Source organism: Parasteatoda tepidariorum, chromosome 9, assembly GCF_043381705.1.
Source record: "Parasteatoda tepidariorum isolate YZ-2023 chromosome 9, CAS_Ptep_4.0, whole genome shotgun sequence".
NCBI classification, from domain to species: domain Eukaryota; kingdom Metazoa; phylum Arthropoda; class Arachnida; order Araneae; family Theridiidae; genus Parasteatoda; species Parasteatoda tepidariorum.
In genome coordinates, this window is record NC_092212.1 from 38,152,613 (window position 1) to 38,224,701 (window position 72,089).

The 72,089-nt window shown below is 29.4% G+C and overlaps 3 protein-coding genes across 10 annotated transcripts in view; all 3 read left to right on the top strand.

Moving 5' to 3' along the window:
• LOC107444589 (fibrillin-1-like) overlaps window positions 1–27,448 on the top strand; it is a gene marked incomplete in the record, with an annotated part of 46,082 nt that extends 18,634 nt beyond the window's left edge. Inside the window, 26 exon segments of the mRNA XM_071185798.1 lie at window positions 421–522; window positions 1,689–1,790; window positions 4,414–4,515; window positions 4,980–5,081; window positions 5,261–5,362; window positions 5,545–5,646; window positions 6,150–6,251; window positions 6,435–6,536; window positions 6,884–6,985; window positions 7,160–7,261; window positions 7,441–7,542; window positions 7,725–7,826; window positions 8,007–8,108; window positions 8,292–8,393; window positions 8,576–8,677; window positions 9,461–9,562; window positions 10,666–10,764; window positions 12,824–12,931; window positions 13,514–13,624; window positions 14,619–14,726; window positions 17,629–17,742; window positions 18,843–18,953; window positions 20,995–21,108; window positions 22,907–23,017; window positions 24,506–24,613; window positions 27,028–27,448. Coding sequence (XP_071041899.1) covers window positions 421–522; window positions 1,689–1,790; window positions 4,414–4,515; window positions 4,980–5,081; window positions 5,261–5,362; window positions 5,545–5,646; window positions 6,150–6,251; window positions 6,435–6,536; window positions 6,884–6,985; window positions 7,160–7,261; window positions 7,441–7,542; window positions 7,725–7,826; window positions 8,007–8,108; window positions 8,292–8,393; window positions 8,576–8,677; window positions 9,461–9,562; window positions 10,666–10,764; window positions 12,824–12,931; window positions 13,514–13,624; window positions 14,619–14,726; window positions 17,629–17,742; window positions 18,843–18,953; window positions 20,995–21,108; window positions 22,907–23,017; window positions 24,506–24,613; window positions 27,028–27,035 — 2,624 coding nt within the window.
• A 6,148-nt stretch (window positions 27,449–33,596) lies between these two features.
• Window positions 33,597–55,838, top strand: LOC107444587 (adhesive plaque matrix protein 2). 5 transcript variants are annotated; one of them, XM_043055323.2, is made up of 14 exons: window positions 33,597–33,780; window positions 35,001–35,102; window positions 37,365–37,469; window positions 39,990–40,091; window positions 40,279–40,380; window positions 40,904–41,005; window positions 41,191–41,292; window positions 41,480–41,581; window positions 44,765–44,869; window positions 47,373–47,477; window positions 51,117–51,221; window positions 51,310–51,555; window positions 54,137–54,227; window positions 55,739–55,838. In XM_043055323.2, exons 1-14 carry the CDS (start codon window positions 33,696–33,698, stop codon window positions 55,764–55,766), a joined length of 1,482 nt encoding a protein of 493 aa, XP_042911257.1. In that variant the 5' UTR covers window positions 33,597–33,695; the 3' UTR covers window positions 55,767–55,838. The 5 variants fall into 5 exon arrangements, with proteins under 5 accessions (XP_042911257.1, XP_042911260.1, XP_042911262.1 ...); XM_043055326.2 differs by lacking the exon at window positions 40,279–40,380; XM_043055328.2 differs by lacking the exon at window positions 37,365–37,469.
• A 4,527-nt stretch (window positions 55,839–60,365) lies between these two features.
• The window catches only part of LOC107444592 (fibropellin-1-like), a 65,178-nt gene continuing 53,454 nt past the window's right edge, over window positions 60,366–72,089 (top strand). For 3 of the 4 annotated variants that reach the window (XM_071185232.1, XM_071185235.1, XM_071185234.1), the window contains exons 1-3: window positions 60,379–60,519; window positions 64,274–64,315; window positions 71,991–72,089. The exon at window positions 71,991–72,089 is cut by the window's right edge and continues 51 nt beyond it. In XM_071185232.1, the coding sequence (XP_071041333.1) occupies window positions 60,441–60,519; window positions 64,274–64,315; window positions 71,991–72,089 (220 nt within the window). In that variant the 5' untranslated portion in view covers window positions 60,379–60,440. Of the gene's footprint in view, window positions 60,520–64,273; window positions 64,316–71,990 lie in introns of all 4 variants that reach the window. The other variant, XM_071185233.1, reaches the window with a different exon arrangement.

The window sequence follows — 72,089 nt, forward strand, 5'->3', positions numbered from 1 at the left end:
ATAAAATTTTTTAAAAATAAAAATCCGAAAAAACAAGATATAATCTCTTCATCTGCTCGCACGAATCTATCCACATAAAGGAGTGCTTTTCAATATTGTATCAATATAGCCAAAGTAAAATATATCAATACAATAGTGCGAGGAAAACTTAAAAAAATTGGAAACAAAATAGAACACAGTGATAAATATCACGTAAGGAAACAGAAAATAAAATGCCAAGAAAAAACTTTAAAAATTAAAATTGTCTTTACATTTTATTTTATTTTTCGGAATAATTTTCTTTTTCTCTTCTAATCAAAGAATGACATTAATTTACAAATTTAGAAAAAGACAAAATAAGTAAGTAACATTTAAAATAATAAATCAAAAAAAGAAAAGCATTATTTATTTTGCTATAAAATCATATGTTAATTTTTTCAGATTGTGACTGCGGAGATGGGGTTTGTCAACTTGACTCGAATGGTAAACCCAAACCTTGTGAATGCTTTGGAAAATTAAAAGAATTTAATAAAAAGTGTATAAGTAAGTATATGTGCAGATCTCTAAAACCTTTAACTTTTGATAATAAAAAAAATAATAAAAAATAATAGGCACACTATTTTTACACCTCCAGAATTGTTTGAAAATGTATAAAATATCAGAAAATAATCGTGAACATCGAAAATTTTGATGCCTTTATTATGTTAAATTCAGTTAATTAATCCTGAGGTTACGGTTTGACAGGATTACTGTCTGGACAACCTAGAGAATAGATCGAAAACTTTACTCGGGTGCAACGCAATGCGATGCACGCAATGCGATGCACACAACACAGAAAATAAATTAGGCAATGACAAACGTGTGATCAAAATTTTGATTGATTTTAACATTTACTTTTTAGATCTGGGTCTTATTACGGTCTTGACATCGTAACTATAACCTCACCGAATGACAGTTTGTGATAAATTCGATCTGAAAATAAAAATATTTATCTATAATAATGATACAAGTTTGTTCTACTCTAAATAAGCTTTTGGAATATCACTAACATAAAACTCGCAGAATTGGATTATATAACTTTTTTTTCAGTTTTCGATGCTTACGGTTTGACGTGCCAAAATTTGGCGATAAATTTTAAGTGTTTGCAAATGTCAATATTCACGAAAAATATCATTCAAGAAAATATGATACTACAGCTGAGCAACTAAATTACGTTTTTAGTGATTTTCAGTTTCTTTTAAACAGAATGCATACTGAAAAAAAAAAAAATAAAAAGTATGCTAAACACTCTAAGCGACACTCATGAAAAGTTGTCAAATGTAGGATTGAAGTAAGAAATGAAAACCAAAAGCAAGCTACTCGCGATCAAAACTGTACGTATCTTAAAGTTAGTAATGCATAATTATTCCTGTAATTTTATTAGAATTAATTTTCGCTTATTATGTTATATATTTATAAGAAAAGTTTGAAGACATATAGGTTAATGATTTCTGAGATTCGCCCATACACAAATTATACATATAGATTTTCAATAAATAATTCACTCGTTACAATGGAATGACTAATTAGATCATTACTCTAAATTCATTTAGTTTCGCCAAAAGCTCAAGAAAAAACTCTTCAAAAGCAGAATATAATATTAAAAATATTATTTTAAACTTCACTGAAAAGTATTTTATAATAATATCGCATGTTATTTTTGTTTTCAGAGTGCGACTGTGGAGATGGGGTTTGTGAACTTGACGCTGATGGTAAACCCAAACCCTGTGAATGCTTTGGGAAACTAAAAGAATTTAATAGAATGTGTAAAAGTAAGACCAAACTTATTGTTGTTGTTTCTGATCTCCGTTGTTTAGCAACCGTGAACCAGGAAATTTGTCTTTCTAATAAAGTTTAATAATAGAATTAGGTTAGGGAAAAGATCTGGTCTGGAAAGCTTAAAACCTTTTTTTTTCTATTGGAATAAAGTAGAGATCTCTAATGTTCACTGATAGACCTGGAGATGGCATTCTGGTCTCGCCTATAAAAGTTGCGATGAAGCTCCCTGGTACCATGATGAACAAATTTAAAATAAAGCTACACTATAAATTATTAATTTGTTACAATTAAGTGTATAATTTGACCATTATACTAAATTCATTTAGTTTTGCTTTAAGGTTCTTAAATAGCTCTTAGATTGAAGATATTTTTTAACCTAAAAATATATTTTTTTAAAAATTTCACTGACAATTGCTTTACAAACATCATAAGATTTTGGTTCTTAGAGTGTAACTGTGAAGATGGGGATTTTTTTTTCTTAAAATAAATTTATTTCAATCTTCGAAAGATTTCAGCAAATCAATTTATTTTAAAAATAATTTCTTCATAACTTGTGATTGCCGGGATGGAGAATATGAGCTTGACGTAAATGGAAAACCATGCCCTTGTATCTGCTGTGGGTAGTAAAAAAAATTTAATGGGAAATGTAAAAGTGTATAGTATACAGTGTGCGAAAAAAAACAGATCACCCTGAATAACTTTTGATCTAATGATTGAATTTTCACGCTCTATTACTCAATCTTAAAGGCTCAAATACTTACTCTCTCTAAATAAACCTACCTTTTTTCGACGGATTCGGATTTCTGACTGTAAAAATATAGCGGGCAGCAGCAATCTGGGAAATATGGTCCAAATAGTTTAGTCAGGAGAGTCATCCAAAGTTTTCACTCCTTACTGTTAATTTTATTTTTTTGAGTATTTCACTATATCTCGAGAATTTTTTAATCGAATTTAAAGTTTTTTATACACAATTATAAAATTCGTTTATCCGAAGATAATTCCACGCAAAAAATTACTTTTAGTAAATATTTATTATTTTACTTAAGAATGATCGAAAAAATTTTGAATTGTAATGTGTCATTTAAGGAATGTAATTTTACATAGCAAAATACAAAATTTGAGCAAAATCGGTCGAATAGTTCCTGATAATAATAAATTACAAATAAGACAGATACCTGAAATTTTATTTTTCCGGAACTCTTCGACCGATTTTGCTCTAAATTGAATTTTGCAACATAAAATTACATTCTTTAAAATGAATTGTATACTTTACAATTCAAAATATTTTCGACTATTTTTAAATAAAACAATAAAAAATAATAAATATTTTCCGAAAGTTATTTTTCAGATGAGATTATCTCTCCAAAGGAATTTTATAATTATGTGCGAAAATTTTAAAATTCGATTTAAAAATTCTCGAGATATAGCAAAATACGCAAAAAGCAAAATGAACATTAAAGTACGAAACTTTGAAGTGCTCTCTTGATTAAAATATTGGGAACATATTTCTTAAATTGCGGCCACCCCCTATTGGTGTAGAAATCTGAGTTCATCGAGTAAAAGGTACGTTCATTCAAAGAAAGCACGTTTTGTGTTCACTTTCGTAATTTAAAATATCGCCTACACTAATTAATCAGCTTATTTGAAGTCAGACCTTGAATCATTTAGAATGAGTTCTAAAACGATAAAATCTGATCAATAAATCAAAAGTTATTAAGGGTGATCTGTTTTTTATTTTGCGCACTGTACATATGCAATTGTGAACGTTTGACAGATATAAAACTTATAAATTTACTATTTTCTTAAATTTCAGTTATTTATCAGAACTGGGTTAAAAATTTTTTTTAAATAAATAATCTACTTCAATAAATAATTAATACTTTTTTATTAATTATTTATTGAATTAATTAATATAATAATTTATATCAATCACTTTCCTATCTCTGAAAGATCTTATCAAATCAAAATAGAGTCTATGACAGCGGGGATGGGGAATATGAAATTGATTCAGATTTAAAACAAAAATCTTGTTTCTGCTATGAAAAGTCAGAAGACTTAACAAATAGATATAATGTATAAGACGGAAAGGACTTAGTATTTTTTAATCATAAATGTATTACTTCATTTTAATAAAATTCCGTATTCCTTTGAAGTGTATTTTAGAATAAAAATTTATTTCTGTATCTGATATGAAAAAAAAATTGCAATTTTCTATAAATTTATTTATAATTTACGGTGATTGTCGGAAAGACTAATACGAACTTACTTATATATATATATCGTATAGCAGGGAAAACACGGGATGTAAAACCAAATATATCTATATTAAAACATTTATTTATGGAGCACCAGATTTATACATGACATAAAGCAAAAATACGAGTTGTTTTCGTTTATCAGCGTTATGAAAATAAAATCAAGAAGAAATCTCACGTAATTTCATTTTCCTCAATAACTAAATTTTTTGCTGTTGCAACTTCTGCTATTCAACTTTACAAGATTATTGTGAATTTTTCTGACGATTCAGATTTGTAGCTCGACAAAAAAATTTATTGAAAAATCTACAACCCAAATTTCAGATTTCATAAATAATTTTCAATTTTTCTCTCTCTTTAGAATGTGACTGTGGCGATGGACTATGTGAACTAGATGTATATGGGAACCAAAAACCTTGTGTCTGTGAAGGAAAACAACAAAAATATAACGGGATATGTAAAAGTAAGTGTAAAAAACAGAGTTTTTTTTTTGTCGTATGCCTGTTCAGGCAGTGCGATTTTTCTTGTTTTTCAGTGGCGCCATCTATGGCCAAGAATTTGACTTCTGCCACAACATTCACACATCCACAAACACGCTTATAGGGAGAATCACATTCACACACACAAAGGGGAAAGGACATATAACACACAGAGAGAAAGAAACATCCATGCCTTGCCCGGGATTCGAACCCAGGACCGTTCTGATGCAAGGACAGTTCCCTGCCCCTTACACAGGCCGGTCGGCTTAAGACAGAGTTACATACATTGATTACTGAAATGCATTAAACACTTTTTACTTAACCTTTCTTTTGATTTTTAAACTATAATATTTAATCATTTTGTTTTGAGATTTCCAGAAAAGTAATTTAAGATTTTGTACAGAAATATTTAAATGACAAAATATGACAGTATTTTTCTTCTTTTTAGGCTGTGATTGTGGTGATGGAAAATGTGAACTAAATTCAAATGGTACACCAAAACCATGTGTCTGCACTGGAATATTAAAAGATTACCGAGGAAAGTGTAAAGGTAAATATGTGCAAAAAATAAAATGGTTGATTTAGAAAAATCTTAAATTTACAAAATCTCTGTTCATGAAGTATTTTAGATTCTTCAGACACGTTAGTTTTTTTAAAAACGAATTTAGCTTACTCTGTCTTTTGAATATATTTTAGCCAATAACATTTTAATACATTCTTTCTTCATAGCCTGTGATTGTGGAGATGGAAAATGTGAACTAAATTCAGATGGTACACCAAAACCATGTGCCTGTACTGGAATATTAAAAGATTACCGAGGAAAGTGTAAAGGTAAATGTGTGCAAAAAGTAAAATGGTTGATTTAGAAAAATCTTTAATTTACAAAGCTATCTCTGTTCATGAAGTATTTTAGATTCTTCAGACATGTTAGTTTTTTTTAAAACGAATTTAGCTTACTCTGTCTTTTGAATATATTTTAGCTAATAACATTTTAATACTTTCTTTTTTCATAGCCTGTGATTGTGGTGATGGAAAATGTGAACTAAATTCAGAGGGTACTCCAAAACCTTGTGTTTGCACTGGAATATTAAAAGATTACAGAGGAAAGTGTAAAGGTAAATATGTGCAAAAAATAAAATGGTTGATTTAGAAAAACCTTACATTTACAAAGCTATCTCTGTTCATGAAGCATTTTAGATTCTTGAGACATGTTAATTTTCTGAAAACTAATTTAACTTAGTCTGTCGTTTGAATATATTTTAGCTAAAAACATTTTGATTCTTTCTTCTTTTACTAAATTCAGATGGTACTCCAAAACCTAGTGTCTGTACTGGAATATTAAAAAATTATAGAGGAAAGTTTAAAGGTCAGTGTATGCATAAAAAATTAAATAGTTGGGTTAGAAACCCCTTACATTTTTAATTCTATCTCTGCTCATAAAGAATTTTTGATTCTTCTGCATTGTAATTTTTTTTGATAAAAATAATTTAATTTACTCTATTATTGGTTTCATAATTATAAATTAGCTCAATATAACTCTATATTTATCACTCCTACTCACTCTATTATTATAAATTATTTTAGCTTGTGAAATTTGTTATACTTTATTTCTTAATAGCCTGTGATTGTGGAGATGGAAAATGTGAACTAAATTCAGATGGTATACCGAAACCTTGTGTTTGTACTGGAATATTAAAAGATTACAAAGGAAAGTGCAAAGGTAAGTATATGGATAAAAATATGAAATGGTTGATTTAAAGAACCTTGAAAGTTTCATATTTATCTCCGTTCATAAATTAGTTTTGATTCTTTGGCATATTATTTTTTTAAAACTAAATCTAACTGACTCTGATATTTGAATAATTTTACCCAATGAAATTTTCTGTACTTTCTTTCTTTATAGTTTGTGATTGTGGAGATGGAAAATGCGAACTTAATACAGATGGTTCGCCAAAACCTTGTGTCTGCACTGGGATATTAAAAAATTATAGAGGAAAGTGTAAAGGTAGATATATGCATAAAAACATGAATATTTAAAATTTCACACCTGACTTAGTTCATAAAGCAGTTTGATTCTTCTACATGTTAATTTTTTAAAACTAATTAAACTTATTCCGACATTTGAATTTCCGAAGAATTTTAGACTCTTCTGCATATAATTTTTTTTTGATAAAAATAATTAAACTTTGGTTTTATATTTATAAATTAACTCAATATTAACTATAACTCTATATTTATCACTACTTCTCACTCTATCATTATAAATTATTTTAACTTTAATTATTTTAATTATTTTAACATTAATTTGAATAATTTTACCCAATGAAATTTTCTATACTTTCTTTTTCATAGCTTGTGATTGTGGAGATGGAAAATGTGAACTTAATTCAGATGGTACTCCAAAACCTTGTGTCTGTAAGGGAATATTAAAACATTACAGAGGAAAGTGTAAAGGTCAGTGTATGCATAAAAAATGAAATGATTAAACCCCTTGCATTTTTAATTCTATCTCTGCTCATAAAGAATTTTTGATTCTTCTGCATATAAATTTTTTGAAACTAATTTAATTTTCTCTGAAATTTGAATTATTTTACATAATGAAATTTGCTATACTTTCCTTCTTTACAGCTTGTGATTGTGGAGATGGAAAATGTGAACTAAATTCAGATGGTACACCGAAACCTTGTAACTGTACTGGAATATTAAAAGATTACAGAGGGAAGTGTAAAGGTAAGTATATGCATAAAAAATGAAATGGTTGATTTAGGGAATCTTTAATATTTCAAATCTGTATCTGTTCATTAATTAGTTTTGATTCTTCGGTATATTATTTTTTATACTAATTTAACTTGCTCTATCATTTGAATTCCTTTAATAATTAAAATTTTTTATACTTTCTTTCCTTATAGCTTGTGATTGTGGAGATGGAAAATGTGAACTAAATTCAGATGGTACACCGAAACCTTGCAACTGTTCTGGAATATTAAAAAATTACAGAGGAAAGTGTAAAGGTAGGTATATGCATAAAAACATGAAATGGTTGATATAAGGAATCTTTAATATTTAAAATCTATCTCTGTTCCTAAATTAGCTTTGATTCTTCGGCATATTAATTTCTTAAAACTAATTTAACTTACTCTGATATTTGAATTATTTTACCAAATGAAATTTTCTATACTTACTTTCTTTATAGCTTGTGATTGTGGAGATGGAAAATGTGAACTAAATTCAGATGGTATACCGAAACCTTGTAACTGTACTGGAATATTAAAAGATTACAGAGGGAAGTGTAAAGGTAGGTATATGCATAAAAAATGAAATGGTTGATTTAAGAAATCTTTAATATTTCAAATCTGTCTCTGTTCATTAATTAGTTTTGATTCTTCGGTATATTAATTTTTTATACTAATTTAGCTTACTCTATCATTTGAATTCCTTTAATAATTAAAATTTTTTATACTTTCTTTCCTTATAGCTTGTGATTGTGGAGATGGAAAATGTGAACTAAATTCAGATGGTACACCGAAACCTTGCAACTGTGCTGGAATATTAAAAGATTACAGAGGAAAGTGTAAAGGTAGGTATATGCATAAAAACATGAAACGGTTGATATAAGGAATCTTTAATATTTAAAATCTATCTCTGTTCCTAAATTAGCTTTGATTCTTCGGCGTATTAATTTCCTTAAAACTAATTTAACTTACTCTGATATTTGAATTATTTTACCAGCTGAAATTTTCTATACTTACTTTCTTTATAGCTTGTGATTGTGGAGATGGAAAATGTGAACTGAATTCAGATGGTGCACCGAAACCTTGTGTCTGTACTGGAATATTAAAACATTTCAGAGGAAAGTGTAAAGGTAGGTATATGCATAAAAGCATGAAATGGTTGATTTAAGGAATCTTTAATATTTCAAATCTATCTCTGTTCATAAATTAGTTTTGATTCTTCGGCATATTAATTTTTTTATGCTAATTTAACTTACTCTATAATTTCAATTCCTTTAATAACTGAAATTTTTTATACTCTCTTTCTATATAGCTTGTGATTGCGGAGATGGAAAATGTGAACTAAATTCCGATGGTACACCGAAACCTTGTGTCTGTACTGGAATATTAAAAGATTACAGAGGAAAGTGCAAAGGTAGGTCTATGCATAAAAACATGAATTGGTTGATTTAAGAAATTATAATTTTTTTTGAATCTATGTCTGTTCTTAAAGCAGTTTTGATTCTTCTGCATGTTAATTTTTTGAAACTAATTTAATTTATTCTGACATTTGAATTATTTCCACGTTTATATCAACTTGCCTGCGTGTATGTCTGTTCGGGTGGAATTTTGTAATCGATTTCCCGACTAACTACCGACTTCAAATTTGGCACATAGTTCAGAATTGGATGACAATGCATGAAAATGAAGAGAAAAAAGACATACAAAGTAAAATAAAATTAAAATCAAGGAAAAATTAATATTTTCGCTATTGTCTTTTGTTTTCGATTCGATTATTTCAAATTAGTGTCACATGTCAGATGAAAAGTTTCAAAATCGAAATAAAAATGATATTTTTGAAAACCACGTTTTTGTAGTGGAGAATAATAATTAAAAACAAAAATTTGAAAAACGGAAAATGTGGGGCGCATGAAATACATAACAGTACATATACACATAGATATACACATTTTTTTACTCATACACATGCACAACCGCATACACATCCACATTCAGATACAATTACAGATATAAATATACACATATTCTCATGAGCGCACATACTGTTACTGTATTTCAAGCGCCCCACTTTTTTCGTTTTTCAAATTTTGTTTTTTTAATTATTATTCTCCACTACAAAAACGTGGCTTTTAAAAATATTATTCTCATTATTATTTTTTTTACTTAATGAAATTAGCTATACTTTATTTCTTTACAGCTTGTGATTGTGGAGATGGAAAATGTGAACTTGACACAGATGGTACTCCCAAACCTTGTGTCTGCACTGGAATATTAAAAAATTACAGAGGAAAGTGTAAAGGTACGTCTAAGCATAAAGACGGATACGGTTGATATAATGAACCTTTAAAGTTATAAATATTCCTCTTTATTAAATAAGGTTTTATTTTTCGTCACCTTTTTCAGTCTTAAATTAATAGAATGCTTAAATTCAGAGATTGTGGAAAGGTAATTAAAGTTATGTTTACATAACTTTGTATCTTCAAAGAATATAGTATATAGTCTGTTCAAACTGCTGAAAAAGTAAAATATTTTCCTCATTTGTCCGTTCAACTATCATTAGACACATATCTCAGTTTATCTGCTCATGAATTTCCCAACCTAAAGTGAAAAATTTAAAAAAATTTAAAGGGTAGAAAATTTAGATGTTTTTAAATCTAATTCTTTTTAAGAATTTTTTTTTAACATTTTAAGCAGTAGTCTTTATTTATTATATCTTAAACACTCTTTATGATCTATTCTATCTAAAGTATTATTCATGGTCTTTTCTATCTAAAACATTATTCCTCATCTATTATATCTAAAACAATATTGATGATCTGTATTATCTAAAACATTATTCCTGATACCAACGAGATAAATAAGCAAAGCCCAAATACCTAGCTCTTCCAACAAGATTTTTTTCAACAAATGGTAGAAGATGCATGATGCGTAGATTGATTGTCTTTTAACCCTTTGCTTACGGTGTATCATCTGTACCATCACATGTGGTCCATATGTTGTACCAGGCGTAAGCAAAAGGTTAAAGCACACGGAGCTGCTTACAAATTCCAAAAGGTGATGGTTTGTTAAAGATGAAATAAAATTAATGAATTATGTTAAGAGTTGACAAAGTGAAAAGTCAAAGAAAAATATCAATGATCAATTTAAAATCCAGGTGAATTTCCTTTGAAAGAAAAATTTTTCTTTCACGATATGAAATGAAAAAAATCACCTAAATAATAATATAGCTATGTTTGTATTATGTGCTAATTTATTGTATGTACTAAGTAAATTTATTTACAGAAACTATCATTTTCGTTAAATAGCAGTTGCCTCTTTTAGATTTTTACGTAAAAAGCAAAAGCTTTAAAGTATTTAATTTTTTTTCTTGTTGCGTAATAGTATATTGTTATATACTTTTAGAGTGCGACTGTGGAAAAAATGGTTTATGCGTTATTGAAGATGGAAGGAAAAAGTGCAACTGTTATGATAAGTACTCTGAAAAAGAAGGCTACTGCCAAGGTAAGGCATTTAAAAATTTTATGATACGCACAACAGTAAAATTTAATTTGTAATGTGCACTTTATAAATTTACAAAATCTTTGAAATTGAGTTGAAAAGGATTATTTTTTCAAGAAAAATATAAAAACATGGCATTGAGAGATTTGTATAATCTTTTTTGTTCAATTCTAATATATTTACGTATAAGTTGAAAACCATAATTAATATTTTAATTTTTAAAGTTTATTTTTACACTTCAAACTAAGTACAAGATTTAACTAAACAACAGAAATCCACACTTGTGTGACCGAAACTCGAACAAACGGCTGTATTTCCAACTGCAGTTAAATAAAAAAAAAAGATATATTTCTCCAGCTTTTTTGTACATTATACTTGTAAGTTTTATAATGACACAAGATTTTCATATTTAACACTACTTCGACGTTTATCTATATTTCAATAAGCTAACGATTCTAAGTAGTATTCGTATGCTACCGCCAGCTTAGGCATCACCTCTTACATCAGAAAGCATTCCCAGGGATTTTATAAATAGTCTGCGCAAACTGTTTAAAAAGTGAGCCAGTTTCGCACGCGAAGCGAACTTCTATCATAAAAGTACCCAAAATATTATCTTACTTATATATTCATATGTTTGATGAATTAATGTGTGGTGGTTAATTACAGGGGCTCATCCCTGATTCTTAGAAAATGAGTACACATACTAAGATCAGGAATATCAGGACTAAAAGCTAAAAATCAGGAGAAATAAGAACAAATTTTTATTATGAGAAATTTTTAGGACAATTGCGAACCCTGTAATTATATAAATCATTTCATAAATTAAATAATTTGATGGTTTGTCATTAGTGATTTTATAGAATGCCTTGGCAATATGTTAAAATTAAAACATTTCATATTTTTCCGATCTATTTTAGGCATTCTGTTTCTTGATTTCTGCATGCGGGATTTCACATTGAGGGTAACCATAGCTTTTATAATCTAGAAAAAATAATCACAGGGGAACAGTTTTTTTTCCTATTTTCTGTTGCATGAATTTTTTGACAGATTTTGGATACTCTCTCATCGCTGATTTTGAATCTGTGATGTGTTTCTAACAACAAGCTACAGTTTCATGCAATTTAATAACATACTCCGAATCAGGATTTTAAAATATTCACTAGCAAGAATACTAAGAGTCCGCACTTATCTGGTATGAAGGCGTGGTATGAAATAGGGGATAATGCATTTCATTTTATAACACGATGTGTTAGGTCACATTTTTTTTGTCTTATGTGTGATTTTCAAAAGTTTAAATAGAGCCCTGGTGGCTCAGAGGATAGAACGTTCGACTTCCAACGAAGTGTACTGGGTTCGATTCCTAGCGATGGCTGGTCTATACGAATTCCGCACCCGGCTTGCACCGACCACAGTCCTGACGCAAAATATGCTCAGTAGTAGACGGATCTTGGGACAGAGTCCCCTTGTCGTCTGGTTAACCATGGTAGGTTTTCTTAGTTTTCCTCTCCATGTGCCACAAATGGGGTTTGTTTTCATTAGAAAACAAATTTCTCTGCGAAAGCAAATTTCTCCCAGTGCTTGATACAGGAGTTCCTTTATCTTTTGGACTGAAAATTACAAGGCTACGCGGTTGAACGTTAGTAATTGTAAACCCAAAATGCCGGTTATAAAGTAAATAAAAGAAAATTGTACATTGAGGCGAAAAATAAATTAGACTAAAACTAAAAATACCATTTAAAAAAAAGCTGTTGCATTTGGAACTAAGCTAGTTTCAGATTTGAAATACCTATACCGGAATTAGATAAGATCAAGTACTTGCATAAATGAAATAAATTTTTTTTTCTTCAGTGTTGTTTATCGAAATAAAATCGTAAAATAACACTGAGGTCTCCTGTAAATTATGATTAAATAATCCATCACGTGTGCCATCATTCATCTATTGTAAATCGCGATTAAAAGAAAGAAAATAGAAAAAAAATGACCATAATATTTTTACAAATTTGTTTTAAAATTTGACATACTTAGAAAACTATACTAATTTATTTTACATGTTATTTTGTAGCCTGTGATTGTGGTAAAGGAGCTACGAACTGCAGCTTTGTAAGAGGAGAAAAAACCTGTAATTGTTCGTATGGATATGAGTTTGATATAGATACCGGAAAATGCAAAGGTAAAACTTAAGTTTTTTTCCCGGAGCTTCGAGTAAATGCAGAATGAGAAATATATTTCATAAATCTTTTTGAAAATTAATAATCTAAATGTCTAATTAAAAGCAAGATTTATGTGAAGCTCCATTGAATTTGTAAGAGTACCTTTTAAGACATTACATTTCCATGTTATAACTTTTAGTAAAATAAATTTGAGTAGGATAACGAAAAATTAAGCTTAATATTCTCATGTAATGTAAATACATGGTATTCCATTACTCTGCCTTAAAATATAGTATTTTGAATTGAATTACTCAACTAATAGTTTTAATCTTTAATTGCGAAGTTTTTTGGTTCAGGTCAAAATTACAATCTGTGGATGAATGAAAGAATGTATGAATGGGTCCATCTTATAAACCGGTTGTGACGTGCGTGTGTAGCTGAAGTCTTATTCTCGGCCACAGATGGCACCACTGAAAATCAAGAAACTTAACCTATGCCCTATATACGTTTGGTTTCACCAAACAGGCTTTCTGGTTTGGCAACTAGCATTAGAAACAACAACAACAATATTTATTAAATTGTGTGTCATTTCTTTTCTGTAGCAAAAGACGCCTGTGATCCCAATCCGTGTGTGAATGGATATTGTTCCAAAACAGATAATGATTTTCTATGTGTGTGTGTTTCGCCCTTTACTGGTAGATTCTGCGAAATAAGTAAGTATTTTTTTAGTTTATGAATATAAATAATATAATGTGCATTAAGTGAAGTGATTAAGCGGAAAAATAAGCTTAACGATTTGAGTAACTTTTGATATACGAATTATAAATTGAACTAAGAATATTCAAATTGATAAGATATTTCAGAAATTGCAAAGTTATAACGAAAGCAGCAACCTAAGAATTGGCTCATTAACATGTACAAGTATGTACTATGAAATGAATAAAAGGAGAAATACGCTTATAAATTTGAATGGCTTCTGGTCATAAACTGAAAATTATGAATATTCAAGTACAAATTTTTTTTATTTGATAAAATATTTCATAACTTGCATACTTATAAGAGAAAACAGCAGGTTGAGAATTGCGCGTATGCAGTAAGGAATACGTGGTCTTGAAATGTTTTGTTTTCCTGTCCATTTAAAATTTTGAAATAGCCGTTACAAACATCAAAGGTGTTTTTGAGGTTTAATTGAGGCTGTTTTGCAGTTGGCAACAAAAACAACCTAAAGAAATCAAGGTATTATTATGTTTCATACATTGCATGTTATATTTTAATTATTTATAAAAAATAGAGTGCTGCTGCACGAATATTTGAACTTTAATGAATGATTTATCATAAGAAATTGTTTGTTTTTTAATATTTTCATAAGCTTTGAGCTTAATTATGTATGTTACTGTAAGAGACCGAAGTCAGGCAAATACTTGGTTTTACCGGTCAAATTATAAATTTACCAAAAGGCTTGGTAAAAAGTATGCTTTAATATGATTCCATTTTGGACTTTTACCAAAAGCTTCCTCTGTAAAACTTAGGAGATACCTTCTGGTATGAGTTTGGTAAAAGACCGAAACGGAGTCATCTCAATGCATACTTCTGATTTTTACCAAGCCACTGTTTTAGATCCTATGCGTCTCAGTAATACCTAGGAATTACCAGACATCAGACAACAGTAGCATATATGCACTATATTAATAAATGTCTTTTTTATAGGCACTTGCATAGAAACTGAATGTTACGGGGGAAGATGTGAGATTCATGGAGACTTGGAATATTGCTTTTGTCCAGACGGTTTCGAATTGCAGAACGGAACTTGCACAAGTAATTTATGTACTTCTTCCTACATGCAATGTCTGTTTATTAATGCCAATTGTAAAGCACTCTCTTAATAGTTGGTTTACCAGCATTAGGGGCTGTGGAGGTTCCACGAGGCAATGTGGTAAAAGTTGTGAAATGGCTGCTTTTACTTCTCAGATAAGCTGGTGCCCATAGATCAGAAGGGTGGATTTTATGTTACTACCGGTGATAGTACCCGGTTCTATCACCGGTTCTCACAATGATAGCATTGGGCCATATAGGTTCTCAGTTTGTTCAGAGTATTAATGTATTATAATTTTAAGAAATTATACCTTTACTTAAGTGTTCTCAATTCTTTGACTATCTGAAAAACTGAAATTCTTTAATTCTCTAGTTTTTTCTTACATAATTCTCTAATCCTCTTTAATTCTCTAATTTTTCTAAAACTGAAATTCTCTAATTTTTTCATACATAATTTATGACGCTGTATTGAAGGAGGCTAAAGCAGCGTCGATTGGACAAATCGCTTAAAATTTACAGTTTCATTCTGAATCAAGTACAACTTGAGACTAACACTTAATTATTGCGCTGAAAGGATAGCTCTGAAAGTATCAAAACTCAAACATTGAAAGCAAACTAATCTATCTTGCAGGAAACCGATCTAATCTGAGGCAAACTATTCAGTTACCTTCTCATAGTAAATAGTGAAAAGTTACTAGACTTCGTCCATCGTGATTAGGCGGGAAGAGAATAAAACATGGAAAAGCTTCCTGCCTGTTTAACTAAAGAATTCCTCTCTCCAGCTGTCTGGAGCACTGTCGGTGACTACGAGAAAAAACTATTTCAAATACAGGTCTTGGGTAAATATTCAGGGCAGGTTTACGAAAAGGTTTTATATTCTGAAGATTAAGCATTAAAAGTAAAAAGTGAGTGTGCTTGAAGTGATATATCGGAGGAAAGCAACAACAGCCTAAAATTTTGCTTCACTTTATTATGTAGCTGCCTATCACATGCATTCATTTACATAGGGGATTGCAGTTATTCAATTTCATTACAATGCATCAATCTCTGTAAAAAATGTGTAGTTTTTGACACTGAAAATGAAAGTTCATTATTTGGACAAGCTCAGAGTCCAAGCCTTTTCATGATTTATTGAAGCTTTTAGCAGATATAGCCATTCAAATTTTTAAAAAAGGCAAAATCCACATTTTTCATATTTAGTTTTATTTCAAAACAGTATCGGCACTCAAAAACTCTGAATGTAAACTCTGAAAAATACTACAATTTTAACTGAAAAGGTATATAAAATACTATATATTTGTAAGCTCCATTTACAGTTGTAATTTGGAAGTCTAAATAATATTAAATGGATAAAATACTATAAAATGGGTAATAATACTATTAAAATGATAAAATAAAAGGATATATTACTAAGAATAAAATAATTTTAACCCTTTCTAAAACCGTGGTAAGTATACTTACCACCAATTTTTAAAATCGATGGGGAACTTTTTTACCAGTTTTGATTTAGGTTTCCATTTGTTAATAACTTCAGCTTTCTTGAAGAGCGTTTGAATAAAATTGGTCACCATTTGTTAAAGATAACGTATAAAAGTTATAAAATACATAATTCCTTTTGAAGTTCGCAGCATTTCTAAAATATATTTTATAAATAACGAAAAATAAGAGTCAGTAAGTTCCTAATAGGTCGTGGTAAATATACTTACCACCAAAAAAATGTCATTAAAATTTGGATTAATTTATTATAAGCTAAATGAGTTTTCTTCTTATATCAATTACTATTCTTATATCAATTTCAATTCCAAAAATATTTAAATTTACTTTTGCTAGAAATAAATGGCCCATTAAAGGGTTAAAATAGAAAAACAACTATCTTTTCCCTTTTGTGCACTTATACTTCAAGTAAACGCGTAGTAACAAAGATTTAAATCAGCAACTTCGTCCAGTAAGAATTGTGTGTATCATAAATAATTTATAACAAATTGTAGAAAATCCAACTTAAATGAAATTCACTAGAAATGTAAAACTAATTGCTGTTAAATATTTAACAACCACTATTCTTCAAACAACACATGTTCACTAAAAGAAACTATAAAGCAATTTTTTACAGTAGGAAATCACTAAAAAATAAATGAGCAGTAAGTTATTTTACATAAAAAGAAAATTTGAAATTATGCTCAACAGTATGTTCTATCAAAATCCTTTACAGCAGAAAGAGAGCAGTCAACAACTACGCTTTTTGCAAAATATTTATAAAGTGGTATATAATTAAAAACTAAAGTTGTCAGAAGTTTTGGCAATTAACTCAAATAGGTTTCACCACGAGAGAGCTGGAACAAAAGGGCGCTTTTTATGAACATTTGAATCATTCACAAGTAGTATAATGGAAAATAACTTTAAATTTACAAAACATATAATCATATATTAAAACATAAACCACTCGTAAGAATTTCCTTAAAAAGCGTAGAAAGTTAGCAGCCTTAGGTATATGATCTTGAAGTATTGATGGCATTAGGATATGCAAACTTGTGCCAGTTTTTGTAATACAAAGTTTATGTAATCCTAAGGCTTAAAATGCTGTAGGAGCGCATCACTGCTACTGTGCATGCTATTGACCATACTACCGAAAGATAGATATCAGATAGATATGGATATTGGAATATACTTTTGAAAGTATGGGCACAGCTGGTTTAGCATTGGAATAACAATATTGCTCACATTAAATATTTGTAAACATGTACTTCGAACTTAGAGAGTGCATGCAACATTTCATGTCTCACTCGTCTTTGGCGGTCCTAAGAACAGATTTTTGGAACTAGTTGACTTACGTGTCTTAAACCGTATTTTAATACTTTAAGAATAAAAATGTTAGGAAGAAAATGAGTGCAGCATAATTTTATTTCAGAAACTGCATGCACAATCAAGAAATGTTGGTATGGAAAGTGTATTCTCAATGGTGAAGAAGAAAAATGCATCTGCCCTGATAATCACATATTAGTAGCTGATTTTTGTCGAAGAAGTGAGTACATTTGTTTGAATAAAAATTTAAATTTGCCATATTTTCAATTGATAATCCTCATTCTTTTTTCTTGGGTCAAAGAGTTTAATAAACATAAAAAACTATTTAGCTGAAGAGTTAACTCAAGATTTAACTCAAGAGTTTAATAAACATTAAAAATTATTTTCCTTAACTAAGGCGGTTATATTGCCAGCATTGGAATCGCTTGTCTGAAATAAAACTAAACTGATTTAAAAACAAACAAACAAAAGAACAGTTATTTGTTTTAGACCTTTACTCTTCAAGAATAATTTAATTTAATATTTCTAAAATTAAAGATTAAAACTTTCTTTTAAAAATTGAAAATTATGTTCAAAATTTGTTTTTAGTGTTAGCAAAAAATCTGTAAGAAACCGAGAGCCATTACAAGTGATTAAAATAATAATAATAATAATAAAAGGAATGTCACTGAGAGTTAGCGTCATGCAGACTCAGAAAACTCACTTTTTATGCTTACGACTAATTAATAATAATCAATCGTCCTTACAACTAATTACTGTTATGATTTGTCTTCTAACAGAATTAGGCATACCCTTCCTTAAATTCATTGTCAAGACATGTGGAATAAAAATAATAAAAGTAATAATGAAAAAAGTTAAACTGATAAATGTAAATTTGTAAAAAAAATGTAAGAAAAAAATATTTTTTGTAAAGGTTGTCTTCAGATGTTTTCAGAAACGTATAGTTAGGTTTGGTTCAGGCTATCCATGTTTGATTCCTGTTTTTTCTGGAATGGTCTTTCGTATACAACAGTGCGGCCTCTGCGAAGCTGGCATTTCGAATGTCTATTGGTTATCTCATCGTAAGTTAGTTTTCTACGGTCATTGAAATCATTCTTAATTGATCGACTAATTCATGATAGATCTGATTAATTGATTTAATATCAATCTTGTTTAGTCGATTAGAGATTTAGTCGATCTTGTAAGTCAATTTATCAATCGATTAATAGTCACTGAGTTCCAGTTTATCAATACTGTAATTTGTATTTCTTCGCATCATTATTTTATTTTTTCTTGTACTATTAAGATATTATTGAATATTTTAAACATTCTCCTTTTCAGCTAAGTGTTCAGATGATAGTTGCATTGGTGGAAATTGTACGATTTCTAGTGAAAATGAAGAGTACTGTAAATGTCCTCCTGGTTATTCTGTGAAAGGCAAAATTTGCAAAAGTAAGATATCAATAATTTTTTTTTATCGAAACTCATGCATAGTTTGCGCATACTTAAACATTACTTGATATCATGAGCAAGATACAAAATATCATGAGCGTTTCCAGCTCAACTGTTTTAAAGTATTGCCACTAAATTTAAAGCAGTCAGTTGCTATAGAAACAATAAATAGAGCATTTCAAAGAGAGGAGTTTATCTCTCCCTTGATTTCTTTTCTCTGGAAAACCCGAGTCAAAACCTGTCTTAAAAATTCACCAACATACTTCAAATAGTGAAGCCTCATAACCATAGTCACAGCTACTGCTGCAAACGAATGGCGAGGGGAGTTTTTTTCTCCATAGATAGACTATAAGCTTATGCATTCAACGCTTGCAAATTAAAAAAAAACGTTTAGATTTAATGCTTCTAGAAGCCTCAGAGCCTTTTTTGGTACGTTGCTGATGCCGTACTGGAGCTACACGAATGGGCTATTACCGACACTCCGGGATTCATCTTTAATGATGATCCAATAACACTGCTGCTACAAGCTGTTACACTGCTGTTCCCACAACATTAGTACAATTTAGATAGATCAGTAGAAGTTGGTAGTAAATCCTCTTACCTCCGGAACATTTTCCATATCCAAGATGGACTTCTTCCGAATTAGAATTCACTTGACACATTATGCGAGAGGGAGTTCCAAACCCCTAAGACATGATTGGTGAGAGAGCATTTCGATTAGACCTCAAGATTTCAGCTTGATAAATTGAACCGGAATTAAGCCATGATTGGCAAAGACTATGCTCAGCTAGCCTCTGTAGCAGCCAACTCCTTATCTTAGACGTACAAGCTTCATCAATCATCAGCCCAACTCGGTTTTGCTATAGTATAATTGGTATTGTAAGTAAGAAAACAGGATGGTAATAATGGGTGTTTCAAATGACATTTTGTTCTATTATACAAGAACACGTATCCATAGTTATAGCATATGTCAATTAATTAAAAAAAATCAATTAATTACAATAAAAAATCGGTATGAATGAATTACTCATTTAATACTTTTTTTTCTTCATAATTTTCTTCATACAAAATGGGTATGAATGAATTACTCATTTACTACTTTTCTTCATAATTACATGCATATCCAAGCATTTATGCTAGAGATGAATCAGTGTGAGAATTTCGGTGTCACAAAACTACAGTTAATTACAGCCAGTTGTTGATCTTTCGAGAATTATTTTTTCTGCACCCGAGTTTCTCAAGAACAATGCCTCAGGGAAAAGAAAAGTATTAAAATATCGAATAAATGTAATTATATCCACGAATAAATTAATATAAAATCGGATGTAATAAATATTTCGGACATTCACCAAAGCGACTATGTGATTGTCAACATTCACCGGGGAAAGTCAACAACCACCGATTTCGGTCATTCACAGTAACATGCACATCATTTACATAATAATCTCATCAGGACGTTTATTTCATACTTTGCCGGTTTCTCATTTGGCATTCTATAGAATGCCTAGGCAATGTGTGAAATATAAATCATTTAATACTTTGCCGGCCAGTTTTAGGCATTGCATAGAATACCTAGGCATTCTTTATAATGCCGGATTTCATACTTTGCCGGTAACATATACATAAAATGAAAATAAAATATATGATGTATTAATACTTTTTATTTAATAAAAAACTGGTCTACTTATTTGTATTTTTTTCTGCAGTTTAGCAATATTCCTGAAATGAGTAATCAATTATCCCATAATTTGATAACAAACCAGCATAATTGTGCCGAATAAATTGAATGGACTACCGTAAAAATAAAAATGACACGGTGAAATAATTTGTGAAAATGCATTGTGATTTCTTTTCTTCAAAATTATGTTTTTCATACACTCAGATTTGATAACTTCTTCAACTTTCAATCGATTTTCAATTAAATTATAAAGCCTCCTGTTCCTTTTTTGATGGAATTTTTTATTGTGTTTAGAATTTTATTAATAATAGATATTCAGGCACCTGATCATAACAAATATGATATTAATTTAATTTGTTGCAGAAACCAAATGCGTTCCTGCCCTCTGTTATGGAGGACGGTGTGAAGAACAAGAAGACGGAGAACTTGTGTGCGTTTGTCCTAAAGGATATCATCTTGAAGACATAGGATGCAAAGGTATTACCATTGTATATTATCTGCACTAATATCTTTTTGAAAATTATATAGCATGTTTAACTAAAAAATTTAGGTTTATGACTGAGCAATATGAAATTAAACACAAAGCTTTAAGATCATTTTCAGAAATTTCAAAGCACGTAGAATCGTATGATTGAGCAAATTTACTACAATTTTACTGAACCAGATTATTAGTCGAGTGTATTTTTCTTGAATCTGATTACACTGTAAAGAAATTCAACTATAAAGAAAACGTGGTTTATTTTGAGATTTTTGTAAGTTTGCACGAAAATATGGTTCTAGGTACAGCTATTATAGTACCACATGGAACCGATTTCTTTTGAAAATGAAGTATTACAGTTAAAGCTCGATGTAAGAGAAGAAGGAGAAAAATGAACCTCCTTTTCTAGATAAACCAAGCAAATCGGCTTTTGCTCATTTAAATCATATTGATCATGTATATCTAGGAGAAAAGCATCCTCTTTATATTTTAAAATGAAGCCATGTTGTATTTCAACTTAATTTATGCCTTTATATGTTCATGTATTTTAATAGTATTTCAATGAAGAAGTAATTCATGACTTGGCCTAATGGTATTAAATAACAAAATAGTTGAATTCTGCTTAGCTTAAATTTGTTGAGAATTCAAGAAATAGACTAAAGTACTTTGTACCAGATGCTACGGTCGGTCAGTTGCTTAAGGCGTCGCTCACACAGCTGGCAGAGAGATGGGTGTCATTGGTTCGATCCTAGACATCGACATAACAATCGGAGTGTGCAGTAAGGTTTCTAGTTAAATATATTGTGACTGAGAGTTCTTTCACTGGATGTGGTGTGGAAGTTTGGAGAGAGGTGTACCAGCTCAAGAGCTGCCCACGTTAACTGACGTTGGTTGAAATTATTTGGCATTTCTACCATGGCTGTCTGAAGATGGAGCCCTATAAAACGGAGATAGGTGCTTGGCCAGGATTAGATGGTGCATGCCTAAGTCGGACTAGTGTTGATGATTGCACTACCAAGTGTAGAAATTTTGCATTCGTAGTTGATAATGTAACAAATAGTCTCAGCTTTGTAGACGACTATTCCAGGTTTTCCAAAGTGTACGCTAGAGTATTATTTTTTTATTTCGAAACATCTAGTTTTTTCTAGCAATTAGATGGGAAATTAAAATCGTATTGTACTTATATTAGGAAACATATCTTAAGTAGAAGCACTAAAGTGCCCTTCTCTTCCAGGTAAATTACCAATATTTTAGAAAAAATATTTAATTTTTATTTATTCTAAGAAAGCGTATACTTGTATTATTTGAGACAAGCTTTAGTGTATTCTCTTGGACTGATGGAAGGTATAATAATGTTTTGAAATATTCCAATAAAATATTATTTGGTATGCAGGTTTCAGCAAAAATAAATCTTAATTGCATGAATATAGAAATACACCTAATAAGCAAGTTTAGAGGGAAATAGTCAGAATGCTTCTTCAAGCACGAACATCCTTATCGATTCAAGATACATCATATGGTAGTCCTAAGTACAACATCATACTGCACCTTACAAAGCAATTTTTTCTGTATTTTATGACAGAATTTGCACACAAAGAAGCCATATTTTAATCCACAAGCGCATCATTTATTTCTAGTAAAAGTCATAATTGCTACTTTCTGCATGAAAAGAATAAAAAACGCTAAAAATGGTTCAAGATACGACGTAATTCCCGACTGAATGTAATAAAACGGATTTTCTCTTTATTAAAAATTTGGGTCTATTTCTTATAAAAAATGCATGTTTTATATTTTTAGAGACAATATGTTTAAAAAAGAATTGCTATGGAGGTAAATGTCAAGTGATTGATGGGGAAGAAATCTGCAATTGCAGAGAGGGATATTACGAAAAGGAAGACGTTTGTCAAAGTAAGTAACAGATTGATTTCTATTTCACATTAAATATTATTTCAAAATAAATATAACAAGACAGCAAGACTGGATTTTTCTGGTAAAAACATGCAAATAAACAAACGCATGCATTACAGCATTAAAATACATTTTAGAAAAAAAAATGTAACCATCAGATTTTTAACATATACTGAGGTTTGCAGAAGCAGCCCTTCCCTTATCCAGCTCCTTTGCTTTTTCCAGATTCTCCCTTTCCAGACATCCCTTTTGTTTTTTTTCCAGGTAAAAAAATGTGATTAAAGAAACTCATGCACTACAGCATTTTAGTACTTCTTGGAAAAAAGTACATTTCAGAAAATAAAATGTAACTAACAGATTTGTAATATTTACTGTGATTTGCAGAAACATCCTTTCCCTTTGTTTTTTCCTCTCCAGATTTAAGAGAAGGAGTACTCTTTGACAAATATTTTTTTTAAAAATCCATATTACAACTTTTTCCTCAAATTTTAATTTAGGAAATTAAAGTCCCACCTGGATTGTGAAGGAAATCTAATGACACTTTGAGAACAGAAATCATACCATAAAAGCAATAAAAGTAACAAAATACTTGTACTTGTAAATACTTGTATTTTTTGTTTCTAAATATCAATTAGAAATGTAAAAATGCGAACTGCATTGATTATAAATTAAACCTGTTTAGTTGTCATTCGTAACAGTTTGTATTTGCAACTGCATATTTTATATTTAGATATGTCAGAATCAGAGGAAATTTCAGTCCATACAAATTTAACTTCTTCAGCTGTCAAGCCTTTTCATCTTCTGTACATATCTGATAATTATGATAAAATAATGAGATTACACAGCTTACGAAAAAATGTATTACCATAACATATTACCTTATATTTTCTAAAAAAGGTAACAAAACCACATAAAATTTATCAGTGATCTTCACAATTCAGCTTAGAAAATATTGATTGCTTGAATATCTTGCTCGGACTTGAATTTCCGAAGAAGAGATCAACACTAAATATCATTCTAAACAAAGTAAAATTTTTAATACTTTGCTTTATAACTAGTTGAGATTATGAATAAATCGATAAAAAATATCAAAATCTTACTAGCAAAATAGATGAAGATAGAAAGTTGAATATTGCAGAACAAAGAGTTGTTATAAGCTAGCGTCCTCGATGATTCAAAATGTTTCAATAGACGTTGAAAACTTCAAATAATCGTGTGCTTTCAACTTTATTATTATTATTAGAAAAACAAATTACAGGGGAGACATATTTTGTTCCGTTGTAATGCAGTACAGAAATATTCTCAGTGAAACTTATATGTCTAGTCGGTACACAACGACTTTAACATTTTAATATTAAAAAAAATTAGTATTTTAAAATTAATATTTGGTAAATTGATTCTCAATTAATTAAAGAGTTAGATAATCTGTTTCATTAAAATAAAAAACATTTAATTTAGTGGTTATATTCTTATTTATTCCATTTTCAGAAATACTTTGTCAAAAACCATGTTATGGAGGTCAATGCATAATTGTTGAAGGAAAGGAAGAATGCTCCTGCCCTGTAGGATATAAATTTGATGGAGAATCTTGCATAAGTAAAAATACACATTTGTTGATTTACAATTAAAAAAGGAAATTTCATAAACTAGCTCATAAATAGTGTTGTTCTGAATTCAATTTTCATGATGTATTTTTAGAGTTTTTAGAAGGATGAAAAACCTTTTTCAAGGCATATTTCTCTCTTATATTGCCGATTAAAAATACTTACAATCGTAGTTAGTTATATTTATTGTTTTTAAATAATTAAGTCTGCAAAAAAATGCACTTAACACTTGAAGAATTCAGTGGATGAAGCAAGTAAGTGACAGTTTTGAAGGTATTTATTAATCAGAGCAATTACATTAAGTTTACACGTCAATATGGGTATGCTTAATATAGAATAATTGTTTCTGATTTCACATTTATTTTAACACTCCTAATCCTTATTAGTTTTGAGTAAGCATAGTTTTTAATTTGAAATTAATCAGGAAATAAAATAAGGGAAACAATCATTAGCCCTGCCTGCAGGTTAAAGAATTATTACCTTGAATGCTAAAGAATTATTAGCTGTTCATCAGGAGCTGATGGCATCAATGCCAAGCTCCTGAACATAAAGAAGCCTAAATCTCTCAAGGAAATACACACTGTTATAGTTTGTGTTTGTACAGAAGAAAAAATACCCATTAAGTGGAAAGATGGTTCTATCTGTACAATATACAAGAAAGGAGACAGGCTTAAACTGTCAGAACTATGGAGGAATTACTCTCTTGAGCACATTATACAAGATATTGACAATCATCCTAATTGAACGACTTGTTACTTGTACTAGCTGAGTAATTGGCGAACACCAGTGTGTATTTCAAAAAGGCAGATCAACAACAGATTAAATACACAGTATTAGACAAATACTTGAGAAGACCAGAGAATATAACATGAATGCCTTTCATCTTTCTATTATCTTTAGAACAGCTTAGGATAGAGAAAAATTGTATCAGGCAATGTCAGAGTTGGGAATACCCCAGAAATTGGTTAACCTCATAAGAATGATACTTAACAGAGTAAAATGTAACGTAAAATTGAGATCAGAAGCCTTCTATACTGAAAAGGGGCTGAAACAAGGAGACTCCCTGTCATGTCATCTGTTTTATTTAGCACTAGAGAAGGTTATTATAGATTCTGGTATACAAAATCAGAAAACAACTTTTGTTAAATCCGTGCATTTGCAGACGATATCGATATCATGGGAAGAATTAAAGAAGATGGAGTAGAGGCTTTCTGTGCACTCAAAGGCAGCAGAACAAAACTGGATTGTTTGTCAACAATGAAAAAACTAAACAGAATCACAAATCTGCAACCACTGAAAATTGATGAACAAGTAGCTCAGTTCAAATACTTAGGCGCAATAGTAAATAATAATAATAATCCCCTTTAATAATCCAATATCACTGCTAAAATTTTGCTATTTAATAGTTTGGCGACTAACTCGGCAAGCTTGCAAAATTATTAAATTACGATGAGACAGATATTTCTGCGCTTATTTAAATTCAACCTTCACCTATAATTTATATATTCATTTATATTCGAGACATAAACTTAGGATGAAACAAAGGTATTTTAGTTAAATAAATGTTATGATTTAAGGGCACATGAACAATATGCTTACAACAAGATAGAGTCAGCGTAGTAAATGTGCCCGGCTACCCTTAAACTTGTCCTAATATTTATGGGACACCTTGTATGCCTTTCATTTTGGAATGTTTTATAATTGATATATGCAATAATTACTATCCAATCTCTATCGCAGGAAGATCTTTTGAAGACAATGGATGCTTAACTCATTTAAAAATATATTCAAGAAGTTATTAGTCTTAAAAATGGGTTTTACATTGCAAAAAATACATATTTTTTAACGCAAAGGAATAAGCAAAAATTATTTCGTTTTTTATTTTATCAATTGCTTTTAATAAGGTCGTTCATAATATTTCATAACTTTAAATACTAAGAAAAATAAAATAATTGCGAATATCTGTTAAGTAAAGGCGTTAAAAGAGTAACTGCGATTGTCTCTTTTTTTTGATACACTGAATTTGGCGAATCGCTAAATAAAACTTTTTTTTTCACGTATGAAGTGAATGCTTTTATCCCTGATATGTAACAAATTTCCAGCATTTTCGTAAGAGTGCTATGCCCTATCTTGTACAATATTTATTCTGAAGATTTTCCTTAAACCATTCAATGATAAAACAATTAGTTTCAACTTCAGTGATAAAACAAAAGTGACTAACCTAAAATTTAGCTATGAAGATAGTTTTTTTTTTATAGTCACGAAAAACTCCGTTTTATATAGTCATAAAAATATTATAATATAAAACATTCAAATATAAAATATTCAAAGATAAAATATTCATATATAAAATATTTAAGTATAAAATATTAAAATATAAAATTAATTATAAATTTATATTTTCAGAAGCATGAAGGTTTCCTTTGAACACCAGTTGGAGGTAAAAAATAGACAAAATATGTGATAATTGCTACTGAAAATAGAAAAAAGAGAACAATATATTATTCCATACATACATAAAGCGAATAAGAAGAAAATATTATTTGCCCAACAACTTGACATTTTACAATAATTTGATGTCTTAAAAATACTTACATGAATATACCGCTGGCAGTACGTCGAAAACAAAAATATATCAATTGTCAAAGTAGTGCATTTTTAAGTTTTTGTCTTGAAGCTAATGGCAAATTTTAATGTAAAGTTTTTGTTCTTTGAAAATTTATCTGAAATTTTGTTAAGTTTTGAATGATTTAAGTGATGTAGCGAATTTATTGTTATATTTGTTTTACACATTTGTATGACGTTTCAATAAACTTTTTTGTCTTTCTTTGTAGCCTATTTTTATTTTTAACAATATTTTTAAAGATTGCTGACACTTTGATTATTTTTTGATTATTGATTGCTTTGATTATTTTTTAAAATTATTTGCTTTGATTGATTGCTGTGGTTATTTTTTAAATTGTTATATAAAACCAAGTGTAAAATTACATTATTTTGTGTTGCACTACCTTCCCAATTACTCTACTTGACCTTCGTGTGGCCACGGTCGACATAAGAACTAAAACCTGGTAGCAACATTTTTTTTATTTTATAACCGTCGTTGAACAGCCGACCCAATTTCATGGGTTTACGACTACTTACATTGAACTCCGTAGCCTTGTAATTTTGAACCAATCCAGAAGACAAGGAAACTCCTGGATCAGTACCCCCAGAGGTATTGATTTGTTGTGGGAACATGGAGGACTTTGAGACTCGACAGATTTAACGTGCATCAGTCACCTTTTACTACACGGAGAATCTTCGGCCGGCGAGGATCGAACCCACAACCTCTTGGATATGGGCCCAGGGCCCTACCGACCAGGCTATCCCGGCCCTGGTAGCAACATTGCGAAGAGTATCGATCTTCTAGGTAGAGCAATGATTCTCAATATCTGTTTGTTCTGATTTATGATCTACTATTTAACGGGTTAACGCCCAGCGTCATAAATTTAGGACAGTTCCTTTTTTCAAAGACATTCATTGTGGCGGGAAAATTTTTTCAGTATTTTCATTTATCTGGGTGAATTAAAAGATTCTCAGATACTATGATGGTTTAGTTACTTCTGATTAGATATAGAATTATAAGGAGCAAGTACTTTTTGATCAATCAAAGACTTCTTGAATGTTCTAATAGTAGAAAAACGAATTAATTTCGATAATATATTATACCACTTTTTCCATAATACCACTTTTTGTATAATTTCAATATATAAACTCGGGACAAAACGGGTTAAAATCTTAAAATGTAGTATTGCATATGGAGTACTTTCCTGCTAACCAGAGAATACTATCAGGCACCACGTTTTCGCGAATACTGTAATTGGGAGGATAAGTTACTTGGAATTACGTGTTTGGGACTAGCTTTGCTTTGACGTAGGTTAGTGTAAACCAGTGTTTCCCAAATTTATGACTTTTCTGTACCCTTTCTAAAATTTTTGTAACGCTGTGTACCACTAATAAAATAATTAAAGTATTTTTTACCCTAAAAAAATTGCACAAAAGTTAAAAATCACAACTGGCTGTTGACAGCACTAATTAACTGTTAACTGTGTAAAAAATAGCCAGTAGAAAAATACGTAATAGTAAATTTTCATAGCTACCTTTAATTTTAAATAAATTTTCGTTTGTTGCAAGGCATATTGCATAAGAACGCGTACCCCACTAAACTGTTCCCCTACCCCTGGGGGTACACATACAACACTTTGGAAAACACTGGTGTAAACAATAAAAAAAATTTATTATTTAAAATTTTTCTTATCGAAACATCTTGTAGGCAAATTAAAAGAAATGAGGAAATCCTTCCAGGCGTACGTACAAACACCTAGACACGTATGTACGTACACATATATAGAGAAGCACACATCGTGAACAAAATAATAGCTCTCTATATTTAAATATCGTAAGGGCCACTGGCGGTTACGCTGTTTTGGGTATTCAACTTAATGTTACATTTTGTTTTGTTGAGCAAAATCTAAAAGACTTAGAAGCTTGAAATTACTATTGTGTGTAGAAAAGTATACTGAGTTTCAAATAAAATTAAAAAACATTATATTAATCATTTTGTTCGAGAATTATTAACTGTTAAACTTTCTCGAGAAAATAAGATACGGGTCGCTCTATAGGCGGTATGGCAACAACAGAGTTGAAATTTAGCATGCTGTAAGAGCTAAATTTGTTTATAAACGTTACACGAGTTTTTTTTGAAAAAAGTTTATATTGTTTGACAGTTTTTTCAATTTTAAGTGATGTTTTAGTGAATTTTTTCTCACTTTTTGTTTTTTTTATTTACTTTAAATTTTGCTTTGCTACTCTGAATCTATAAGACGTTAAAACTTTAAATTATGAAGGTGTGAAGAAAAACGATTTTAAAAATTAATAGGTTTTCCTTGCGTTTAATTGGTTTCCTTGGTTTATGTTAATTGGTTTCCTTGGAGTTCAAAAATCAATCGGTTTTCCTTACACTGTTGTTTTTCTTTAGGAATGAGCAATTTTTCGGTATTATGTCCGCTATTTATGAACCAGAGATTCACAAACATTTACTAGTTACAACACTCTTTAGGAATTTAAAATTGTCTCACGCAATACTTCAGCCATATACCATATATTTGCCAGTGGCTTAATTTTATTACACGTTGAAAATGTATGTTTCATAGGTAAAAGACAATGAAACTGAATTAGATAGTAAGTGGAGAAAATATTAACATAGTTAAACATCTCATACTTAAAATATTCTCTACTTAGGTAGTAATTAATAAAAAGGTATTAATTATAATAAAAGATAATCTTTTAAACACTAGTAATACTATAAAAATATAATTAAAGAAAAATTATTTGATGGTTTTATCAATTCAATAGGTATTTTTTGTGCGTCATATGCTTGAGCTTGACAAACCTTTAAAATCGTGAGCTGTAGCTTAATATACAAAATGTTGAGATATGCGATTAGTTCTAATTCCTTCATTATTAAATCTTGACATTTTCAAAAATAAATATGAAGACTGCTGAAAATTACACTGGTAAACCAAATTAATACTCATATTACGTTGATACAAGTACTTGATTTTACCTAATTCCGGTGTGTGGATTTCAAAATTCAAATTAGTTTTCCGAAAGCTACAGATTTGTTTTCAAAATGTATAGCTGCCAACTTGTACAGCAGCTGAGAAAATTTTTTCTTAGAGGTAGCAACATTATAGCTTTTTAACGTAGTAAATCTTCAATTTAAAATTTCAAAAAATTTTAATTCTATCACGACAAATCAATAATTAGAAAAATATGTTGACATTATCTATTTGTTATCTTATTTAGCCCTTGAATGTTTAAGTAGTTCATTAATTATTGTTCCTTTAATTATTGCTTTATTACTACTTTCTAAAGTCTTTTTCAGTGGTCCTACAAGTTTGCAGTTATGAAAATGATACTTTAAGATAAATTTACGTTAGTCTGGAGTCACAAGTTTATAAAGATAGTATAAGTTTCTATGCATGAATGTACACATTTGTTTGAAAAGAACACCCAAGACAAAAAAATAGATTTTAACTTATCGCATCATAAATTAAAAAGTATTATTGCCTTCTTCCTACAATTTCCTACGTTTCAGAGAAGAGCGGATGTTTAACACTCACTCGATATTAAAACAATACTAGGCCGGAATATATTATTAAGTTGCAAAAAAACTATAGTTTCTTGAGAGATCACATATTTGAAATCTACTACGTAAAAATTTATAAGATATGTAACACTATCAACACGACCAAAGCCCAGTAGTACGGACTCCAAGAGTCATGAAGCGTATATTAAGCGTACATTAATATGATGTTGATGTTGGTCTTCTTTTATGACAGCCTGCGTATCCAACTTCCAGTTCAGATGGGTGGCTACAGGAGTTATCTTCTAGAAATTCATCGAAGCTAACGTTAGTGCAAGCAGTAAGGTTGGTATAATTGGTTGGCAACTTATTATGTGTTCTAATTCGTCTCAAAAGTATTCTAATTTCCTCAAAAGTATTCTAATTTCCTCAAAAGTATTCTAATTTTTAAATGACATTAATTTATCATTTTTATTTTGGGGTCATGTCCCTTTTTTTTAAAACTAAATGCTGGTAAGAAAATCAGTGCCCACCATTATTATTATAATTTTTTTTTAGAAAAACAAGAACTTTTTGTTCTCTCTTATGCATTAATGATATGGCCAGAAATGTACCAGACCTGTTTATTTGCAGAGTGAGACTGCAGATTGTAAGCCTAACCCCTGTACATGCGATAACTAAAAGGTTAAAGGATTTCTGTGATATTTGTAATATAAAAGAGTGACCTGAAAATATGCTAAATAATTAATATATACTTAAATTACGAAATAATATATAAGAAATATATTTAAATTACGTATATTCGAAACATACTTAAATTACGTATGTACGAAATATACTTAAATTACGTATGTACGAAATATATTTAAATTACGCACGAAGAATATATTTAAATTACGAAATAATATGTATAAAAAAAACACATTTTCTTTCTGATTAAGAGCCCCTTTTTTTAACTGATTTGGATTTCTAACAACAAAATATAGAAAGTAGGACAGTGATCGAAAGTTTTAAGACCTTAATGTTATTTTTACTTTATGCGTATTTTGAAATGTCTCAAACATTTTCTACACAAATCAAAAACATTTTGAACACAATTATAAATTTCGTTTATGCGAAGATAATACCATGCAAAAAATAATTTCTTAAATTTATTTATTATGTTTTATTCTTTTACATAATGTTTCGTTAAAGAATTTTTGAATTTTAAGGTATACAAATATTTTTATTATTTTATAGAATGCAATTTCATATTTCAAACTATAAAATTTTAAGTGTAATTCGACAAATAGTTTTGTGAAATAGATGAAGTCGTACATCTAAGATTCGATTTCCCAGAAATATTTGATTCACATATTTCTCCTTAAATCAGCCGCTATTTCTTGAGCGCATATATTTGTGTGTTATTATATATTTTATTAGCATATTTGGGTACATTACTTTTCAAAATTTTAAATATAGTAAAAAATGTAAGTCGCAGAATTTATTAAAGTAAAATTTATAGTAAAGTAAATGAAATGTTAAGTAAAGTAAACAAATATATTTTTTTAATTTCAAAGAGAGAAAGGAATATTTGCTCAATTCAGAAGAAAAAGGAATATTTGATCAATCCAAAGAAAGACGGATATATTTATTCATTTCAAAAAAAATATTGATATATTTGTTCAACAAAATCCAAGAACTTAACTTTTTCACTGCAGCAAAAGATAAATTGTATTATAAAGAACCAAAATTTATTTTCTATAATAATTTCTTCTTACATAACTTCTCATCTTTCTGATCAGTATAAATATTTAGAAGCATCATAAACAGAATTACCTAAGAACTAGTTATTTTCATAATTAAATTAATTATCAACTAAATTAAACAATTTTAATAGTGATATCACGCTCCTTGAGATTAATGTAAAATGTAAGAGCTAAGCCTAATTTTGAGATGAGTTGTCGAATTCGGTGATCACCACTTCTAACCGTTTAAAAATGTCCCAAACCAGCAATGATCAGTGTTGGTAAAACAAGAGTAACATAAGTTAATAATATTTCTCCTAAGTTATAAATTAGTTGTCAGTTAAAAACTAAGTTATTTTTATAATTAAATAAGTTATCAATTAAATCAAAAATTTTAAATAATGTTTTCAGAGTGATATCTCGCTGATTGAGATTTATGTAAAGTGTAAGAACGAAGCCTAACCTTGGGATGAGTTGGCAAATTCGCTTGTCTCCACTTCAAACCGTTTAAGGTTGGTCCAGATGAGTGATGATCAGTGCTGGTAGAGCAAGAGCAACATAAACTAATAATATTAGTCATTAGTTCGGTATTTTATTGCAGGAACTGGCTCTTCTGATCTGAATGCGAATATTCCATGGATCGAAAGTAAACTTTTAAAATAACGTTAGTATCTTATTTAAAACCAAAGTATCCATGAAAGAAAATATTTGCAACGAAGGAAATTTTTAGAATGAAAATACGTTAGAGAATCGTTTTTAAAGAAAATGAGAATGCTGAGTAGAGTTCAGTGGCTCTGGATGGAAAAGTGGTTAAACTTATTTAAATTCAATAATTAAATAATAACTAAAAGACGCAACAGTTTGAAACAAATGATTCGTCTTTGCGCAATCTATTAATGACTATTTTAAATTAAATTTATTTAATAAAAAATTCAGTGCAGAAAAAATGCATTTTGCTACGACTAGAAAATACTATCTGCCTAAGTTAGAAAAGTTGGCAGCTACGGGAAAGATACTACAGTAGTGATTTGATCTTTCATCAATTGTTACGTAGGTAGATTGAAGTAGCTCCATTGGGATTGTTTTGTGTGTGTGTTTGTTTTGAGCACTGTAAGTCCCTTTCTTGGAAATACTTACAGATAAAAGACATCAAAGATTTTTTATCAGCTACATCCTTAAAGAAGCTGTTTTCTTAAATCACAATCAAAGTCTTTTCCAAGATGCGCGTTTTTACTTTTTTACTGATTTCTGTTGCTTATGTTGCAGATATATATTCATTCAGTATTGATTCTAAATTAAATGCAGGTAATTAAGTTTTAATTTTATTACTTAATTATATATATTTAATTTTAAAATTTTTAATTTTACAAAGTTCATAATTGATATTCGTCAATATATATTTACTCCAACATTTTATTGATATATATATTTACTCTGCACACTGATGTAAATATTTTTTCATAAAAATAGATTAAATTCATTTGGAAATCATGTATCGGGAGTTTCATGTAAAATTATGGGGATCTATAAAACGGAAAGTTTCTATAAAAATATAGAAAACCCTTTATTTACTAAGTTATCTAAGTAACTAAGTAAGTTCATTTACTAAGTAATTTTGCATTAAGGGTGATTAAACTCTGTTAATTACTTTTTCTCTCTTAAGCATTAAGCCTATTCTGCTAATGGAACTTCCAGGTATAATACATTAGAATGGGATATAAACCACTGAAATACTATTGGAGAAAAAATAAGACGATCAGAAAGTACGAAGAACTAAAGTTTCAATCCATCAAACCGATATTTTGGCTATTTGTTTATAAAATTATTCGTATTATTGAAGTCAGTATAAAGACTCAGGGAAAAACAGTTATTTTCCTTACTTCTTTGAATTCGTCTGTAATTTAACATATATTCCTGTTTTTCTTTTATCCGTTTTTTTCTTACAGAAACTTTTTACAACGTTTTGAAAATTTTTACAATATTTCTTTGCAAGGTTTTTAAAAACTTTGTACAAAAAGAAAGTTGCTTGTTTTTTGCTCTTGGTGGCTTTTTTTCTTTTTTCTTTTAAAGTGCTTCTTTGATAAGATGTACTAATCTAAAGATGAACTTATGACGAACTATTTTACTAACTTTTTAAAATAGAGTTTAAGTGGAGTTTTTAATGGAGTTTTGGTTAATTTTGCCAAATTGGAACAAGGGATATTTCTACATGAATTTTTGAAATATTTACATGTAATGGTGAAGAAATTACTTTAAATCCAATTTACCAAACAAATAATTATACATCAAAACAAAAATTTTCAACCATTTGAGTCAATTTTTGCACAAAACCTAAAAAAGTTGGCAGACCTGGGCATAACGGACATTTATGGATATCGTACCTCTATAATAAAATAATTCCTAGTATTATGTAAATTGTTGTTTAAAAGTAAATCTAACAAAGAGAATTTTCTCAACTTTTAAATTTTTATCAACTTCTTTATTCATAAAAGCATCCTTCATTGGTTTTTACTTTTAATTTTCAGTGTGTGACTGTGGAGATGGAAAATGTGAATTGGATGCAACTGATTCACCAAAGCCCTGTCTTTGTAATGCCAAAACGAAGGCATATAATAGTAAATGTCGAAGTAAGTTCAAAGTGATTTATATAAAAGTAACACTTCGGTAGGGAACAGTTTTCCACCTTGGACAAATAGTAATAATTCAAATAACTTAGAAAATTTGCAAAAAATGCATTATAATTTGGTCAACCATTATACTTTATTTTGCAGAAGAATACTTTAATCCACTTTTAAGAAAGAATTTGAAAGAAAAAAAACATTGCCCGAAATACATCGAAGAAAACAAAATATCACCCTGTTAATAATTTAATTTTTATTGTAATAGTAAAGATATAACCTAGCTTATAGTAAATAAATATGATGTTTAAAGAATTCAGATTTTGAAAAACTTGTAGACTTGAAGAACCATTTAGATTCGCACTTAGATCATGAAAATCCAATTATTAGAACAAAAGTTATTAAGGGTGATTTTTTTACTCAATTTAAAACATAGCGACTAAAAGAACCATTTAGAATCGCGTTTAGATCGTGAAAATCCAAATATTAGAATAAAAGTCAGTAAGGGTGAATTTTTTACACTCACGTAAAACATAATTTGAGAGACAGAAACTGTTACTACAGGTTTCAACTACACATACCGAATGCAGAATTTCCCCTCAAGGGGACGCAAATGTTTACACTGGTCTGAAACCCATGCGGTTCAAAATACAACACTCTACCCTAAATATCTCTCATCAGGATTTAACGATTTTAACAAAATTATATTTAGATTGATTAGTATTTTGTGAAACGCTTAAAGCTTTCATCGGTATTTAATTTTCTTTGGTACATAATAACATTTGATGTTTTATGTATAATATCATTTTTTGTACATTAATAAAACTTGAAAGCGTAATTTCATTCTTGATAAAAATTATAAACTACTCAGTTGAACTTATACAGCAGTAATTTATTCCAAAAAGATAATCGTATGCTTTTGCAAGCATGGGAAGAAGTGTTCGAGCAATATTCATGATGAGAAAAATTCATCCGAATTTCCAGTTTCATAGCATTTTCGAGGGTACGAAATTTTGCCACTTTACTTGATTTTAAAATATATATGAAATTTAAAAATATTCTTATCTTTTAAAAATTGAAGTTCTTGTGAAATTTTTCTTTCCAGTAATAGTGAACTGAAAAGGTAATTTTTTAAAAAAATTTAAATTTTCAATATCTGGTATTTAAACTAAAGATCATAAACATTCGTCTAAATCAGCTGTACACTTTTTCTTTCGTTTGTGGTACCCTAAAAGATCGATCTTCTTTTGATGAAACACCAAAGTTTATTGAATAGATTTCATTAGCAAATATGAACACATTAATTAACGAAAGACCATTAATTATTTTTAAAATTTTTAATGATTAAATTTCTATTAATTATTTTAAAAATATTTAGTCAAAGAAATTTTTGTCATCATATTGTTTTTTCAATTTTAGTCTTAAAATTGGTTCTTATGTGGAACAAATTGTATTCCACAAGTCTGTAGGTGCGCAGATGGCTTAGTTCGTAATTTGAATTCAGTGCATGCATAAACTGAAAAAAAAATGAATGAACTAAAATATGGTTTTTATTTAAATAAAAACGAAAAAAGAAGAAAATAAACGGTGAGAATGTTTTCAGAGAAACATTTTTCTTAATTGTTGAATTTGGTTGTTTTTATTCGAATCGAAATACTGATTTGATTTTTCACAAATGCACATATTCTTTTCATAATTTATTAACTATTAAAAAAGAACGTTCTTTTAAAATTTATCTTTCACAAGCATTGTAATTTCAAAAAAAATAATGGAAATATTAAAAACGTAATGGATTATTAATTGGCTATAAATTTAAATACAGGCATCGAAAATCATAACTTGACTCTCGGAATCCATGTGACCAATGCGCTGAACCCTAAAACTCTGCGGAATTCTCATTAGATGCTTCTCATAAAAAGGAATTTTTTTTATATATTTGTTTTCATTTATTATATGTAGTGGTGGTCAAAATTCGTTCGAATTTATGTAATAATAGCGCAATTGTTATTTCGTGGTTCTCAGGGAATAGACGTTGGTTATAGAATTACTATTTTTTAATTAATTATGATTTTCCCTTCATTCAAACGCGAAACAACTAAGTGTAGAATGTGCATAGGATCTAGCAACCTTACGCACTGTTCTAAATAAAGATATGTTTGGACTTCTTAGTATTGAATTAAACGTTATTTAAAAACGTATATGAAGGCAAGGGTAAAATTTTTCTACAGATTCCTTTTACATGTTTTTTTAAAAAATTATTTTAATATTTAGGGTGTGACTGTGGCGATGGTCCATGTGAACTGGATGAATATGGTTACTCGAAACCTTGTATTTGTGAAGGAAAATTGAAGAAACTTCCCTGCGGAAAATGTAGACGTATGTAAAAATAGATTTATAAAATACATTAAAAACAGTTTTCATTTAAGACTATCATCTACACAAATGAAGCAGAATGATAGTGTGCATGTTTGTTTACGTGTGTTGTTCTAAAAAAAAAGTTGAAAAAAATTAACAACTTAATAACTTTTAATCTGAAAATGGGATTTTTATTGATAGGACATAAAAGTAATGGCTCTAGAAACTAACCTTAAACATGTTAAATAACATAGAATTCATACTCACAATATTTTAAGTTACTGAATCTTACACATAAAGGCAAGTAGCAGGCTTTTGGATAAACATAATGCTTGGTAATGGGCCCTTTCTTTCTAGTAAAGTTAAATTAAAGTATTTTTGGAATTGAAATTGTTTTAAGAACAGTAATTGATATAAAAAAAACTAATTTAGTTTATAAAAAAAGCCATTTTCTTGGTGGTAAATATATTTAACATGACCTATTAAGAACTTACTGATTTTTTATTTTTCTTTATTTACAAAATAAATTCCTTAAATGCTTCAAACTTCAAAAGGAATTATGTATTTTATAACTTTTATACGTTTTTTAAAAGTGACAAATGGTTACCAATTTTATTCAAACTCACTTCAAGAAAGCTGAAGTTATTGAAAGAAGGAAACCTAAATTAAAAGTGGTAAAACGTGGTGGTAAGTATACTTACCACGGCCTTCAAAAGGGTTAAACACTATCAATATAAAGATACATAGTGTTTAAATGTATTTTGATTCCATCCTCTCTCAGCTAACATTCAAAAACATGGTAGCCCAAAGTTACAACGTACTATCGATGGTGCTTGAGAAATAGATGTTTTATATTGGAAGTTGCCTCAACTTATCGGAAATGTTTTCTAGATGAATCGTAAATTAAGTATAAATATTGTTTTGAACATTTAAGAAATATTTTTTATTATTCACTAAAATTAAAAAATTCTCATCTTTGATAAACAAAAATGCATTTTAAAATTTATTAAATTGCAGTTCAATTTTAATCTCTTGTTATAAAATTTTACTTGATAACTATTGGCTGCAATAAATTTAAAAAAAGAGAGTATGTAGAATGGTATAGATAAAATACATAAAACTATAAAAAATAATAAATAAATAACGAAAATCGTTTTTGGCATGGTACTATCTTTGGATTTACGAATTTAATAATTGTGTGCTAAAGTTTTGTAATTCACTTAAAAAGTTCTCGATAGATGGCGAAATAAGCAAAAAGTAAAATTAGCATTAAGGGCTCCAAACTTTCGACCGCTTTCCTGACCAAGCAATTTTGGCTATATTTCCTTGATTGCGGCTACTGCCTATATTTTGAGAGTTTGAAATCCTACTACGTCAATAAAAGGTATGCCTGTTCAGATAAAGTAATGTCTGATTTCGTTACTTAAAATATCGTCGGCTTTGATTAATTAGCATATTTTAAGTCACCACTTCGATTCGTTAAGATTGAGTGAAGGTTCCATTATTAGATCAAAAGTTATTCATGGTTTTTCAATTTTTATTTTGTGCACTGTACATCTAGAGTAACTCGTGCTGTTTGAAATATGTTCTTAAAAGAGAAATTTCTTCATCGTTTCCTTAGATTTCACAAATACAATTTCAGATATAACATTTTAGTTTAAACTATTTCCTGACAATACTTAAAAGTTTTTGAGACATAAAATAGTTATTTTTAAATAGTCTTTCTGTACATCACCTTTTAATTTTGAATGTTCATATTAAGATAACACATTACTAAAATTAAGAAGAAAGAAAACGTGCACTCGTAAAAAGACAAAAGAAAAAAAAGGATTCCTAGGAATTGTACAGATGAATTCCTTGGGATGAACTCGCTACTACTGTATATCTCAATGAAAATACGATATACTTTATGAAAGGTTGGCGCTTTTTACAAAATATTTTATGGAACGGCAAGCAATTAAAAACTAAACCTTTCAGAATTTTTGCTAATTTTGTAAACATTTTATAAATGTCACCACGTGACAGTTGGTACTAAGTGGCGCTTCATATGACCCTCTGAAACATTTACGTGTAGTTGAGAGTAAAATAACTTTACATCAAATTTAAAAAAAGAAAGAATCATACATTAAAACATAAACGTGACTACCACTAGAAGAAATGCTATCCAAAATTGTACAAATTTGGTTGCTCCATGCTACGTATGAATAAAACGAATAAACGTGATTAAGCATAAATAACATGCGCAAAGGGAAACATACCATAGTTTTGGCTTTAGAAACAAGAATCCTCTTCAGAATCTGAGCACATGTTTCGTGCAGTGACGGAAAATCAGTCTCATTTGAAGAAATTTGTTTAACCAAGTACAAGATTCATAAACTGATTCATAAACATAAATTTAGTTCTGGAATTAATGTTTACTTGATTCTGAAACTAATTTTTATGGGAAATGTCATTTTAAATTTCAGTTTTAAGCAGTAAATAAAAATTATTTGGTTTCCTAATTGCTACTTTAAAATTAGCATAAAAATTTACTTTATTTAGTGTGTGACTGTGGTGATGGGAATTGTGAATTGGATGCAGATGGTTATCCAAAGCCTTGTGTTTGTGATGGAAAGTTGATGGAATATAATGGAAAATGTAAAGGTATGTGCAATGCTCTTCAGTTAGAAGTAACACTTCAAATTACTTTATATGCTATTAAATAGCATTTTAAACAAAACCATGTTACTTTTAACGATTTGTGAAATGTGTTTCAAAAGTGTATCAAACTTAAAAAAATTCAGTTTTCTTTTTTAAGTAAAAAACAATTTTTAAAACTTTAAATACTTAGTGTGTGACTGTGGAGATGGACAATGTGAATTGGATGAAAATGGTTCACCAAAACCTTGTGTTTGTGATGGCAAGTTGAAGGAATATGATGGAAAATGTAAAGGTATGTATAAAGTTTTTCAAGATAGTTTTAACCTTCCCCCACGTTTTAAAAAAGTTTTACTTTTCACTTTAGATAATACTATGATTAGGCTTTTATATTATCTGTATATTAGGCTTTTATATTATCTATTTGAAATGGCATCTAATTTAGAAAAACACGTCGACTTTACGAAACAGAAAAACGATTTTCATAACTTTTAATACCAGCGTTAGACTGTGAAGATTGATAATGTGAATTGGATGTAAATGGTTCCCCAAAACCTTGTGTTTGTGATGACAAGTTGAAGGAATATATTGAAAAATGCAAAATTATGTGTAAAGTACTTCAGATAATTACTACATTTTACTACACTTTAAAAATGCTTACTTAACGCTTCTAATAAATCTATGTTTACACTTTTATTTAATTTATGAAACATCATTTGAAATTTTATATAATTCAAAAAATATATAATTTAAAAAATATAGCATTTGAATTTAATTTATTAAATAGAAATTATTTTTTCATTACTTTTAATATTTAGGGTGTGACTGTGGAGATGGACAATGTGAATTGGATGAAAATGGTTTCCCTAAACCTTGTGTTTGTGATGGCAATTTGAAGGAATATAATGGAAAATGTAAAGGTATGTGTTAAGTACTCCAGCTTTACTTCTCTTTAAAAATGTTTACTTAACGCTTGGAATAAATCAATGTTTATAATTTTATTTAATTTATGAAATATCATATGAAAGTTTATATAATTTAGAAAATATAGCATTTGAATTTAATTTATTAAATGGAATTTTTTTTTATTACTTTCAATATCTAGTGTGTGACTGTGGAGATGGACAATGTGAATTGGATGAAAATGGTTTCCCTAAACCTTGTGTTTGTGAAGGCAATTTGAAGGAATATAATGGAAAATGTAAAGGTATGTGTTAAGTACTCCAGCTTTACTTCTCTTTAAAAATGTTTACTTAACGCTTGGAATAAATCAATGTTTATACTTGTATTTAATTTATTAAATATCATTTGAAAGTTTATTTAATTTAGAAAATTTGGCATTTGAATTTAATTTATTAAACCGAAAAACAATTTGTATTACTTTCAATATCTAGTGTGTGACTGTGGAGATGGACAATGTGAATTCGATGGATATGGTTTCCCTAGACCTTGTGTTTGTGATGGCAAGTTGAAGGAATATAATGGAAAATGTAAAGGTATGTATAAAGCTCTTCAGTTCAGATAGCTTTAATACGTCACCATACTTTACTTAACGATTTGAACAACACATGTTAACATTTCTTAGCGATTTGAGAAATGTTATTTTAAAGTGTATCTAATTTTGAAAATGCTAAATGTATATATTAACATTCTTTAGTATTTTTAATAATTAGAATATGATTATGAAAATAGTTCTCTGAAAACCTGAAGTATGTATTAATTTAAGCGTTATTTGAAGGAAAATATGATGTGTAATAAAATACAAAGGCCATGCATTAAATTCAAACACTTTCGTAAACAGATATTTGATTACATTTATGAGTGCGTACTTGGATTTTGAACGTTTGTGCAAAAAATTGCTTTAAGGAACAGCTTAAAAGCTATTTAATAGAATTCTTTAATTGAATTTTGTTACATAATTACGAATACTTTAAGCAAAAGTATAGCATGTTTATATAGTTAATGATGTTTATCCAGGCTTTTTCTCAAAGGGAAATTAAAAATCTACAGCTTAAATGCCTTACATTTGATGCAAAGCTATAATATCTAACTATGTAGTAGTAAAGATTTATCTTAGTTTTGGAACTGGGCAAATATCTTAAATATTTAAAAGTTATTTAACTTTTTTTAATAATCGTCTACTTGGCTAGATATGTCCATATGAATGAGAATTATCAAAATCAATGAATAATGATTCTTCATTTTTAAAGCCCATATAATGCAGAGTTAGAATCAGCGTTTTAATAATAAAGATTATTTCAGAAATGCTTTTCGTTTACTAAAATATTCCTTTTATTTCTCTTTTTTTCGTTTTCAAAATTTTTTTCAGAATTAACAATGCTAAAGATAGGCTTAACTTGTCCTAACAGTCATGAATAAATCTTGCAAATTCTCACCAGTCATTAAAATAGAATGTTATTTGTGTGTTAGTGCTGTTTTTTAGTGTTTTTAGTGTTGTTGTTTAGTGCTGTGTTTGTGCCTTCAAAAATTAAAATTAGTGTTGCTGTTTTAAAAAAACTTTCTAAAAAAGCTATTAAGAAGGAAATTGATGTCAGGAGATTGATATGATATTTAATCAGATTGGCATGATCATCTATCAGATTGATACGATATTTGATCAGAATGATATGATCATTTATCAGATTGATATGATATTTGATCAGATTGACATGATCATCAATTAGATTGATATATTTGATCAGATTTATATGATCATTTATCAGATTAATATGATATTTAATATTAGCACGTATGAAACGATTGGGATTAAATTTGCGATGGAAAAAATATAATTCTAATTTCGATCGAGACTTTTTTTAATGATAAATCAATACTGATAGATTGATCATACTTTATTGAGACCAAAGGCAATCATTGGATTACAACAGCTTTTCAAACCAACATTTGAAGTAAGGCAAATAAATGAATACATTTTTAGACGCAGAATAACAGATTCGGCATGCTCCCTCATCCATATCCATTGTTTTTTTTAATTTTTTTAATCAAATTTTAAAGGAGTTTGTCTGTTTTTTTTTGGATAAATAAACATAGCTATATATTATTTTGATTCTATTCATTTGATTAAAAATGGTATTTTAACAAATGTTATTACAAACATTAGAATTTCAAGTAATTAGTTTACTTATATTAAAAGTAAAATATTTTCTTTTAGCTTATAAATCAACAAAGCAGATATTTTCTTCTTTTTTAATACTCACACCAAAAATTAAAATTAATACTATCGTCTTGATTACGAAGCAAGTTTAATTTCTCGAGATGAATATTTTTTAACAAAATCTTGAAAATTAACGATAATTAAATCATCAATAAATATAAAAACAAATTGCCTTTAAATTTGTAGTTATCAAATGTATTATTATTAAAATTGTGTAGGTAAATATCCACCTTGATAATTTTTTTATTTTTATTTTATAACCCAATTTTTTATTTTATAACCCAATTTTTTGGATTTACTACTACTAATGTTCAACTTCGTAGCCTTGTAATTTTGAACCTAATCCAGAAGACAAGTGAACTCCTGAACTAAGTATCAGGAGAAATTTACCATCGTGGAGGACTTTTTGATGGAACTAACCCGCATTTCCGTTTCATGGAAAGGAAATCCACGAAAACCATCCACGGTTAGCCTGATGCCAAGGGGACTCTAACTTATGATCCGTCTACCACTTAGAATATTTTGCATCAGTACGGTAGTCGGTGCAAGCCGGATACAAATTCTTATCGGCCAGCCATCTCTGTGATTCGAACCCAGTTCACATCATTAGAAGGTGAAAACTCTATCACCTGAGCCATCATGGCTCTAACCTTATTAATTATAAACCTTAAACTATCCATTATAATTTTATTGCCTGACGCACATCCAATTTCGGTCCAATCCAAAATAACTAGTAAATCAAATGCTCTTCAGTACTGCAGTAAGAGCGCGTCGTAAAGGAATCGTCTGTTTACGCTTCTAACTCTATTTACGCTTCTAACTCAATTTACGCTTCTAACTCAATTTACGCTTCTAACTTTATTTGCACTTTTGTTTTCATATTTTGTAATCTGGCAATCTTCTTACGAAATCATTCTTGAAAGATTCCGGTACGTGTTAAGTTCATTTGAATTAGCTATTCGCGTTATAAATTTCATTTTGCGTTTTGTTCTGTATTTTCTTCATATTTTAGTTTCTGTTTTTTTCTTAATATGTTTTATTACGTACATCTTGTTTACTTAATGTGTTATATTTTCGCTTCAATTTTTTAGGCCTCCTCACACTATTGTATTGATATATTTTGCTTCGGCTATATTGATATAATATTAGAAAGCACTTCTTTTTGCGGATATGATCGTGTGAGCTGATGAAGAGATTATATCTCTTCATTATTTTGTTTTCCGGCTTTTAATTATAAATTTATTTTTCTAAATAAATTTTTTTTAAATATTTTTCTCAAAATATTTTATTTAAATTTTTTTCCTTCTTTTTTCATTAATCTTTATTATTTTCCGTGTTTCTTCCGTATTTTTAAACTTATTTTATGAATTTTATATATTTGTATACTTACATCTTAAGAGCAGTAGATTTAACTCTTCTTTTTTTTCCCTTTATCATTTTTATGATATATATATATATATATNTATATATATATATATATATGAATATCCTGTATTTCTGTTAGAGTGTTTCTGTGGCAATGGAAGTCGTTATTGCAGTTTCCGAGAGGATGGAAAAAAACAATGTTCCTGTAAATCAGACTACTCTCTAATAAATGGTACCTGCAAAGGTATGTAAAATTTATTAAATGAAGTCTCTTTGCTTATACTTTATCCTTTGTTCGCTTAATTTAATGATTTATTAATGGATTTACTATTTTTTTTGCCTTTTCTACGCAATATGTAGTATGAATGTCCACGCATTAATATCTTTCAATAGTACGTTTTTAGATATTCACTTCTGCGTGTATGAGTCAATCATCTCGAATACGTGTATGAGTCAATTTCAAATTTCTACTGGAATTCTGTGCATAGTAATTGAATTCTGTTTCTAATTTTTTAACAAACTATATCAAAAACAAGTAAACAGAATTAAAACTAAGAAAAAGGGAAGTAATGAAATATTTTAAAAACTTCAAAACTGCATTTTACAGTAGTTTAAAAATGGGAAAATGCTTTATTTTGAATTTCGCAATACAATTCTATTGGGAACAAAAATTCCCTCTATGCCTTTCGACAGATTTGTATCCTAAGAGGACTGACAAGAATTAAAATATTTTCTTCTTTTCACACTAGAGTAGTTATTTTAAATTATTTTTGCTGTAGTATCCTCAAATGATCGAGTCTATTTTGGGAAAACTTTGACTTCATAAACGAAATCCATTAGCAATTGAAAATATACGAACCAAAAAAAGAAAAATAATTATTTTGAAAATATTTGAAGAAAAAAAAAACCTTCCGCCAATATTGGTAATAAAATTAACGATAGTATTAATGTTCACGAGAAATATTAAGGAAAGTTTTATTTTTATTATTTATGCAATATATGGTTATTGAAATTTTTTGTAAGTTTCATATTTCTTTTCCACTGGGCTTTTACTAAAATCATTTAATATGAGCCACCATAATATTAAAAAAATTATGGATTATTTATTGTATATAAATTTAATTGCAGGCATGAATTATTTAATAAATTATGTTAAAATAATAGTTCAAAAAAATCTTAACTCTCAGAAGCTCAGTGATTTTTCCCCAGAACCGTATGGCTCCGCAGAATGCATTTAAAAAGCCGTTTCTCTATAGCAGCCATACAGAGATGCCCACTTGCTCCGGACAGCAGATATTTATTTTAAAGTGGTAGTTTATCAATTGTGACTCTTGGTTTAATAAATTCAATTTAGTAGATTTTTATCCACCCCTATTTCTAGATAATTCGTAGGCTTATATAATTCACCACTTTATAGTACTTATGTCATGCTATATCTTTTAAAAAGCAAGCAAAAATAGTCAAATAATTTCAAAACTTACTTTATAGTTATTTACCGTTTTTTAAAAATTATTTTGGCCTGTCCGGAGCAGTTGGCATCTCTGCCATTAGAATAAATTGGGTTAACAACTTCTGTTTTCATTACCTTTTGTATTACCAACTCATTAATAACATCGTTCAGTTCATAAAACACACTATTTTATTCATTTATCTATTTATTTATTTTTTTTGCTTTATAAAATGTATTGATTCATTTTCAAATATATTCAACATAACAATAATATTAACCAGTTAACTAGCAATATTAGATTGTAATTTATTATTAGAAACAGGTATAGTAAGATGCTGATCACACTGATGAAAAACATTTAGATTGCTTATCTTTCAGATGGAACCTTCTATTCGTATCACTTTGTTTACCTTGTTGTTTAGAATAATAAGTTAAATTTGTATTATATTGTTATTTTTCATTTGTAAATTTTTTTGCTTTATAATCTTTATAATTGCTTAATAATCATCCCTCAATTAAAATTCATCACTTTTAATCCAAGAATTACTATTATGCAACATGCTTCTTATCACGAAATTAAGCACTAAAAATGGGTTCAAAATTTTTGTGGATTTTCTGCGTTTTGGGTTACCATGGGCACAGGGAAGTGATTATTCACCTAAATATCCACAAATTTCAGCTCCTGAATTTTTCCTGCACTTTGATACAATTGAAATCAAAGTTTTGCATGCTCTTATTAGCAATATTACTCGAAATGTGAGGTTAATCTCGTAGCAAACTGGATGATAGTTTTTTCTTTTAAGTTGCGCGGAATTAATTAAATATTTTTGTAGGAGTTTGGTGAAAGTTGCACAATATAAAAACTTTTTAAGTCAGTATTCACTAATGTGTAAAAAGATACCATTTTTACTTTTTTTTAAACTTAAATTAAGGTTTTGTTTTTTAATTTCTCCTCAATGCTTTTTGTAACGAAGGCCCGTGTCAACAAGACCCAAGTATTACTTTTTACTACATAAAATTTGAAGAAACATGCCCATTGATTATAAATGTTTGAAAAATACTTTTTTTTGCCTTAAACATTTACATCTATTATCTCATTATTTTGATTGCAAGACTCCTAAACATTTATTTATACATAGTTTGATTTTCAGGTTTAATTTATTTTCATAATTTCGTTTCTGTTAAATTATCCAAGCAACTAAAGATTATACAATAAAGTGTTTTAAATTTGTTTTAAGTTTTTATTCAGAAGAGATGCATATCTTAGTATTGGATTAACATTAATTTATTTCTTTAGCATGTTATTGTGGCAAACAAAGTTACCGGTGTACTTACAATGATAATGGACAAAAATATTGTAAATGTTACGAAGGATACATTCAGAGGAATGGTATCTGTGAAGGTAATTAAAAATTTTAATTTCCTAAATAAGCTTCGTTTATCCTTATTGACACTTTGTATCTAGTAAATATTTAAATAAGTGAGGCAACGTTTTTTTCTGTATTTTTTACGCTGAAATAAATAGGACTGCATACCTGCCAACTTTTATGCCTTTGGCTTAAAATTTTATTTCTATCTTTAACCCCTTAATGATCGGTTAATTTTCAAGAAAACGGTAATAAAAGTGCCTATTTTTTTGGCTTTTGTATTTGTATTATGTATTTAATTAGTGTTGACATCTTGTTTAAAATAAACTAACTATCTACAATTACCTTAAAAATATCCTGGTACTGCCATCTGGTGTGTAAAATGAGGAATAAAATGTTTTCCTGGCAAAAGAAATGAATTAGTTTTATTCTTATTGTCGCGTTAATACTGACACTCCAGCCCGTCAATATCACGGGAGCGAGAAATAGAGGCGAAACCTCACCCCGTCATTTTCACGGGAGCGAGAAGGAAAGGGTTAAAGTGGTAATAAAATGTATGCTTTCTTTATATTACTTGCATTTATAAACTTAATATATAATCTTTTTAACCACCACTATTTTTGAAAAAATTAAGCATATATATACATATGCAATACTGTCGTGGTAGTCCGCATAAGCTTTTTCAAAATGCAGCGTACGTTTCTGCCTAAAATTGTAATTTAAATTCCATTTTACTACCACTGGAGAAAATCATCCTTGAAAGGATTAAAAGTTGGCAGGTATGGATATTGTTGAATGGTTTGAAAAAAAAGTAAACTCCCCCGTAAACTAGCTATGACTGAAATGGTTTTACTACCAGCATTTCCTCTTTTCCGTTTAGCTTTCACCCCTGCCCCAAGCGGAGAAAGTTGGGGGACTAAAAGAGTTGGGGCTTCTGGGAATAAAGGACAAGTTAAAAATTTCAGACATAAAGCCCTTGCAACTACAGATCTACTAGTCCTATTGACGCGTATTGGGTCTCATTCAAATAGGCGTGGAAAATGAATTGAAAACAGTACTGTGATAATAGCAGTATGATGAATAACTATCATTATACTGCTAATAATGATAGTGATAAGCAGTATAATGAAAAACTATCATTAATTTTCCAGTAGACAAGTCAACATGTTTCGGTCACTTGAAAAATAGTAAATTCTTTATGAAGAATTAAGTTTCAAGTCATAGAAAATCCCCTTTTATATTCTCTAGGGCATTTCCATGCGTTATATCGGAGAAAGCGCTTTAAAGTGTTCAAATTTTCATGGTGGAACCGATATGTTGATTATACATTTGTTTTAATAAACAGTGATACTAATCTATGAGGGATCCAAGTTCACTATTTTTCTCGATTGTGAATTCGGTTAATCTCAACTTTCAATTAATTTTAAATGCAGATGTTAATTTTATCGTGCATTTTAAATTAGATAATCCTGATGGTTTTGATCTTTCCGCCTATCGTAAATATTTCTCGGCTTTTTCTTCCCTTCCGTCATTTTTAATTATTCTAACTGACAGAGAAAAAAACAAAAATTTTTTTTTCATACTTTTGCTTTCCATGATCTCGACCTCTTCTATGATTTTTCCACTTCAAATTCCGAATTAGCGTCCTCTAATAACTTGCTGTTAACAGTAGATTTAACCTTTCTACACTTGATTCAGTTTTTTCAAAACTTTCTAGACCGAAACCTCTTAACTCTTCTAGTCGTCATTGCAGATTTGCTACAATACCTTTTTACCCCTCCGTTTACTATAAATTTGACATCTTGTCTCGTTTGGATTTTAAGGCCATCTCTAGGTCTGTTAACACAACTAAATTTAAGTCCCTCATAGATCCCGTATTGATAATTGCTGAGGCATTCACCACTTAATAATGCAATCTTGGCTACATTAAGCAAGTCAGACACGTTTGAAAATTTAGACTAAAGGAACTCGCTAGATTTTTCCATTATGCAGAATTTAATAAATAGTATATTACAGTACATTGTTGGAACCTTACGCATAATTTAAATTCGATAAACCAAAATTCTTTTCTTCCTAATCATATTAGGTCATCTTGATGCTCTGGAATATAGTTTGCTTCATATGAATTCCGATTCCATAGTTAACGATATGTTTTTACCAAAAACCCTCACTATTGCATGGAAATACATCCTATACCGATACGTATATTTCGGCATCATTTCGCACTGCTATAGCGCTTTTTTTTTTTTGGTTTTTCGCTTTTCACCTTTATTTTATTTTTCTTTATCTCGATGGTCGTTAATCATTTTTTTAAAATCCGTTTTGTGTTCGTATTTTTCATTGATCTTGGTTGCTGTGTTTCGTACTCAATAATTTTTGAAGCTAATATAATTTCCCCCCTTCATCAGTTTCTTGGCATTATTCATTTCAACTACACTGGAGGACAAAATTAAGAGATGGAAGACATTTTCCCAAATATCTAAAAACATACTGAATATAAATAAATGATATTTGGTATGGATATAGCTTATTCCATGATAATAAAGTATGCAAAACAAAAATGAAAGTGCCATTCACTGGCAAGACCTATTGCCAATAAATCCAATGTAGTCTGAACTTAAGGATAAAATATGACAATAAAAGTGAGGCTTGTGCAGTGTGTGTTGCCTCTAGTATGGTGTATTTTCACCCCTGACAGATAGCATGTTGTTGTTGTTGTTGTTGTTCATTTACGTCGCACTAGAGCTGCACAATGGGCTATTGGCGACGGTCTGGGAAACACCCCTGAGGATGATCCGAAGACATGCCATCACAATTTTGATCCTCTGCAGAGGGGATGGCACCCCCGCTTCGGTAGCCCGACGACCACAGATAGCATGTATACAACGAGTATGCATGCTGTTAATAAGGGAGTTGAGGAGCACTTGTGGAAGACCCTCCCATTCTTCCACCAGAGCAATTTTTAACTCCAGAATGGTACTGGGGGGAGGTTGGCGCATAGCAATAGCTCTCTCAATAGCATCCTAAGCATGTTTAATAGGATTCAGGTCAGGGGATTTGGCTGGCCAATCCATTCGTTGAATATCCTCGCTTTCCAGATTCTCATCAACCATGAGAGCCCTATGTAGTCGCGCATTGTCGTCCATAAAAATGAACCCAGGGGCAACAGCGCCCCTGAAAAGACGCACATAGGGCTCTAGGATCACCTGCCTGTACCTCTGGGCATTCACGGAACCATTGTCAAACACATGGAGCGGTGTGCGGGTATCTTGCATGTGCGAATGAATGTGCGAAAATGCTTTCCATCTCCTAGTTTCGTCCACCAGTGTATTTCACTTGTTCAATATGGCATTGTCAGGTATATAAATGGGTACAAGTCAAACATTATATTTCTCAACTATTCTTTGTCTATCGTCTAGAATTCGGTTTCATTCGATTCAGTGTAAACTAGGCTTCATTTGTATTTATATCAATATTTAAGTTTTTATCCCTCCTCCTTCAAATGACATCTGAGATCATTCGCCTTTTTACCTCTTACTAAAATGAGGTTATTTATTAGCATGCAACTAGGTATAATCAATTTCGCAAATTTTTGTACAATTTTAAATCTTTGTTTTTTTTTATAGAAAATATGCAAATCCGATTATTAAATTCATTTGAATTATTTCCTTTAGAGTGTTTCTGTGGCAACGGAAGTAAATTATGTTTTTTCCATGAGCATGGACAAAAACACTGTGTTTGTGAAGAAGGATACTCTCAAAGAAATGGGACCTGTAGAGGTAATTGATAATTAATTTAGATCCTTGCTATATTTTATTTAAGGTTTATTTTATTTATCTAATATTTAATTTTACATTATTTCAATAGCCACATGTGAGTGGAGTGGAGACTGTTTGAACGATGGAATCTGTGTTTTTGAAGAAGGCAGTTATTTTTGTAAGTGTCATGAATATTTCAAAGGTGATAAGTGTGAAATAAACGAGGCCTGTAAGCCAATTGAAATTTCCTGTGAAGCCATGAAGGCAAAGTGTAAATATGTGGCATGGCTAAGAAAAGCTTTCTGTGAATGTCCACCTTCTACTCAATACGACTGGAATTTGAACTACTGCGTTGGTATGTATACATTTACAAAATGTTTGCAACTTTTAAATTGCACATTTTGGCCACGTCTAGATTTCTTCCCTGGCAGCACTTCATGTTCCTGCGACATAGGCCCTGGGTTCCAACTTCGGACAGAACAAGGTTGGCACAGCTTTTCTTTCCTTCAATGAGTTAATAATATGAGTTCCAAGCGTGCCCAGGGACTAAACAGTAGAGGTTCCGCGTTCGGCTGAGCACCCAATTTAGAACATGTGCTCCAGCTCCCAGAGCCCAAGGTCGAGAAAACTGGGCTTGGCACAGAAGGCCTCAGATCTCCGTGGGCTGTTGCGCCACTGAGCTTAGTTTAAATATTTAACATTTATTTCCTAAAATGTTTCCATGTTTTTATTTTTATTTTCCATGTTTTAGATTGCTTTGAAGGGGATATATGAAATTGATTTTGGAGAATATGAAATCGTGAGTTAAAAGAACTTAAATTTTACGTCATTACATTCAGTATAAATCTTCTCAGGCTTCCATGTGCTTCACTTGACCCTTCAGAAAGACTGAATGCTTGTGCGGTGTATTTTATGGTGCATTTTGTACGTTATAGGCGTTAGTATGTAAAAAAAAAATATTTATTTGTAGCACAAAGATGACTCATGATACCTTTAACTTATTTATAAATTTTTTATTGATATTTTTTTTCATATAATCTTCTTTTTTATATCTTCCAACACGGTTTTGGATTTCAATGCTTAATTTGAGACCAATTTTTATCTTTTTATCACTGTAAACCTCTAAATATTATTTTACCCTCTATGCGTTCGTAAAAAAAGAATAAAAACGTCAACGGGAAACTGAGAATGAGCAACTAGTTATCCTTTCTTTTGATGACGCTTTTAAAATTATATTATCCCGAGTTTATTGACAAAAAACTTAAATATTTTCCGTGATTTCGTTCTAAATTGAAACAAATACCGGTTTTAAAGCGTATTTCTGCGTCTCACCTAGTGAAACAAGTGGGCTCGTTGCATATCAGAACCTGTTGAATTATTTTCTTGGCATCGAATAACAAAAGTTGAGACAAATATTTACATAGGAGACGAAACAGTTAAAAGGTTTCCCCTTGCACGTGTTGTGCAATTACGTTGGAGCATGGTCTGTCTAAAAACTGTTGTTATAAAAAGTTCCTCTCTAAGCTCTGTAGTTTGACTTATGTATTAAGATCTGTGTAGTGATAAAATGGGAAAAATTTATTAACCAATAAAGTGTCTTTATTTAGTAAAAAGTGGTGCACACACACAGACACACACACACACACACACACACACACACANTAAATACAAAAAAACACGAAGAAAATTAAGAAAAACAATAAGTATCATTTATTGCGCATAAGCTGCAAGTAAACAGAACTCATTAGATAGGTTCAAAATGAAGATAAAAGAAAGGAAAATTACAGACATATGAAGAAAAAAAAAAGGGGGGGGGAAGAAAAAAAGCAATAAAAAGAAAAACAGGGGGGAAAAAAAGATAATATTTTTTTAAAAAATCCGGAAGATAAAAGATATAATCTTTTTATCAGCCCACACGATTATATCTGCAGAAAAGAGTGCTTTCTGATATTTCTGACAGGGCTGATGAAAAGATTATATCTTTTATTTTCCGGATTTTTAAAAAATTTTTTATCCTTTTTTTCCCTCCCAGTTTCTTTTTATTGTTTTTTTCTCCCCCCCTTTTTTTTTCTTCATATGTCTGTAATTTTCCTTTGTTTTATCTTCATTTTGAACCTATATATATATATATATATATTCGTATCAGGAAAGAATAAAACATGTTTTATTCGATGAATATTAAAAATACTTGTTTCGAAAACGAAGTTTTGTACAGCTACATTTCAACTTTAAAATTGGTTAAATATAGTGATTAGAATGGAAACTTAGTGGTTGTATTTTATTCACTGTGTAATAAAATGGAAACACCATGTGAAATGGCGCGGCATAACTTTTTTGAGATTCTGGAATGCAAAGTAATTATTAAAATTTGAATTCGACGAAAGATTTTTAGCTAAGAAATGTAAATTTACATTATAACGGTTAAGAAGCTAAAAAATGGAGTGATGAGGTTTCAAGGAAATAAGGTAATGGGGAGGTTGAACTTAGACTAGGAATATTTTTGACAGAGATGAAGCTAAAACTTTATTAAAATGAATTAACTATGCCATTATTACTATTGTTATTTTAATATTAACTCCATATGTAATTTATTTGAAGAAGTATTATGCAATTAAATACGCAACTTATTTTATTTTAAAACAGGTGACAATTTAGTAAGTTATAAGTAAAGCAATATTTCAACACTGCTTCGCCAAGTATTTAATGAGAATGGCCAGAGTTTCGTTTGAAATGATTTTATTTCAATTCATAAACTAAATTAAGAATAATTTGTATTAAAAAAATGTTAATTTTCCTACGTGAGCTACTACTTTTTATTTTCATTTTTCATTTAGAATTTTTATTATTGATATACTCAATTATGTCAAAAGTGCTATTTTAAATAATATGTATACGATAAGAACAAAACTCATAAAAATTTTATTTATATTTTACAGAAAAACCAAGTTCATTGTATTTCATACTATTATGCATAGCATCAGGCTTTCTCCTTATATCCACATTATCTTTAATCATTGTTTACAGAAAGTAAGTTAACTGTAGGTTTGTGACATATTTCTAATCCTATACGTTATATTCTTTACAGAGCACGTTAATAGATCTTATGATAATGATAATATAAAATTGAACTGTAAAATCGAAGAAATATAGGTAAGAAAAAGTCAATCGGAGACCTTATAATTAATTTGTGAAGCTGGGTCTATTTTCGTAACGTGTCTAATCATGCACATTTTATCGTTTCAACAGGAATGAACAATTGACTGGATCGCGATCAGTTTAGCAAATCAGAAAATGGATTTATTCCGACAGTTTCATAGATCAGATATACTCATTATTACACAAAAAACCTAGGTTAAATTTAAAAAAAATTAACAAATCATGCAATACACAAATTTTTGAACCTTGGTAGCCCAAGAGATAGTGCGTTTGTCTCCCAATGAGGTGAATCAGATTCAAATCCTAGCGTTGGCTAGTTGAAATAAGTACTGATCCCTGCTGGCTCAGTGTTAGACGAATCATAGTTTAAAATCTTCTTGCCAAGGGGCTAACCATGAGAAGTTTTCGTACTTTTTCTCTCCATGTAACAAAAATGTGGTTTAGTTTCCACAAAGGCAAGCTTGTCCCAATAATTGATTCGGTAGTATTCATAGTTGTAAACTCAGAATTGGGTCGGCTGTTTAATTTCGGCTATATAAAAAGCCACATAATGTTTTAAAAAAGGCTCCTATTTACTGAAATTAGAGTTATCAAATAGGAGATATTTGAGTTCACATATCCCTTGTTTCAAAATGTATCTTTAGAATCTTTAATAAAAACGAAAACAGAAAAAATACTCATTAATTCATAATAAAGTTAAGAAAAAACAAAAACGCTATCCAAATCAAATTACAGTAGAAAAACTAGGATGTATTTAGCATCAAAACAGTTTTTATTAGAGGTTGAAACTTGATGATGCCTTTAATGTTTGTCCTCCAACCCCTCTCTGTTTTCTGCTCCAATCGAGTGAAAAAATAAAATTAAAAAAGTTTGTATTTTTCATGTTTTAGGGCAAAATTTTATTAATTTTCAAGTAACATTCTGAAATGTTAACAACAAACCTGTAATTTGTATTGAAATTAATAAATTTCTATTACGAATTATGAATCTCAAAATGTTTTGAAATTCATTACGATTTATATATTTCTTCCATAATTAAATGTCATTAAAGTTTTTATCACAAAGATTTCAGAGATTTACTTATTTATTATTAAATTGAGAGATTTCATTATTTATAACTTGGTTGAGCAAGGTATAAGTATTGATTTTGTTGCGTTAATCACCAATAGCAAAGAATATGTTCGTTTCTATATTTTCCTTCACTAATTACGGATAAATATGCTTCTACTAATTAAAAACAACGTATTGAGACACTCCCAATAACGAATTGAATTTTTTTTTGACCGTATTACAAGCTATTCCGACACGTATGTTATAATGTATTTAAAGAAATTGAAAATGTGATCGTTATTGCTTTTTTAACCAATAAGTGATTTTTACAGGTTTCGAAGCAAAATCAGCAATAAATAAAAGAAAGAAGACTACATTTGTTAACATTTTAATGTGTGTTATGTTGAATAGAATAAATTTTAAGTTAAAAAATTAATGGCCTTTTATTTCAGATTTATTTTGAGCATATATTTTTACACCACATCATAAAATAAACAAATCAATGTAATTTAAAACAAGAAAAGTGTTAATAAGCCGAACATGAGAATTTTCGACGTAAACTTTTATTATGATCTTTTAATCCTACCTCAAGAAATAATTGAAAGGGTTTTAATACAATTGTACTACGTATAAATATACGCAGGATATTCAAGCATTCGACTGGCAGAGTCAGAGGGATTATAAAAGACACCAAGAAAGGGATAACTTACACTAGTACATGACATTGTCGTACCTTATACCAGTAAAAGAATTGTACACTTATACTAGTACACGAACGTGAAAAGGGTGATGAAAATCGGGAAAAACGTGTGCAAACTCTGAATCTAGAGGAGACGTAAGAACAACAGAGTTCTTTTTTCCTTCTCTGAATTGCTGAGAACTGCGTCGGCAATATTATGCAATGTTAATGGCCCTTTTTTTTTCAATAAATAAGAAAATGTTTATTTCGAATCTTTAATAGAAGTTCCGAAATATCAAGCTATTGAATAGCCTATAAACATTATACTGTAACCATTTATCGGTTTCTCAAAACAGAAATTTCGGAAAGTTGTAAGGATACGGAAGATACGGTTCAACGTCGGTCTCTTTATTGGATGACGATTGCTCTATCCTATTAACCTCACTGCTCAGGTATACCATAGTTGATGCAATTAAATGACTTGGAAAGAGATCTACCAATACTGCTGACAAAATAAAAATTAATTAATAAATAAATAAAAATAAAAAATAAACATATAAATAAAAAATAAACTGCAAAATGTTTTCAGATAGAAGACTTGCGTGAGAAAAACTTTTTGAGAAGGCTAGGGTCCATTACATGATGTCGAGCTAAGGAGAAAGAATAAATAAAGACATGGATTTCAGATCCGCTTAATGAAATATTGATAAAAAAAAGACAGATCTTTGTTTTGGTAAATCGAAATTTTGTACCTAAGAAAACATATTTTAGGTAGTTATATAAAATATCTTATCCGTTAGCTACATTAACTTTTAAAAATGCACTTCAGCTAGACTGAAAAAAAGTAATTATGATTCTAGAATTAAATGAAATTTTCATTTAAAATATAATGCATATTTATTTCTTCATAATAAACATATATGAGCTAATGTGAAAAAAGAATTTTTTGTTAATTTTGGTGTGGGTATAATGAAGTTACAAAAGAGAAAAAAGTGTTATTTAACTATACAAGCTTGAAAGTGAGACTAATGTAATACAGAAAAAGGAGATAAAGGTACCTGCATTCATAACTTATCAAGTATCTTTAGAAGTTGTTTAGTTCGTTATACATAATATCTTAAAAGCATGCTACATCAACTGTGCATCTCTTAAGCTGAGATTTGGCTATGGCATTTCTTGAAGAAATATAGAGCATCACACTGATTTCTGAAGGTAGTAGATTTTGATTATTTAAACAAGATATTATCAGTAATAGGCCATTCATATACATTAGCACTTAAGTAATAGACCATTCATGCAGATTGCTGATAGCAAAAATGAGATACACTTAACTACAACAATTACGGTGAAGCCTCCAGATATGAAAACCTCTGTGCAGCGACTTCCTATATTTACGGCCATTTCTGGGAAGCATGGAATTTTCCCCATAGACATAGTGTTAAAAAAACTTTAGGAGAAAGCAACAAAGCCACTCCCAGCGATCGGGCAAATCTCCGCACCAAATGCGGAAAGGTCAAATAAGAAGACTCGAAATGTATGAAGAAAAAAAATACTTACAAAACAAATAAGTAGATTCAAATGAAATCAGAATATTTTTGAGTGACTCTTATTTAGAGAGCTCTTCTTGACGATTACTAAAAGACATTGAGAATCTTATTTTAGCGACAAAGTGAGCAAAAAACGATGCTATCAATGATTTTGTTTCCGAGTTGAAAGTTAAATGAGAAAAAAAAAGTTATTTAAAAACAAATTAAGCATCTCAAGCAAGCTTACTTATCATTTTTTAAAATAAACTATAATTATATTAGCAATAGCATATAATTATATTGGTAGGGGTCATTTCTATTGACACTAAATTTTATTATCGATCCGGTTTCCATGACTTCAGGACAAGTGACATTTCCGCACCAAGAAAATGGCACAGAGACAAATAAAAATTGCTTGCTAAAAATCCTGTACCTTCACTAACATTCGTCAGTGTAAGTAACCCCTAAAAACGACCATTTTACTGTGGAATATTAAATGGTTGTTCCTGACAGGTTCCACTGTAATATACAACAGATTATTTTCCCGTCACCATAAGTTTACAAGCCGAACGATTCAGAATCCAAAACTGTAGCAGTCAAAATAAATCAAACTTGGAACAACTCTTACAAGTAGAACTCGTTTTCTATCAGTTTCAATCAGAACACAGTCAGGAAGGTGATACATTAAAATGTTTTTAATATATTACAAAAAAAAATGCAATTGAGCGAGTTGGAAGTTACTGTCACTCTTTTTGTTATCTATCTACTCTTCAGAAAGTTACATAAAATGTGAACAAAAGGTGAGCTACAATGTAATCAAAACGTGTTTTAGAAAGTAACGTCTGGGAATCGACTGATTTTGATGTGGTAGATCCAATCGTTATTATGGTGTCTAAGGCTCTGTTGTGGTTTCTCACTTACTAAAAGTTCAGTTTCATAACTCAAGGAATGTTTTACTACAAATACTATACTAAAAATCAACAAACTTGTTTTCTGTCATATTTAGAAGCAATAATAACATTACCAGATCAACATGTTATAGCAATATATTTAAAAAACGCTTTGAAAGATTCAAGATGCAACAAAATACAATAATTCTTTTATAACTCATAAGTCAGATGCATATGTTTTAAAAGCATATGCAAAAAAATGATAATTCCTCTTCTTTCTACAGAGATCCTGAACCAAAAAATACTTTCTAAGAAATTTTTTAAATCTGTAATGCGCTATCTCTTTACGAAAAATAAGCTAATTTTATGATTTTATAATATTTTTCTTTAAGTAGTTTTTCAAACTTTAAAATTGAAAAAAAATGTTAGGCGAAAAAAAAATAAGTTATAGGAATTGGCTTTGAATGATGAAAAATTTGTTCTTGATATTTTTGTCCGGACGTTTCAGGCTGTTCAATGACAGTTATAAAATAAAAACCGTCTCGTGAGAGCCGCGATGGCTCAGGGGATAGAGCATTCTCCTTTCAATGAAGTGAATTGGGTTAGAATCACAGCGATGGTTGGTCGATACAAATTCCGCATCCGACTCGCACCGACCTCAGTGTTCACGTAAAATATCCTCAGTGGTGGGCGGATCATGGGTTAGAGTCCCTTTGTAGTCGGGCTAACCGTGGGAGATTCTTGTAGTCTTCCTCTCCATGTAACGCAAATGCATGTTAGTTCCAACAAAAAATCCTCCACGAGGCAAATTTCTCCCTATACTTGATCAAGGAATTCATTTGTCTTTTGGCTTGGGTTCAAACGCTCAAGGTTATGGAGCTGAGCATTAGTAGGCGTAAACCCAAATTTTGGTCGGCTGTTCAACGGCGGTAGTGAAATATAAAAATTATAAAATCTGTCAAGCGAGAAGCCGTGGTGGCTCAGGGATTCATCTTCTAATCTGCTGAACTGGGCTCAAATTCCTGTAATGGCAGGTCGATGTGAATTCCGCGCATTGCTCGCACCGACCACAGTGCTAATGTAAGATATTCTCAGCAATATACTGATCATGGGTAAGAGTCTCTTTGCTGTCAGACTAACCATGGGAGGGTTTCGTAGTTTTCCTCTCCATGTAATACAAATGCGGGTTAGTTCTATCAAAAAGCCTTCCACGTAGTAAAATTTCTCCCAATACTTGATCCAGGAATTTCCTTGTCTTCGGGATTGGCAATGGAGTTGAACATTGGTAACCGTAGACCCTAAATTGGGTCAACTATGCAACGATGATCATAAAATCTGTGCTGTGATTCAAAAAATTGCTTCAGCATTTTATTAATAAAAAAAAATTGTTTTTGGTAAAGTCAAACGTACCTCTTTATCAAAATAAATGCGCGTTCAGTTAATGAGAGCTGACTATTTCAATTTAAGACGAAAATTGAAAGTTTGTTTGAACAAATTTTGTACTTTAAAACAGATTTTGTTAAAATTTTATCATACCTTTCAACGGAACTTTTTCCGATATCCCTATAAATATTTAAATTAGATTTGATTAAGTTATTGTCTTGCATAGCCTCTCAAAGCAGAACTAAACAGGATTGATAATTGAAAATTATCAGTCAAAAATGGCTGTTTACCTTGTATCGTGCTACAAACTCGATAAATAATCAGATTATGTAAATAGTATGAAGTAGTTCAAATAGAATCACTTTTTGCTGAATTCAATGATTTGAGCACTTATAGGTGAGTCCTTATACCACTCTCAGAAGAATTTACAGATAAAACTTATCGAAGATAACAAAATAAAAAGTTACCACTCCACAAACTATAAATTTTTTTTTTATCAGTTTCGTTCCAAAAGAAACGCTTTTTAATATCAAAATAATCAGAAGTGACTTTCAAGATGACCAAACTTGTTTTTCCTGTTATACTAATCTGTGTTGTTTATGTTGCAGATTCATTTAGAATTGATTCTAATGAAGGTAACTGAGTTTTAACTTCATATATAATGAGTTTTTTTCGTATGTTGCAGGCTTATTTGAAAATATTACTTTGTAAATATTACAATAATTTTACACTGTACCTCGCTAATTAGAAAAGTTTTCAATGTTCTGATGTTTTTAGGTTCATAACAATCAACTCGAACGTTTTTAGGTAAAAGAAAAATAGGCGAAGGTTAATTAAAAATATTCGAAATCAATCAGTTTGAAATTGCTTAGACATTAAAAATATTCGAAATTAATTAAAAATATTCGAAATCAATCAGTTTGAAACTGCTTAGACATATGACCTCATTATCATTTAGCCATGTTCATTGCTGGGGATTTAAATCAAGATGTACAGTAAATATACTTATTATTTATTATTAATTAATATGAATATGAAAGAATATAGTAACCAGCCTAACGATGTTATGCATAATGGTGGCACTATTGTATGGTAAAAAGGAATAATTATGTTCCGTTGGAAAATTAAATTTATGCTCATAGATGTTCAATGTTTGTATGTTCATGGATGTTCAAAATTTTGATAAGTAGTAATTTGTAGTTATGATGTAATTGTATGATTAAAAGATAAAACTATTAATCATTTCTAAAAATTTTAATCTCGGAAGTGAAGTTAAATTAATTAGTTTTCAATTTAGTCTCTGTGATTAGCCTATATCAGGCAAATAAGTTTAATTTATAATTCCATTTAAAATGAAAGTCCAATTCTAATTGAGTTAATAAAGTTGAAGTTAAGTAATAGTTTTCACAAAGAGTTTTAAAATTTTCTGGCCATCATAAGTAATTATGATTGTTATAATTATTTGAATTTGATAAAATAGTTTTCTTTAATTAAGTCTGTGGTTAAGCGAAATCAGTCAAATGTGTTTTATTTAATTCACTTTTATTAAAAAAGAAATTTTGTTGTTGAATGTGCACCAGGAATTTTATGAAGTTGCATGTCATTAGTAAGTATGATTAGTATTATTGAAATTTGATATAAAAATGCTTCATTGTTTTTAAGAAAAATACTTTTTTTGTGCTCTTTTATTTGTAATCAATATATTTGTTGTACAATATTGATTGATGAACAAAATGACTCACCAGAAACAGTATTTTTTAAAGTGTACTGTAATATTGATTACAAAATGAAACTCGTGATTGTTAACAATTTTGAAATATATTTTTTTGCTGAAAAAAATATTATTAAAAAATATTATAGGCGGATGCTTTTTTGTGAAATATTTAATTTGCAGTTTAATGTGCAATGAAAGTTTAAATCCATTTGAATGATTTTTGGCCATATATAATCATGTTTTTACATTATTTTTATTTGTAAATTTTTTGCGGTTATCAGAAACTGCACGATGGCACTTCAAGTTCATTAGTTCTGTTAACATAACAAAGAGTATTTTTTAAAGTGTTAAAGTAAAATGAAAAAACACAAAAAGCATTTTTTCATAATATTTACTCGCTTTTTTGCAGTTATAACAATCGTAAATAGGAGGATAATCTAATTATTTTACAGAAGAATATATAATACAAACTTCGGGCTAATTTTTACATTGTGTGAAAAAAAAACGTTTTAAACTTTTTTCATTTCCAGTTAAATTTAAGACATTAATATCAAAAATGGGAATTGTGAAGCATTTTTTTCTCATTATTTTTAAAAAAAGGAAAATTTTGAAAAGTTAATTCCTAAATGAGTTTTTGTCGAGTTGTGTAAAATTAATTAAGTTTTTTCTTTTTAAATGAAAACTTTCTTCAAGACAATTCTTCTATCAATTTTTGTTAGAACAATTGAGCTGGTTTTTATTTGTGCGTTTAATTACTATGAAACTAATCTTCAATGATGTTTAAATCAGTAATAGTAGTAGACTAATTAACGTATCACTTCTAGAAAATATTTTTGTACTGTTTATATTTGTTGTTATAAGTATCTCCTTACATTAAAAAATCGGAAGATCCGCTATCACTGTTTTTCAACATAACGTTAGTTTTTGTTTTGCTATCCAAAGACGTAGAAACGGGAAATTATTAAAGTTTCAAAAAATTGTACAGGGATTACGATGGATAAAAAAAATAAACATTTGATAATTAGTTTGAAAATTATTAACTGCTAAACTTGTCAAAAAAAATACCATACGGGCCGCTATAATATCATGTAACCGTAGGAATACAACTACATAGCTGAAATTTGACTTGCTGAAAGGTCCATTTTTGTTTACGAACTTAACCTAAACGTTTTGAAATTTCTTTTTTTTCCAAATGTTATTGAAATTTTAAAAGCTTCCAGAAAAAGAGAAAAATGTTGTAGCGACGATCAAAAGTCCCTTTAACTTTTTCATGAGGAATGTTATAATTTAAATAACATAGAAAATTTGTGAAAAGAACAGTGACCCAAAAATTGAAAACTTGGATTTTATTTTGATCTAATGATCATGCCAGAGCAATAGACTTTTTATTGACCTATCAATTCAAATATTTTTTTATTTTACCATTTGAAAAAGCCGTGTATTTAAAATTCGATTTCTTAGGAGTTATTTAACCGATTTCCTTCAATTTTCTCTTGCCATAAAAAATTACATTCCCTAAAACGAATAAAAAAATTTTGTAATTTTTGATAAAAATTTCTTCAACTATTACTAATAAAATAATAAAAATATTAAATAATTAATAAAAAAATACTTTTGGCATGAAACTATCTTTGACTAAAGAAATGTACAATTGTGTGAAAGGATTTTCTATTTTGCATAAGAAATTATCGAAATATTGCGAGCTAAGCAAAAAGCAAAATTACAAATTTTGACTGCTTTCTTTATCAAACTTTTGAGTCCTTACTTCTCACCTACCCGCTACATTTTGGTTGTCCAAAATCGTAATTAATCGAAAAAAAGGTATAGAAAGTACATTTTTGTGACTGATTTCGTCACTTAAAATATCGTCTGCACTAACTAATGAGTATATTTAAGAGTTAATTTATCAATGATTTATTATTAATAAATTTATTATTAATTAATTTATTAATTTATTAATTAATGAGTACATTTTTTCGCACCATTGATTTCTTGTTCATGAAAAGCTGATCATTGGATCAGATAAAAATTCCAATGTTTCTTGAGAGAGGTTAGGATTCGTCACCAAGCGAAATGAAAGAGGGCGTAGAATTCATGCAATAAACTGAAAAATCTGAATTCTTATGAATTGATCGACAGAGAGCATGAAGATCGGCTCATGTGACGGACAATTAAAAATTTAAGACGTTATCGTAATTAAATGTTTGCTCAAGGTCACAACAGTGTTGAGCAAAAGATGGTTTCGAAATCTTGACATGTTTGTCATGTTCCCTTTATCTAAATTTTAATTCATGTCTGGTTTGTCTAGTAATGAAAATGTGATTTAGTTAGTTCCTTTAAATATCCTTCTCATAATGATAATCGCAATGCTACCTTTGCTACCTTGGTCAAACCAAACTTCATTAAAACCAGACAAAATTCTTTTTTTTTTTTAAAATATGTACGCTTTAATCTAAAATAATTTCACAAATTAGAAGGAAAAAAACGAGCATCGTATCCAGCACGAGCATCATAGATAAAACAATTTAAGACTTAAAATAATGAAAAACAATGGTCACTTAAGTATTTCTTATATGTAAAACATAGATGGTCGTGTAATTTTTTTTTATAAAGATGCTCTTAGAAGTGTGTTTTATCTAAACTAAATCTTTTAATAATAACGAAATTGCTTACAGATTTGACTTTCACAACAGACGGATATTTGACAAAAACGGAAAGTAAGTGTACATGCTTAATAAAAAAATAAACTTTTGCAAACTGTGGGGGGGGGGGGGTGTNGGGGGGGGGGGGGGAGTTGTAATTTAAAAATTAAACATATTTCTGACATACTTACGCAATTATTTAACAAATTCATATTTCCACAGTTTTATTCGTTTTATACACTGTTAGAAATTTCTCGGAAAAAATGGTTAAATAACAATTTTTTGAATGGTTATTTTACCATATTTAATCAAAACAGTCAAATAACCTTAAATGAAATGGTAATCAAACTGTTAAGTTTGAGAAAAATTGTTTCTTAACTGTTTATTCACCTTATACAGTTAAGCAACCAGAATTTTATCGCACCCACTAGAATGACCTAATGAAGCTACTTAGTTCTTTGCAAATGTGTACATATCATAGCCGAGCGGACTTATCTGTCAATCTCATGACCGGCAGAACTGGAGTTCGAGTCCTAGTGTTGACGCTACAATATTTCCTCCGTTCCCTTCAATACGTGAAGAATTTCCAGCGTCCGGTACTCTCCAATGCCCATTGCCTTACAAAAAGGCGAGCTCCTATGTTTAGTTAAACAATTTTCTTTTTGCGTTTCTGAAAAATGCTAGTGGTAAATAGTTAAAAAGCCGTATAGTTTTGTATTCATGGTTTTATAACCATACTTTTTGTAAATGGCTTCAAAATCGTAAAGAAAAAAAATGTTCTCTACCGTAAACTTTACGGTTAATCGGATGGACAGACAGTTGCCAGTTATTTTACCGAAATTTTAGAAGGAAAATTTTAACAGTGTATGAATTGCAATTTAAAATAAAGGCTTTATTTTAATAAAGTTTAAAAATAAGAAGAAAAAACTCCTTTAATTTTTTTGTTTTGTCAGTATGGGTTTTATTTTATTACTTAGTTTTCAAGTACGGAATGATCGTCAAATTTCAAAGTCTAAATAAGGAAAGTTTTTTTTAATATTAGTTTTACGTTAGAAGTTAAAGTTGCGGACGCAACATGCTTGTTTTGTGTTTCTTTTGAAGTAATTTTATGGATATTTTTGCTTTGTAAAAACTATAAAAATTTAGTACTTTCACTACAAAATCATTTCGAGACATATGCAATAAACAAATTGCTTACATACTTCATAGCCACAATAAGATAACGAGTTACGATAAGACCTACATGTAAAAATATCTATTTAATAAGAATAATAATAAATTGATGCTATCGTAAAAGTATTTGCTTAAAAATATATATGTTATCAACTTTTAATTTTGTATAATAAATTTTAACCCTAATTATAATCATTTACGTAAATTCTTTTTATGCAATTGCTTTATCATGTCAATAATTTTATCTGAGCTTTATTTAGAGGAAGATTAAAATCAGAAAAAGCTCAAAAAATTTCTTCATTTCTTTCACTTTAAAAATAAAATGTGTAAGTAGATTCTTTATTGTATTAGAATTATGCATGTTTTCTTTGCAAAGAACAAAAATGAAAACTTTGAAAACTTTCAAATTGTTCAAACAAATATTTATAGATTTCACTACCTTACTAGGTCAAATTTCAACATTATTCAAATGTAAGTATAAATTATTAATAAAATTTGATTTAGAGCTAAATGCATACGTTTAAAATTAGACATTCAACTAACATTAATTTTTACTTAATTAATTAACAATAGTTCTATTTTTGTACATTAAAAAACGCATACTATAAAAGTTTTGTAAGTGTGAGATACTAAATTATTTTACTTATTTTGCAATTTTTTGAATATAATTTTTTTTAAAACCATTAAATATGTTTTTATTTACTAGATGATGACCTCATGAAAAAGTTAAAAAAAATAGAAACGCTTCATTTTTATTAATTTCGGTTTAGAAAAAATCTATAGATGTAGTTTTTTAATTATTGTAGTTTTGCGCATATTCTAATTAATAAAAAAAATTTAAACGTTTAATTTAGTAATTTCTTAGCATATAGTTTTAAAATTATATACAATTAAAAATTGTTTTAGGTTTTACTACTATTTTTTAATAAAAATGAACTGATACTGACATTTATTTAAAATTATATATACTGTTAACATACACTTTTACACAACTATTAAACAATTTTTACATTCTTTTACCATAACTTACTTTACGTTAAACAATGCATTACAAAGCAATTTTGTCATTGCGAGTTTCTTGTTTATTTCGTAAGTCATTAAATTTGTTGTAAGTTACTGGAATATAATCGAATGAAGAAGTTAACATGGCAGTAATGATAAAGGAGAGATGATCGTTATTCAGCTCATAAAACTGTGAAGCTGCTCCACGTCTCACTGCTTATATATTGTTTATTTATACCTCGACCCGCCCTATTCAGGGCACACGAGAGTAGAACAAACATTCTACTGACAAAACATACATAAAACACAAAAAATTACATTAGCAACAAGTATAAATGACATATAAAGAATAAATTAAATTATGAAAATATTTACACTATAAAATACAAAGGCATAGAGAAATGCCTTAAACAAAAAGCATAGAAAATAATTTTAACTTAATAGTAATGAATTTACATGGCAGATAAGTAACTCGAAAACATAAGAAGATTATTTTGACAGCTGTCAAAAGTGTAAGGCTCTCAAGGAGGCTGGATAGCAAGAATTTTGAAGGAAAATATGAAATAAGAAAAAATAAAAATAAAATAAGAGTCATCTACAAAAAGTCTGCAATGAGGAAAAAAATGTTTATAGAGTTTCTCTAGCGATAGGTATATTCAACAAACATATGTGAATAGATTGAGAAGAAACTGAGAAGTTATAGCTAGAAGGTGGTAACAGTTAATACACATTAGAACGTGATCGTAATTCAAGCAGGGTCTGGCGATGCGCAGGGCAAGTGATGTCTGAGGCTTGATGATAAGGATTATGGCTGGTTCCAAAAAAGGTATTGGTGTGCCAGCAATTGATGCAATATTTTTCGTCGGAGTGACATTCATTTGTGTGATGGTCGCCTTCGCAGTTAGAGCAAGTGGCGAATTCTTGAGTGCAAGAGTGGGTGGAATGATCAAGACCTTGACACCATGAGCAGCGTCGAAGAAGAATTCTTTTTTTGATAATGCATCTGTTAAGGCCTATATAGATGTGTTTTGTCCTCAGGAGTTGTTGAGCAAGCTTTTGCGATACATTGACAATGAGATGTTTTTTGTCAACATGTTTTTTGTGAGGTATTGACTTTATATAACCATCACTGCTTATATATAACCATTCATAGGGTGGGTCACATTCACACGTCACATAACAGAGGACAAGCAGATCGAGAAACATCTATGCCTCTAGTGAGATTCGTATCCACGTCTAGCTTCTCCGATACGTAGCAGGGGCCAGCAAGGTCCCTCTGAATGACAAGAAAAGCTCCAAAGGTTTTTGAGCCGACGCATGGGCCATCTTTCAGTCATCATAGCGTCTCTAAACTTGTTTAACAACAAATATTTCGCCATCTTTAAAGTGACTGTTTAAAGTGGCATCTTTAAGTAACCGATATCTATTTAAATTATGCTCCTATGTAAAAATAATAAATTATATTTATTTTTTAATGAATTCGTCGCAAGTAAATATTTTCCTTCTTTAATAAGTAAACCTTTTTCAAAACAAGTATCTAAGTATGTAAAGAAGAAAAGCAGACGGGGTTTGAGTCACTTTTCATTTGCTATTTACATGAGTGGGGAGAGACAAGGAGAAAGGTGTTTGTTGGGAGCGGAGAGGAATGGGGTTGCTTACGGGGTAGGGACGGAGGGACCCTCTGTAAGGAAGCAGGTTGTTTTCCTAGCAATACTTCCACACCTGGATGGAGATAGCCGCTGCCTCCGAAACAGGTTTACATGGGGGCCTATGAGAGCTGGTCTTCTATCGACCACGTGACTGCCTAGAACCTAATACAGACAAAATCGTTGTAGTACGTATGTTTCAACGCATGAAAAAAATACGTTTAGGGAACACGGGTTATTATTAAGTAGTAAAATAAACAAGTATTGCAAACTCTCTCTATATATTGCAATACTATTAAGAAAAAGTATTGCAAACTTCCAGCATTGTAGGTGCATTGAACTAAGAAAAACGTATAATATGTTTACTTGATAACCGTGGTGAATGTTTAATAGTTTTTTTTTATTATCTTTAAATGGTAAAAGATTAAAAAAATGAGCAGGGAACTTAAATACCGATAGTCGAATGAAATTTTTTATGAATTCCCCAATAGACAAATTTAAACGAGAAGCTTAGTTTTATATGTATTTAATTAAATAAATGAATAAACAAATTAAATAGATAAATGAATATATAATTAAGTAAATGAATAAACATATTAAATAGATAAATGAATATATAATTGCATAAATGAATAAACAAATGAAACAAATAATAAATAAATAAACAAATGAAAAAGATAAACAAACAAATGAAAAAATAAATTATTTAAAAACCTAACTTTCAAACACTACGTAAGTACCACCAAAGTTTGACTCGTTATAGAGCACTAAATATGAAAAATTCTATACTACTACGCAGATATTACTGTTCGTGACAGTAGCATACTAACTGAATAAACCAGATTTCCACGATCAGCTGTCGCCATTTTGAATAGCACGAGGTTAAATTCTTCAAGACTCTAGTATTTTCTAACCAACGTCGCTCATTTTAGGCTTATTGCATTGAGCTTTGAGAATACTAATTGAAAATTGCATGATTCATTGCTCAATTTGCCTGATTAATTTCTAACAGTTTGGAATCAGCCTAGAGCTCATTATACTCAGACTCATTAAAAGTCTATAGCAAAAAAAGAAAATTGAAAAAAAAAAGCAAATTCTGTCTGCTGGGTGATGCTTTACTCATTTCCTTATTATCCTGAACATATATAGAATGGTTTTAATTAGCTTTAAATAGAAACGAGATTTGAAAACACTGAGCACTTTTGTACCTAGCCTAATGAGCTGTAAATTTTTGAATTATAAATGTATAAATTATAAATTAAACATTTGTATTAGCATTTGCAATAATTTATTGATTTTTCAACTAGCCTACAACATATATATACGATCATGTAATGAAAATATATATTTTGCGAATAATTCTTTTTCCAAAAGCCCTACAGTAAAAGTTATAAAATCATAAAAGGATTTATTTTTAATTGAATCTTCATGCATCTCAAATTATGAACAAATTTGCAAACTAAAGAAGTTTATCTATGCTTCAATCATACGTCATACTTTGGAAATATCTCCTAGAACGGTTTTCTTTTATTTATCACATGTTTTTTGACAAGTTAAGAATCCTGCAATATAGAATTCTGGTACAGATTAAATATTGAAACTTATCTTACAAGAAAAATAATACATCCAATAGGCCAATTCTTTATAAAGTAAGTTAAAACCTTACTTAATCTCACTTGTATTTTGAACGTAAGCATTGTTGATGGTCGACTTTATTATTTCCTTTTCTTTCAAATCAACCAACCACCTTGATATTCGTTAAAAAATTGTGTTACATGCTGAAAAAAAAATAGTTTCAGTGGTAGCTAATATTAGACTTAAAGTAAGAAACACTGAAGTGACAGATTAATTTTAATACACAGTTTAAAGTACAGTTTGTGCTAATTTTGTTGCCAAAAAAATAAAATTCATCGTTATCATTTATATTTAATAAGCTATGGTAAAATGGACATTTTTTTCTTATTGTAAACAGAATATAATATTTACTGGTAGAGCGAAGCAAAATATTTTTTCGAAGCAATTTTTGTACAATAATAACAAGTTTTTTTATTTATTTTTTATTTTACATCATAGCAATAGAAATGCCGGCAGTAATACCTAATAACATTAAAAGATACATGTGCATATACAAGTTAAAATGAAATATATCTTAAGCATAAATTTGAATTATCTATGCCTTGAAAATATGAAAAAAATATTTCACTGTTCAACTGAAAGATAGTAGCAGGATTGGTTTTATTTTATAACATTGAAATTTGCTTCTGAAAAGCATAGCTAATTTTTAATCTGGTTCATATGTTATATTAAAATAATGAAAACATACGATCAGAATACTTTAACGGGAGTGTTTATAGTTTGTTCCCCATGAAGGCAGATAACAAAAAAATATAACGGTTCTAAAATGATGATAAAAGTTGATTTCTTTTTAAATATTATAAAAGTAGTTAACACTGCAGAAAAAGAAGAGAATTTTATTGAATTAATAAAAAATAAAATTTAAATAAATGACACAAAAACATTGACTTTTAAACATCGTGTAAGTACCTCTACAAATGAGCAGATATTTGTGAACAAAAAAAAAGTAAAAGTTATAAGTTACAATTGTAGGTTTTGCTTGTTAGATTTAACAGTGAAACGAAAATGTCTTATTTAATAGTACTAAAAATAACATCACCAACTATGGGCGCAATTCTATTTTAGAAAAACACGTTAGTAGTAGACCGCGTTGTATAAAGTGACGTCATCAGAGAACGACAAGTAATGCTTTTTTCAACCGGGTGGATGGCTTCCACATTGTATATACATGTTCAGATTTAATATTTCTTAATATATACCTCATTAATTATTTTGCGTAGAGTTTTTGTAAGAATTCAAAGGGGTTGGCTATAGTTGATTTGAGCACGCTGCAATCAATAAACAGAAGTTAATAAATTTTGTAATTGAAATTTGATAAATCTGAAGAAAAAAAATAGCATCAAATTTTCCAACAATAAGTGCCTCGGAGACTAATGGAGTAATATTGAAATGAATATTATAAAATTTCTTCTTTCATTATATTAAAATTTAACTAATATTTATTTGTAGAGATTCTAGGATATAGAGATGAAAGGGGGAAATGAACATTGTTCAGGTCAAAAAATTAGTTGCTCAAATAAGCCGGGCAAAAATATTTGCTGATCTTGTATTTAGGGATATAAAGCAGATATAGATTCGAAACTATGCAAAGATAATTTACAATATAATCTAGTAAGAAAAAAGTTTGTGCCAGCGTCTAAGCGTCTCTGTCTTCAAAATCAAAAACTAATACAGATTTTCAAATTCCGACATTGGTCGCAGGGAGCATTTTTATTTCCCAAGTGAAAAATTTGTTCATAATTCCTAATTTGTTTAGGAGAGATGGCTTAAAAATGATTTTTTCTTAAATGTTTAGTATTAACTATTGTCATAAAGTAATCTTTAGAGGATTCTGTTTCTTTCGCACATTTATAATATAATAGAAATGAATAAATTAAGCTTTTGCTCTCAATAGTAGATATTTTTCAAGTATATAAATATATAATCTCGACGGAGATATTAGCAATAATCAGAAAGGACTTTATTTCGCAGGAACATTTTTTGTCCTCTTTTCTTATTCTGTTTTTTACTGTCCAAATTCTACAGAAAGTGAGTTTCTCATTTTAAATATATGTTTAGATATAATCTTTCTTAATATTTATTTTTTTTTTTTTTGCCTACATTTTTTTGTAAAAAATCAAGGAGGCTGCTTTATTTGAATTGAGCACCCTGTAATTTATTGTCAAAAGGTGATAACATTTGATTTAAATAAAAAACATCAAAAATAAGACCACAGATGCAAATATTCTATAATTGTAATGAATATTAATGGAATTACTTCTTCATAATAATATTTAAATATTATTTATTTGTAGAGATTCTAGGATGTGAAGATGTAGGGGGAAATCAAGACTGCTCCCATAAAAAAAGAATTTGCACAAATAAGCCGGATAAGAAATCGGAGTATGTTTGCG

What these genes read in the sequence shown, in the direction of transcription:
- LOC107444587 (XM_043055323.2), top strand. Translation starts at nt 33,696, where the DNA reads ATGCGCGTTTTTACTTTTTTACTGATTTCTGTTGCTTATGTTGCAGAT. An exon ending in TGATTCTAAATTAAATGCAG is followed by an intron (nt 33,781 to 35,000) that starts GTAATTAAGTTT and finishes TTTAATTTTCAG; the next exon opens with TGTGTGACTGTGGAGATGGA. An exon ending in ATATAATGGAAAATGTAAAG is followed by an intron (nt 41,582 to 44,764) that starts GTATGTATAAAG and finishes TATTTCTGTTAG; the next exon opens with AGTGTTTCTGTGGCAATGGA.